This window comes from Cucumis melo, chromosome 6 (assembly GCF_025177605.1).
Source record: "Cucumis melo cultivar AY chromosome 6, USDA_Cmelo_AY_1.0, whole genome shotgun sequence".
In the NCBI taxonomy this organism is placed as follows: Eukaryota; Viridiplantae; Streptophyta; class Magnoliopsida; order Cucurbitales; family Cucurbitaceae; genus Cucumis; species Cucumis melo.
Window position 1 is genome coordinate 17,375,428 of NC_066862.1, and position 72,089 is coordinate 17,447,516.

Below are 72,089 nucleotides of genomic sequence, written 5' to 3' on the forward strand. Positions count from 1 at the left end.
GAAGTAATATTGCTCAGATACATCTTTGTAAGTAATATTGCTTATTCATCTTGGAAGTGGTAAAGGGAATAAATCTTTGATTTTACTGAATTGTTTCTTCTGTAGGGTTCTGTGCCATTGTTGGGTAAGTTTGATTTTACTGAATTGTTTATTCTCTTTGAATCCTCTGTTATTTGTTCTTTTGCCCCATTGTTGGGTAAGTTTCAACCTTCAATTCTTAATTATATGTTTTGTATTTTCAGTTCCTTTGATGTTTATGCTTTATTGCTTGGGATGTTTCATTAGCTTGTTTTCCTTTTGGTGTTTAATTTGGGCCTTAATAAATTAGTATGAACTATGTTTTAGAATTGTTCATTTATTGAGTTCGTGATTGTCTAATGCAGGATTACAAAAGAAATGCATATACAAAAGCAGATTTGCAATGCATGAATGCTATACAAAGCATGGAAAAGAGGTTGAGAGTTGCTTGCCTTCTTATGCAAATATCAATAATGTTGTGAAGGTAATTTAGATTTTATTTGTCTTTGTCTTGGATTAAAGACTATTTTTATGGTCAGTTTCTGACGGGCACCGTTTGGTCTATTAAAAAACAATGTAAAGTATTAAGGATCAGCTATGTTGATGATTCTGGTGGCCTGGAAGCAACTCTAGGCATTAAATTCATTGTGGTTGGAGAATACAAACTGTGATTTTATTTGTGTAGTATGATCAACTTATTTTTAATAGTTGTTAGTTGATTTCTCTGACTAAATAAGTTTTGAACATACTTTGTTGTTGTGATGTTATCTTCTTCTTGTAGATTGGCTCTGCTGTTGGTGGTAATTATTTTAGCTCATGAATTGAAGATAGAGGATGCGAATGCAAGTTTATTTGATGCCAAATTTCATCCAAAGTTATTGAATTTCAAGCTTCTTTAGTCAAGTTTGTATTTCTTGAACTAGAATTGTAGTCTTATGATTTTTGGAACAACATAGTTGGATCATTTTTGTAATTTTGGAATTATCATATTAGGTTGGGTAGATACAAGTACTGTTTTGTATATGACAATATCGAACAAATATGTAAAGTTTTTGAAATGTTGATACATATATGGTAAAATGTTAATATATGTTAAAGTTTTGGAATTGTCCTCGTGCATATTTATGTTCGATTTTTGAAACTATTTTTGGTGAATATCGTCATTTATATATATTTATGAAACCGTTGTTGGACCACTATACAGAACAATGAGAGCACAATGCAGAAACAAAACATTAATTTAATTACAATTTTAAAAAAATTCGGAACATGCTTGACAGTTTTAAAATGTCATAAAGAATTACATTCTTGACATTTCTAAAATGTCATAAAAGAGTATATTCTTGACGATTTTTCAATGTCATAAATAATCAATTTTTTTACGGTTATTAAATGTCATGAATATTGATATTCTTGACGGTTTTAAATTGTCACGAATACTCATACTCTTGACGGTTTTAAACTGTCATGAATACTCATACTCTTAACGGTTTTAAACTGTCAAGAGAATCTGTTTTTCGATGAATCAGCATCTGCATCTGGGGTGTTGTTTGCCTGAGATAGAAGATTGTATTAATCATAAATACAATAAGTGTTGAATACGTATTTATGACTGGAGGAACAACACTTCTACATTATTGTTACTGTATTGTCCTAGAACTGTTTCAACAGAACTCATACATGGTTTAACATGATTATCACAACTACTAAGAGGGTGGAACGACACTCCACCTTAATTGCAACACTAATCGATAATGTAACCAACTTCACTCCAATTGAATGGAGATTTTCTTCTATCAAATTTTTTTTCTTCAAAAAGGCACGCCCAAAGAACTTACTGTGATCAGTATTTATCCCTTGATTCACACCAATACGTAAAACCAACATAATAACTTCCCTAGGAGGTTACCAATATATAGGGTAAGGATCTTAACTACTTGTGGGCCATCTTTTAAGAGAATATCTTAACCAATATCTTGTAGTTCTGGTTTTCTAAGAGTGGATCAGAAGAGTCCATTCTCTTCATCAGGACTCCTTTTAGATGTTTCACCATGATCATCAATGATGACATTAATAGATTCCATAACTGTCCTGCTACTCTGATTGTATTCCCTGTAGGCACGGTTGTTGGTCGAGTACCCCAGAAATATTCCTCTATTTGATTTTGAGTCCCACTTTTGATGGTGATCCTTGTCACTTAAGATAAAACATGTGCTCCCAAAAATATGAAGTGTTTTACATTTGCTTTTCTCCCTTTACACAGTTCATATAAAGTGAAGGCTATCCCTGGTCGAAGACTTACACGGTTGTGTATATAACACGCAGTGTTTAATGCTTCAGCCTACAAGTAAATGGGTATATCTTTAGCGTGGAGCATTACAAATGACATTTCTTGTAGCGTTCGGTTCTTTTGTTCAACAACTCCATTCTAATGTGGTGTCGGTGGGGATGAAAACTCATGAAAAATTCGTTCATCCTCACAGAATTCGAAAAACCTTTTATTGTTAAACTCCCGACCATGATCACTTCGTGTGCGAGTAATACCTATATTCTTTTCTCTTTGAAGTTGTAAGCACAAGGTTTGACACACTTTGAATTGTCATGAATAAATTTTATCCAAGTATAGCGAGAGAAATCATCTACAAATACAAGTGCATACCTTTTTCCTCTCATGCTTTCTATTTGCATAGGTCCCATGAGATCTATATGGAGAAGTTCTAAAGTGCGAGTCGTAGAGGGCTGATGTGTGGGTTTTTGCAATGACTTGACTTGTTTCCCAGCAGGACAGTCTGAGCAGCGTTCCCGTGAGTCAAAGGTAAGGGGAAGTCCTATAATGGCTTCAACCTTTGCAGCTTTGGCTATGGATGTTCCATTGATGTGTCCCAATCGCTTGTGCCATAGACTTGCTTCCTCCGATTTTGACAGGTTGCACATATTCACCTTTGAATCCCAGTGATAACAGTTGTCTAACAACCTTGTTCCACTGAGGCATACTTTGTTTTGACTATCTATCACATTGCATCTATCTTTGCTAAAACTAACATGATATCCTTGATCGCATAGTTGGCTAATGCTGATCAAGTTTGCTGACAACCCCTGCACTAATTAGACATCGAGTAGATAAGGCAAGCCTGGGTGATTGATAGTACCCTTACCAATAATTCTTCCTTTCCCTCCGTCACCAAAGACTATTGATCCTGCATTGCATTCGTTAAGTTCTGAGAAAAATGCTGCATTTCTTATCATGTGCCATAAACAACCACTATCAAAATACCAGTCAGTGGAATTTGGATTATTAACAGATATAAGAGCTACCTTGAAGTTTTCTCGATTAGTTTTTAGTCACCATTCTGTCCTTCATCTGTTCATGTGTATGCTATGGCTAATGGATGTTGATGATACAGAAGGCTTTGCAGTCGAAAACAATATGGTTGAATATGACCACTCTTCCCACAAAAGTAACAAATCCATCGTTTTCGTCTATTCAGCACCTTCAATGGTGAAACTGCATCCTCCATGTTCATTTCTTTAGCATTTTTTGTCTCACTGTTCTGAGTGCTCGACTCTCATACAAAAATTATTTTTATCTAATTCCCTATAGCCTTCCATCCTGAAAAACCCAGACCTTTTCTATCAACGCATCTTTTTCCTTAATCAATCAGGTCATCTAATTTCTGAGCCCATTTGTCAGCATTCTCACAGATTTAGTTAGCTCCTTAATTGATTTCTGGCTTCCTTTAATTCAGCTTTTAGCGTGACTATTGAGGATAAGAAGCTTTAATTTTCTTCCATCAAGCATTGTATTCTAGCCTATTGGTGAACAATCGTAGCTTGATCTTCCTCTCACTTTCTTTTCAAGGTGCATTCATTGATAGACTCAATTAACATTGTTGCTTGCTTATCAGACGCTAAAGAGTTCACATTTTTTACTCCTTGTTCATTTATTGTGGAGACACTGATTAAAGCCATTCTAACTTCGTTATCATCACTTTCTGAGTAGTCTTCTTCATCTGAGAACGTAGCTACAAGACTCTTCTTTTTACGTTTGAGATAGGTTGCACATTCGGTTTGAATGTGTCCAAACCCTTCACATTCATGACATCTGATTCCTTTATTATTCTTCTTAAATTTTGACGTACCATAGTCCTTTTCTCCTCGTTCATAGTCTTTCCTTCTATATAGTCCTGATGAGGAAGAACTGGATATTCCTTGCTGAACTGTTGAGTTGGCTTCACGGCTGCTGCGTTGACTCCTAATATGTTTGTGTAACTGACTTTTGAGTTTTGCAACAGCTTTCTCAGTAACACCATGGATTCAACTAGAGAGTCATTATTTTGAGATACTTTGTGTTCTTCTATCAGTTCTTCCTTTACAGAGGTTAGAGCCAGACCAGGTTTCCTTCTGCTTTCACCATCTCCCAAGTGCAATTCAAAGGTACATAGTGACCCGAACAATTCATCCAACTTCATTTTTTATAGGCATTTGCCTTTTCAATTATAGTCACCTTCATATTGAACTTGGATGGAAGAGACCTAAGAACTTTCCGGACAAGTTTCGAATCAGACATCTTTTCTCCTAATGCATCTGATTCATTGGCAATGTCAAGTACTCGAACATTAAACTCAGCGATCGTCTCCTCTTTAGCCATTTGAAGTGCTTCGAAACGTGATGTCAAGATCTGCAGACGTGAGATTTTCACTTTTGAGGTTCGTTCAAAGGCCATTTCCAGGATATCCCATGCAGCCTTAGTCAACTTATAGGTGTTGATTAATTTGAATATGTTTTGATGAACAACATTAAACAAAGCATTCAACGCACGTGAGTTACCCACAAGTGCATCATCTTCTTTGCTTGTCAACTTCAATTCCAACTTTCGTATAACTTTACGGATTTCATCCTTTTCAATGGGGTGCTCCCATCTTGAGATAATTGCTCTCCAACTCCTTATGTCCAGTGACATAAGAAATGCCTCCATGTATGACTTTCAGTAACCATAATTTCCTGCATCTAGAAGGGGCGGCTAGTGGTTGAGTTACCTTCACGGATTTCATCCATTGATGATCGATTGATGACCAGCTCTAATACCAATTGAAATATGAACGGTTTCAGTGATATATAACAGTTGTATCGACAGTTGTACATAGAGTGCTAAACTATAGAAATGTGAAACATAACAATTAACACATCAGCATTTGTTAACCCAGTTCGATGAATGAGCATCTACATCTGGGGACTGTTTGTCCGAGATAGAAGATTGTATTAATCATAAATACAATAGGTGTTGAATACATAGTTACGACTGGAGGAACAACACTTCTACACTATTGTTACTGTACCGTCCTAGAACTGTTTCAACAGAACTCAAACATGGTTTAACATGATTATCATAACTACTAAGAGGGTGGAACGACACTCCCCCTTAATTGCAGCACTAATCGGTAATGTAATCAACTTCACTTCAATTGAATGGAGATTTTCTTCTATCAAATTTTTCTTTTTTTTTCTTCAAAAAGGCACGCCCAAAGAACTTACCGAGATCAATATTTATCCCTTGATTCATACCAGTATGTAAAACTAGCATAACAGCTTCCTTAGAAGGTTATCAATATATAGGGTAAGGATCTTAACTACTTATGGGTCATGTTTTAAGAGAAGATCTTAACCAATGTTGAAATAAAATAGGTCAGATCATTTTGTTAACAATCTCTTTAGCTAATAATGCTTCATCCTTGCATAATAAAAACGTACCAAACAAGGAAGTGGAGAACATAAGGCGAGAAGAGCAATGTGACGAAGCGTCTAACCAAGCGACAAGCTCCAATCCTTTATCGCCTCCTTCATTTCCTGCTCGCTTGAAGAAGAAGGGCGACGACTAACAATTTTTCAATTTTTTTGGATGTTTTGAAGCAGTTACACATCAACATCCCATTTGTTGATACGTTAGAGCAAATGTCTTCCTATGTCAAGTTCCTGAAAGGCATCTTGGTGAAGAAAAAGAAGATTAATGATTTTGAAACTGTGGCTTTAATGTAAGCAACAAGCGACATCTTCAAGAATGGGGTGCCAGAGAAGATAACAGATTTAGTAGCTTCACGGTTCCCTACTCAATAGGTGGAATAGATTTGGGTCATGCTCTATACAACCTTGAGGCAAGCATCAACTTGTTGCCTCTTTCTATCTTCAAGAAATTAGAGATAAGGGAGGTCCAACCAAATCATATGAGGCTTCAATTCGTTGATAGATCCACGCTAAGCCAGAGGGCAAGGTTGAAGATGTTTTGGTGAAGGTGGACAAGTTTTTGTTCCCACGGGCTTCGTTATTCTAGATTATGAAGATGATTAGGAGGTTCTAATCAACAACTAAGAAAGAAAGAAGTTGTTTCATGAATGTCGCTTTTATAGATGGGATGAGCCTTTCCTTTACAAATTACGGCCAAATCAGATATTAAGGCAGTGTGTCTTTGAATATGAAACAACAAATATACTTACCAATTGTCATGAAGCATCATATGAAGGACACTTTGGTGGACAAAAGACGGCTGCAAAAGTCTTGCAGAGTGGGTATTTCAGGCCTACTCACTTTCAAGATGCAAGGAACTTTGTCGTTGTTAAAGGACGAGAAACATGTCTCATTGTAATGAAATGCTTCTGCAACCCATCTTAAAAATTGAACTGTTTGATGTGTGGGGAATAGACTTTTTGGGATCATTTCCTCAATCCAGTGGCCACATCTATATCTTGTTGGTTGTGGACTATGTCTCAAAAGTATGATGAAGCAATCTCCTACGTGAAGAATGATATGATTACAATCAGTAAGTTCTTAAAAAGAAACAGCTTCACACGATTTAGGACCCCTAGAGCCCTTATGAGCGACGAAGGATCTCATTTCATTAATCGTATCATGGTCAAACTTCTCGAGAAGTACAACATAACCCATAAAGTAGCCACCACCTACCAATTTTAATCCTTAAAACTCTTGTCAACAAACTCATCCTTTCACCATAAAACTCATCGTTAACTTCATCTTATTCACATCCCGATGGCCACTAACGAAAGAAAACTTCTGAAACCTCCTTTACCTCCAAGCTCACCCTAAAAAAGGATGCTTCATCCACTTAATCCCAAGCAAAACGCCCAGAAGCATCCAAGAACCCAAGCTCTTCTTCCCAGAAATCCAGAACTAAGGGTTCTAGGAAGAAGATCTTCTTCAAGCCTCAAACAGAAACATTATCTTACCAAGCATACTCTGTTAGATTCAGAGCAAGTATAGAGGCATAAAATGGGCGTCACAGATTTCATTCTCGACACAAATGAATGGATGAGGTGAGAAGAGAACATTTATAAAAAAAATGCCTAATTTGGAGCCAGGAATGGAGTCGATGCGGCTTGATGACAGCCAACCCAGATATAAACATCTGAAGCATGAGGCTGATAAGGTTCTTGTGGGTCATGGAGAGACAAGCGAGAAAGAAGAAATATAAGTGCCTTCTCAGTTTTATGGTAAAGTGTTGAAGTTTGTAGAAGAGTTGCAAGCGGTAGAAAGGAAGAAGAGTGAGGCGGCTAAGAGAAAGAAGGCAAAAGAAGAGAAAAGAAAGGAAGAGGAGAAAAAGAAACAAAAGAATGATGAAGAAAAAACCCTGCAAGAGGAACGATCGAGGAAGACATAGAAAGGAGAAATAGGGAAAGCGCACAAAAGGTGCGTATGATGGTGGAGAGAAAGAAAAAGGAAGAAGAATAAAGGAGGGAGAAAAAAGGGCATGCGAGGATGATGAGTATTTCCTCCAAACCTTCAAAGAGAAGAAGAAGATGTTAAGTCTTTGGCAGAGATGAAGACAAAGCTGGCAGAGATCCAAATCGCCAAAAAGAAGAAACAAAAAACACTTGAAGGCTTGAGCGAGCAAGTAGAGAGTGTGGCTGCAAGGAATAAGGTGGCTGAGCATCAAGAGGGGGATCGCGTCGATGTTGTGGTAGAAACATTTAGTAGAGAAATAGAAGGAATGAGCCCATTGGAACCAAGCCTAAGGCCTGAAGAACCTGGGCTAGTTAAGGTCCAACTCCAAAAGAAAAGCAAAAGTAAGGAGGGGACATCTAGACCTGAGGATTAAGACTAAGTTAGCTAAATCATTCTAATGAAATAGAAACCCAACAAGTTAATAAAGTTACATCTAGTGATTACTATTTTGTGGTCCGGTCTTATCCAAACTCATTGCATAGAATACTCTCACTCGCATGCCGCATACATGAATGCATTGGATCAATGTGTTTGTATCAAATATAAAGTGAGCCGTATCCATAGTGTTACCAGGATAAGGTACCCAACCTTAACCCCTTTAAGCTAGTCTTGAACATTGATCCCCGTATGTCTCTACATACTGTTCAAGACTCATCAAACAACTTAGGATGTTAGTTTATTGGATTTAGGTTATTAAGACAAAACTAATAATATAATCAATAACATTGAAATTATAATAGTAAAACATTTTATTGATAACGATCAATGGGTTATATTTACTATCTACGAGTTTTAGAACATAAAACCCAACAAACTCCCACTTGGACTGAAACTCTAGTCACTATGGGATGTACAAAATAAAGTAATCCTCAAACATTAGAAATGGTAAAATGTACAAGTATATTACATAAAATGTATATATACAAATACAATAAACTAGGGCATCATCATACGCATTACACATCTCTCACTTGGCTTAGGTTACCTAATGTACATATCTCGTAGACCTAGACTTTCTAGATGACCCTCGAGCACTTTAGCCGTGAGAGTTTTCTTAAATGGATCAACAATGTTGTGCTTCGAAGCGATCTTGGTGACGATCACATCCCCTTATTGCACATCTCCTGTATTAGATGATACATCCTCTTTATATGTTTATCTCGTTTGTGGTTTAGAGGTTCTTTAGAATTGGCTACTGATCAACTGTTATCACAATATAGAGTGATGGGCAAGTTTATGTTTGGAACAACTTCCAAATCATGTAAGAACTTCCTGAGCCAAACTAATTCTTTTGCTGCTTCACAAACAATGACGTATTCAGCCTCCAAAGTAAAGTCTGCAATGCATCCTTGCTTGATGCTACGCCATACTATAGCTCTACCATTCAGGGTGAACAATGATCCCAACGTGGATTTCCTAGAATCCTTATCGGCTTAGAAATCAGAGTCAGTGTATCTTGTAAGGATCAAACCCTTAGCTCCATACACAAGCATGTAGCCTCTCGTTCTCCTAAGATACTTGAGAATATTTTGTCGATATAGGTTACTTAAGACAGTGCTAGCATTTTGTTCTTACGATCCCTTATAATTTAGATGCCAAGAACATATTATGCCTCTCCAAAATCTTTCATTTGAAATTGGGCTGCTAGCGAAGTTTTAACGTCAGTTAGGTATCCCACATCATTTCCAATAAGGAGGATATCGTCCACATAAAGTACTAAGAATGCTACTTTACCTTTGTTGATTTCTTTTATGCACAAGGTTCATCAACGTTTTGGTCAAAACCGTAAGATTTGATCGCAGTATCAAACCTAATGTTCCAAGATCCAGATGCTTGTTTCAATCCATAAATGGATCGATTCAGCTTGCAAACTTTTTGCTCCTGACCTTGGGTTATGAACCCCTCGGGCTGAGACATAAAGATACTCTCTTCAAGATTTTCATTTGGAAAGCAGTCTTGACATCCATTTTCCATATTTCATAATCATAAAATGTGACTATAGACAAGAGAATCCTAATAGACTTTAACATAGCAACAGGGGAACATGTTTTCTCATAGTCAACCTCTCCCTTTAGGTATACCCTTTTGCTACAAGTCTAGCTTTGAAGGTATGTGCCTTCCCAGCTGAATCTCTCTTTCTCTTATAGATCCATTTGCACCCTATAGGTTTTACACCTTCAGGTAGATCTACAAGCTCCCACACAAAATTGAAGTACGTAGACTCCATTTCAAGGTCCATGGCTTTGACCTATTGGTCCTTATCTACATTATTCATTGCCTGTTTGTTGGATAATGGAATCTCAAATCCATGTACTCTCCACCTCGATCAGATTGAAGTATTTTAATCTTTTTATTTAATAGATTTTCAACTTCAGCCTTATACTCCTTGAACTTTTCAAGAGCTTCAAACTTATGCTCCATTAAGTATAAATAACCATACCTTGAATAATCATCTATAAAAATGATGAAGTATTCAAAACCTCCTCTAGCTTTTACATTCATCGGACCACAGAGGTCTAAATGGTATAAGTTCTAAAGGCTCTTTAGCTCTATAACCTTTTCCAGTAAAAGGTCTTTTTGTCATTTTTCATTCAAAACAAGATTCACATGGAGGTAATGAATGATCTTCTAACTCATTTACAAGTCCATTCTTTACTAATCTCCCAATCTGATCAAGATTTATGTGACCTAATCTTAAATGCCAAAGATAAGTATTGTTATTTGGAGAAATTCTTTGTCTTTTATTTTGAGTATTAGCAGTTCTAAACATCTCATAATTTAAAACTGCTTTTGTTTCATTAGGTCTTAATACATAGAAGTTGTTTCTAAGCTTAGCCGAACAAATAGTACACCATTCTTAGAAATGAACGCTTCATTCATAGAAAAATTAATTGAGTACATATGTTCAATAAGACAAGAAACGGAAACTAAGTTCCTTTTAATTTTAGGAACTATGTACAAGTTTTCCAAAAACATGAATCTATTTCTGAAAAACAACTTAGCATCTCCCACTGTGCGAGCTGAAATGACATCTTCTGTTCCAACCTTGAGTGTAATCTCACCCTCCTCAAGCTGCTTGATGGAACTAGTTTTCTGTAAAGAAGAACAAACATGGTTAGTGGCCCCTGAATCAAGTATCCAGACATTTTGGTTATTCTTCACTAAACATGTTTCTAAGACAAGTAAATCAAATTTACCTTCATTTTCTTTCTTCTTAGCAAGGTACATGGGCCAGGTTCTTTTCCAATGTCCATCCATATTGGAGTGGAAACGTTTCACCTTGATGGCTACCTTAGCCTTCCCTTTATCCTCAGCAGCAGTAGTAGAACCTTTCCCCTTCCCTCCTTTCTTCTTCAGAATTTTCTTAGATTCAGAAGATGAAGGTGCAAACCTCCTGGAATGGGCAACATTTGCCTTTCCTTCTTTCTATCCCTTAAGAGATTGAAAAGTTTGCAACTCTTTTAGGAGGGTAGTCATGTTGTACCATATCTTGTTCATTTTCGCATTGCTGCAAAATTGAAGAAAGCTCTTCGAAAGAGATTTCAAGATATAGGACACTTGATTATTTGCATCAAAGACCGTTCCGTTCATTTATGCTACATTAATGTTGAAGTTGACTATCATGTTGAGAACATGTTCTCTAACAGATTGACCCTCTTTCATACGTGCATTGTAAACATATTTAATAGCCTCTTGTTTGATCTAAATGGATGGTTGCCTAAAGATCTCTCTGACGGAGTCCATGATCTGACGTACAGTGACCATGATCTCATGTTTCTTACTCAGTATGTTAAACATACTAGCCAATATGTAAAGGCGGGTCTTGTCATTAGCCTTTGTCCAGTAGTCATATGCATCCCTAACACTTTGGGATGCATTTTGAGTGGGGAAAGGAGGACATTCCTCTATTAAGATGAAGCGTAGATCAGCGATAACTAGAATCATATTCAGTTTCGATTTCCACGTCGTATAATTTTTACCGGTTAAATAAATCTTTTTAAGCAATGCAATAATTGAGGAAGACATGATGAAATAGCAAACAATTGACCGTATTAGTTATCTTTGTCTTAACCCATTACACAAAATGATCCAATCAATTCAGCAAAAACAAACAATCAAAGAACCTTAATAAAACAAATGATTTAGTTTTTGCAACGATACTTTAGAAGTTTAGAGAAACAGTCACCAAAGGGTGATCAACTACTCCTCTTATAGATTAAGACAATCTCAGCTAATTACTAATACCAGAGTAACTCTTAATCCTATAGTTCTTAGCTACCTTTTTCGGTCAATAATTCATTAAATACTTTAATTCATTCTGTAAGTGTGACCCTACCAGAGGTACGCTTCAACAAGCTACCATTAGGAAAGACAACTGGTGAAGATTAACCTAAGAAATCCTATCCATTTTTGGAGTTTACGTTGACACGTTTCCTTCTCCCACTTACTATGAACATTTCCCCTATTCACCTTGTTATTGAACCAAACAAACACTTTTCGAGGGGAGGCTACGCCCGAGGCAACACGAAGTCGAGTATGGATCTCACGTGTGAACTCTTAGGGATGTGAGAGCTAAAAATTGATATATCATATATACCATTTTTCTCTTACAAAAATGTTCTATTAATTTAGAGTTTAGTTGTACTTAGCTAAATAAATCTAACTAAGTCTATTCTTATTATAACACTTATAATAAAACTTTAATCTAAAGTTTCTAGGTGTATTAAACCATTTAATTTACCTAGTGACATCTTATGCTAATAGGAATAAGGTTAATTCAACATCGGGTCTAGGTCAGTTCCTAAGTAGGAGGTGTTCAGTAAACCGTCAACTTAAGTACCCCCAGCCTTAGATAGAACTTTACCGATGGAGTTCCCTTATAACCTTAATCTATTGGGTTTAATGTCCTAAAACTGGTAGATAGTAAATATAATCAATTGACCATTATTAATAAAGTATTTTATTATTATAATTTCAATAAGTGTTATTGATTATATTATTAGTTTTGTCTTAATAACCTAAATTCAATAAACTAACATTCTAAGTTGTTTGATGAGTTTTGAACAGTGTGTAGAGACATTTGAGGATCAATGTTCAAGATCAGCTTAAAGGGTCTATAGTATAGGGTTAAGGTTGGGTACCTTATCCTGTTAACACTATGGATACGGCTCACTTTGTATTTGATAGAAACACATTGATCCAATGCATTCATGTATGTGACATATGAGTAAGGGTATCCTATACAATGAGTTTGCATAAGATTGGACCACGAAATAGAAATCACTAGATGTAACTCCGTTAACTAGTTGGATTTCTATTTCATTAGGATGACCTAGATGACTTAGTCTTAATCCTGAGTGTATTATGAATTCCTATTTTGAAGGATTGTCCTTTGATTTGTACGGGTGAGAGTGGCCAAATTGCCAACTCAATATGCTTATCATTTTGGGGACAAGACCGAGTGGAGAGTTGGGAACATAATCAAACAAGATAAAATTCACTCCTTCCCACCTTTAGGTAAGTAGATAAGTGTTCCCTTAAATGGTGTCTCTGGGACTTGAACAAAAAGCCCTACCCTCTCTATGGCACGAGAGGGGTTTCTGTTTAGTGGTTGGACCATAAACACGTTGTTCATTAGAGGAGCACTGGTATTTAAGGACTAGAAGTAACTTAGAGGTAAAACGGTAATTTGAACCAGCTGGTGTTACGAACACTTGTGAAGGACTAATTTACTGGTATTGGTTTATATCCGTGGATACATAAATATATCTACAGTGAGAAGAGTTCAGCTGTTAGTCTTTAGTGGAGTGTACACACAGTTAACAAATATTGATTAATGTGGTTAATGAGTTTAGCTAATTAATCTCATATCGTTGTAGCTTCTGATCTGTAAGGCCATTAAGTCTCCTTCCTAGCTTTTAAAGAGTAATGAGATTTATTTATATTGGTTGTAATTTGAAATGTTCAAATTTACTTTGGGAATTAATATAATGTATATTGATACATTATAATATAAAGTTTATATTTTAATTAGACTTTATTATATAAATTTAATTTTGGATATAATTCAAAATTAAATTACGATAGAATAAAATATTTGAATGAGTTAAAATATTAGTTTAATGTGAATTAGATTCATATTAAAACTATAAGTTAAAATTTAATGTGAATATGATACATATTAAAACTATAGGTTATGAGAGAAATTTATATTTGAATATGATTCAAATTATGGATTAAATTAAATATAAGATATTTAGTTTAGAAATTTATTAGTTAGAGAATTAATTAATAGTTTAGTTTAATTTGATTTAATTAAATTTGATTTAATTAAATTAATTTAATTAATTAAATTAAAAATATAGGTTATGCAAGAGATATTCATTTAAATATGATTTAAATGAAAATATTAATTAAATATGATTTAATTAATTAGTAAATTAAATTAAATAATTAGTTTAATATATATTAATTTAATAATTATTAAGTTAATGGGGAACGTAGGTGGTTTTCCCACGTTTCCATTTATTCTCTCCAACTTCCCACTTCTTCCGTCGAAAGAAGTGGGAATACTTTGCGTTACAAAAAAGGGGGTGAATTCTGCGAAAAAAAGACACTCCATTCTCTCTGACAAAAATTTCTCTATTGAGAAAAATTTTCTTATTCCAATTTTGGTTCCCACAAACCATCTCGATCAGAGAATAGGAAGGTTTTCAAGTGGTGGTGTCGAAATTGGTGATTGGTAGATTCAGAGTCGTCAACGAGCGTAAGTTCTTCTTCTCTGTTTTTTTTCAAAGCATGTTTATTAACCATAAAATTGTTTTTATAATTTTTGCCAATGTATTGGTATTTTTTTTAAGGTTCCAATTAAAATTGGGTTTCTGTAATCCTTCCGCAATAAAGGGTTTTCATCTCTTCAATTGTTACCAGAGTCATCTCAATTTTAATTGAGAATTTTTAAATATCTGCATTAGTTAGGTGGGATCTCTGCATTATGAATGTTGGTTTTGCAATTGAATGTTTCTGTAATTTTGGCCATAGATTTACTGTTTTGATAAGATCAAAATGTAAAAGCCCCTGCATTTTTTGGCATTTTAATTTGTAAATCTATAATTTAGAGTCCAATTTTTGGATTCGGGATGTTTTTCTGAGTTTTTCGACACCAAATTTGCCCAAAACGGACAACCGGAAGGCCATCAACAGAGAGTTTTACGATTCTGTACGGGAATTGAAGCGGAAAAAAATCGCAGCTGGAGGTAGAAGAAGGGATGATGTCATCATGACGTCAGTGTGACGTCTCATCAGCTCAGATATGCTAGGGCGGCTCGTGGCTCAGCGACTCGGCTCGGCTCGATTCAGTAGTTATTGGCTCGGTTCGGCTCGGTCAGCTCCGTACGGCTCAATCGGTGCCGATTTCCCATCTAGCGCCGGTTCAGGCCGTTTTTTAGCCGGTTCTTCATTTTCTGGGCCAATTCAAGCATTTTTAGGTCGGTTTGGAGCGGTTTTTGACTGGTTCAAGGTTTTTGAGCCTGGTTTGAAGCTTTTTAAAGGTTTTGAGGCCGATTTTGGAGTTTTGAAAACACTTTTAAGATATTTTTAAGGCTTTATTATTGTAATTATTGCTTTATTTTTATCCTAGGGGCCAATTTTACAGGTTCAATAGTTATTTAAATGCTTTATGGATGTCATTTAGATAAATCCCACCTCAGATTGAGCATGTTCATGCATTTTTATATATTATAAATGTTATAATGTATGGTTTTAATGCATGATTATGAATTTCATGGGTAATTTAAAATATGTTGATATTTTAAATATATGAAATTGAATAAGCGTGATGCATGTCATTACTTAGTTAAATATAATTTGTTATATTTAAATTAATGTCTTGTGTATGCTTGATTAATCTTCATATTTTATTTTATATAATTGTTATATTAATAAAGATGAAAATTAATTTGCATTGTGCACATTACATCCATAGTTTAATATAATTGTTATATTAATATAATGTATGCATGTAATATGGTTTTATTTAATTATAATTTGATTTTAATTATTTAAACCATAGTATGCATGATTATATGGCTAATTAACTAATTTTATAATAGTTATAAAAATTGATTATTAAAAATTGTCAACCTATAATAAAGAGTTGCATGCAAACATAGGATTTAGGATTAATTTGGTTTAATTTTAAATTGTTTAAAATTAAATAGACCTAAGATCACATTAATTCTAATAGGATTAGAATTAAGTCTTATTTTTAGTTTAGTGAAACTAAATAGGACAAATAGGATTCAAGGTTATAAGGGAACTCCACTGGTAAAGTTCTGTCTAAGGTTGGGGGTACTTAAGTTGACGGTTTACGGAACACCTTCTACCTGCGAACTAACCCGGAATCGGCGATGAATAAACCTTATTCCTATTAGCATAAGATGTCACTAGGTAAATTAAATGGTTTAATACACCTAGAAACGTTAGTGTAAAGTTTTATTAAAGTGTTATAATAAGAATAGACTTAGCTAGATTCATTTAGCCGTAGTTTAGCTAACTGCAACTAAACCCTAAATTAATAGAACATTTTAGTGGGAGAAAAATGGTATATATGATATATGAATTTTTTGCTCTCACGTCCCTAAGAGTTCACACGTGAAATCCATACTCGACTTCGTGTCGCCCTGGGCGCGGCCTCCCTTCGGAAAGTGTTTGTATAGGTCAATAACAAGGTGAATAGGGGAAATGTTCATAGTAAGTGGGAGAAGGATGCGTGTTAACATATCCTACAGTCTCCATTAGGTTGCACCGTAAGATTTCTATGATCTGTCTGCGTGTCGTCCAGGAGCGACCATCCCTTCGGACGACTTGATCATATAAGTCGGAACATCGCAAACTCTAGAAATGGATAGGATTTCTTAGGTTAATCTTCAACAGTTGTCTTTCCTAACGTAGCCTGTTGAAGTGTACCTCTGGGATCTGAATATGGTGGGGTCACACTTACGGGATGAATTAACTTAGTTAGTAAATTCTTGCCCAAACAACGATAGCTAAGAACTATAGGAATAAGAGTTATTTTGGTATTAGTAATTAGTTGATATTGTCTCAATTTAGAAGAGGAGTAATTGATCACCCTTTGGTGACTGTTGCTCTAAACTTTTAAAGTATCATTGCAAAAACTAAATCATTAGTTTTATTAGGGTTCTTTGATTGTTCATTTTTGTTGAATTGATTGGATTGTTTTATGTAATGGGTTAAGACAAAGATAACTAATACGGTCAATTGTTTGCTATTTCAGCATGTCTTCCTCAATTATTGCATTGCTTAAAAAAGATCAATTAACTGGTGAAAATTATGCGACGTGGAAATCGAAACTGAATATGATTCTAGTTATCGCTGATTTACGCTTCGTCTTAATGGAGGAATGTCCTGCTTTCCCCACTAAATATTCATCCCAAAGTGTTAGGGATGCATATGACCGCTGGACAAAGGCCAATGACAAGGCTCGCCTCCACATCTTGGCTAGTATGTCTGACATACTGAGCAAGAAACATGAGATCATGGTCACTGCACGTCAGATCATGGACTCTTTTAGAGAGATGTTTGGGAAACCGTCCATTCAAATCAAACAAGAGGAAAATGTTGCCCATTTTAGGAGGTTTGCACATTCATCTTTTGGATCTGTTTAAATTGAGAAGAGGTAAGAAAGGAAGGGGAAAGGTCCTACTATTGCTACTGAGGGCAAAGTGAAGGCTAAGGTAGCCATCAAGGGGAAATGTTTCAACTGCAATGTTGATGGGCATTGGAAAAGAAACTGCCCTAAGTACCTTGCTAAGAAGAAAGAAAAGGAAGCTAAATATGATTTACTTGTCATGTTTAGTGGAAAATGACCAAAATGTCTGGATACTTGATTCAGGTGCCACCAACCATGTTTGTTCTTCTTTACAAGAAACTAGTTCCTTCAACCAGCTTGAGGAGAGTTAGATGACACTCAAGGTTAGAATGGGAGATGGCATTTCAGCTCGTGCAGTGGGAGATGCTAAGTTGTTTTGAGGAAATAAATTCATGTTTTTGGAAAACTTGTACATAGTTCCTAAAATTAAAAGGAACTTAGTTTCCGTTTCTTGTCTTATTGAACATATGTACTCAATTAATTTTTCTATGAATGAAGCATTCATTTCTAAGAATGGTGTACGTATTTGTTCGACTAAGCATGAAAACAACTTGTATGTATTAAGACCTAATGAAGCAAAGCAATTTTAAATCATGAGATGTTTAGAACTGCTAATACTCTAAATAAAAGGCAAAGAACTTCTCCAAATAACAATACCCATATTTGGCATTTAAGATTAGGTCACATAAATCTCGATCGAATCGAGAGATTGGTAAAGAATGGACTTCTAAACGAGTTAGAAGATGATTCATTACCTCCATGTGAATCTTGTCTTGAAGAAAAAATGACAAAGAGACCTTTTACTGGAAAAGGTTATAGAGCCAAAGAGCCTTTAAAACTTATACATACAGACCTCTGTGGTCCAATGAATGTAAAAGCTAGAGGGGGCTTTGAATACTTCATCTCTTTTATAGATGATTATTCAAGGTACGATTATTTATACTTAATAGAGAATAAGTCTGAAGCTCTTGAAAAGTTCAAGGAGTATAAGGCTGAAGTTGAAAATCTATTAAGTAAAAAGATTAAAATACTTCGATCTGATCGAGGTGGAAAGTACATGAATTTAAGATTGTAGGACTATATGATAGAACATGGAATCCAATCCCAACTCTCAGCACCTGGTACACCTCAACAAAATGGTGCATCAGAAAGGAGATGACCACAGTCTGCTGATGCACGCTGACATCACAATGACGTCAACCCTTCTTCAACCTCTAGACGCGGAATTTTTTTCGCTTCGTTTTCCATACAAAATCGAAAAACTCCCCATTGATGGCTTTTCAGTTATTCGTTTTGGACGAATTTGGTGTCGAAAAACTCAGAAAAACACCCTGAATCCAAAAAATAAACACTAAATTACGGATTTACAATATAAAATGCCTAAAAATGTAAGGGCCTTTACATTTAATCAAATAAAAAAAGTTGTAAATATATGGCCAAATTACAGTAAACATTCAATTGCAAAACATGCTTTCATAATGCAAGAAATGCCACCTAACCAATGCAAATTTTTAAAATTATGAATTAAAATTGAGATGGCTCTGATACCAATTATAGGATGAAAGCCCTTTGCACAGCGAAACAATTACAGAGATCTTAACCCAATTTTAAATGGAACCTAAAAATACCAATACATTGGTAAAATTTAAATTAATTATGGTAAAACATGTTTTCAAGAAAAAAATACAAAAAAGAACTTACGATCGTTGACGTCTCTGAATCTACTAAACACCAATTTGAAGCACCACCACTTGGAAACCTTCTTATTCTCTGGAATGAGATGGTTTGTGGGAACCAAATTGGAAGAGGAAATTTTTCAGAGAGAAAAAAAATGTTTTAGAGAGAATGCGATGTACAAAAAAATTCACAGAACTTGCTTCTGTGTATCGTACCAGTAACTCCCTCTTTTTCAAGTTGAAGAAGAGGGAAGTTGAGAGAAACGAGGGAAGTGGGAAAACCACCCTCGTTTCCTATTAATTTAATAAATAAATATTAAATTAACATTAATATTAAAATTATTAATTAATTGAAAAGGTCTTTCAAAAATATAAAAAAGCGACAAAATATTTACACTCTATAGAACAATTCCAAAAACGAAAAAAGCCTAGAGGCTCACCGTGTAAAATACAAAAAATGCCCCATCAACCACGCCGTGAATAACGTGCACATAATATATTTGCGATCGTTTAGATTTGGTTATTGTTTGATACGAGATCGTTTAAATATGGTTCAATATATACGCGATCGTTTAGATATGGCTAGAATTTATGCGCGATCGTTTAGATATGGCTACAATTTATACGCAATCGTTTAGATATGGCTACAATTTATTTTTTCAATTCATCGTTTAATTTTATTACACGATCATTTAGCCCCAAATCTAAATGATTTTTTTTTAAATTTGGTAAACAATTTTTTTAATTCTTTTGGTACACGATCGTTTAGATCTATTTACACGATCGTTTACATTTGGCTACTTCAATCCAAATGATTTTTTTTTAAATATTTTTTTTCAAGATTTTTTATACACGATCTTTTTTTTACACGATCATTTAGTTTTTTAAACGATCGTTTACATTTGGCTACTCCAATCTAAATGATTTTTTTTCATGATGCTTTATACACAATCTTTTATTTTTTTTACTCGATCGTTTACATTTGGATACTCCAATCTAAATGATTTTGTTTCAAGATTCTTTATACATGATCTTTTAGATTTTGCTATTTTGTTGTACACAGTCGTTTAGATTTGGTTACCCAAATGTAAACGCGTAAAAAAAAAGAAGAAGAAAGACGATGGAAAGAAATCGCAGCGAAAAAAGAAGAGGAAAAGTAGAAAGACGATGGAAAGAAACCGAAGCGAAAAAAAACAAAGGGGAAAAGAAGAAAAATGATGGAGAGATCAAACGACATAAATAAAGAATTGAAAAATAAGAAACATGATGGAAAGAAATTGTAGAAAAAAGAGAAAAAAGAAAGACGAAATCGCAGGAGAAGACGAGGAAGACGAAATAACAGGAGGAAGACAAATCGCGAGGAAGAAAAGAAAGATGGAAGGGCAAACCTGGAATATTTAAAAAATGGCTAACCTTATGGGCTATATTACACGGGCTATAAATAGTTTACAGTTTTGTTAGATTTATATAAGTTTCCCTTAATTTAATTAATTAATTAAAAACTAATATTTCATTTAAATCATATTTAAATGAATATCTCTCACATAACCTATAGTTTTAATTTAATTAAATCAAAATAAATTAAACTATTAATTAATTCTCCAATTAATTAATTTCTAAATTAAATATCTTATATTTAATTTAATCCAAATTTGAATAATATTCAAATATGAATTTCTCTCATAACCTTGTTGGAATTTATGTCCTAAAACCTATACTTTGTTATTTGATTCAAATGCTATAATCTTAAAATATCTTAGAAGAACAAAAAACTACATGCTTGTATATGGGTCTAAGGATCTGATCCTTACTGGAAACACTGACTCCGATTTTCAAACTGATAAAGATGCTAGAAAGTCTACATCAGGATCAATTTTCACTCTGAACGGAGGAGCAGTAGTATGAAAAAGCATAAAACAATCTTGTATTGCTGACTCCACTATGGAAGCTGAATATGTAGCTGCCTTTGAAGCAGCCAAAGAAGTAGTATGGCTTAAAACGTTCTTAACATATTTGGAAGGCGTTCCAAATATGCATCTGCGAATCACTTTATACTGTGACAATAGTGGTGTAGTTGCAAATTCACGAGAACCTAGAAGTCATAAACGAGGAAAGCATATTGAATGAAAGTACCATATGATTAGGGAAATTGTACATCGAGGAGACGTTATAGTAACAAAAATCTCCTCCGAACAAAACATGGTTGATCCGTTTACAAAAGCTCTCACGACTAAAGTGTTTGAGAGCCATTTACATGGTTTAGGTCTACGTGATTTGTAAATTAGGACAAGTGGGAGACTTATTGGGATTATGCCCTAGTTTATATATGTGTTTATTGTACTCATGTATATATACTTTTCTCTCATGATGAAATTCTAACTTACTTGGAGTTTTAGTCCAAGTGGGAGTTTGTTGGAATTTATGTCCTAAAACTAATATTTTGTTATTTGATTCAAATGCTATAATCTTAAAACCAATAAATTTAAAGGTCCCGAGGCTATTTACTAGTTTGTCATATTGAGCTATATGTAAAGACATAAACATGGATTAAGTTCAAGTTAATAGCCCAAATGGTCTATAGTGTATAAATAAGGTTGGGCGTCTTATTCTGTATAAACACTATAGATGCGGCCCACTCTGTAGTTAGTACAAACGATGTAATCCTGAATCGTTCATGTAGAGACATGGGAGTGGGGGCGTCCTATGTAAATGGTTTGTATAAGACTGGAACCACGAAGTAGTCACTTTTAGTTATAACATCGTAAACTATAAACTGACTATTTTCATTTATGATGACCTAGGTAACTTGATCTTAATCCTGAGCTAACTATGAACTTCTATTCATTCGATAGTATCCTTAGATCTGCATAGGTGAGGGTAGCTCAACATAGCTGGCCCAATAAGCCTCCCATTTCAGGGGTAAGACCGAGTGGATAGCAAGGGACATAAGGTGCAAGATGGAATTCACTCCTACCCACTTCTGGGATAAAAGATAGGTTGTTCCCTTAAAGACTTAATCCAAGTCTTGAACAAGGGGCCTTACCTTCTCATTGGCCAGAGAAGAATTATGGTTTATAGATTGGACCTTAAACCAATTGTTCAATAGTGGATCAATGGGTCTTAAGGAGCAAGATGTAATCTCGGGGGTAAAAATGGTATTTTGACCCAGCCAAGCTTACGAACAACCTGTGAAGGATCAACTTACCCATTATGGTTATATTAGATGGACAAAAATATATCTATAGTGAGGGGAGTGCAACTAAGAGTCTTTAGTGGAATGACTCTTTAGTTAATGAATGTTGATTAACTTTTTGGTCTAAAAGAGTTTAGCCAGTTAATCTCGAATCGTTGGAGCCCATGATCTATAGGTCCATTAGGTTCCCCTACTAGCTCATATGGATTCAACTAAGAACAAGTATGTTGAAGTAATTCGAATTGTTCGAATAAAGATAAAGAGAGAGAAACCAACAAATATATAAGATATAAGCCAGTAAAAATAAACTTTAAGTTTTGTGTTTAAATATGATTTAAAGAAATATGAATATAGATTTATATTTAAAAGCTTAAAAAGTTTAGAGAATGGTCAAAAGTCAACATGTTGATTTTGAACTTTGACCGGATTTATTTTCAAATATGATTTGAATTTTAGAGAAATGAATACGGATTCATACTCGGGAGGTTAAAATTAGTCAAGACGGGAAAATTAGTAAAAAGTCAAAAAGTTGACTTTTGACTAAGAAACGTCAAAGTTTGACTTTGACTAAAGTTGGTCAAATGACCAAAATGCCCATTTGGTTAATTATTCTATTAATTAACAGTTAATGGGAAATGTGGCAATTAATTGTGAATTTGAAGCTACTAATCCCATTGATAATTAATGGATTAATGAGGTGTTGAACTCATATGAAATAATATTGCATGTAATTTGCATGTAAATTTCATATAAAATTTCTCATTACCGAATGAGAAAGAGATGAGTTTTTGCTCTTGTAACAGGAAAACGATTAACTCCCATCTCTCTCAATACTCTCTTCGCATAGCCGAGTCCCACAACTCCGTTCTTGGTCTTGAGCATAGTGGGTCAAATTGGTGTTTGTCCTAGCTCGTGTTTTCAGGCAGAGGAGAAGCGTTGGATTAAAGAAGAGGTTCTGAACTACAAAGGTAAGAACATCGTTTACCTTCCTCTCTCTTCGTTTAGGTCCATCGCATAGCATGTGCGTGTTAGCTTCTAAATCATTTAGACGCATATAGAGTAAAGCATGATCTTTATCTTCCGCTGCTGGATGTCTCTGCTTGGTTTTTGTTTTTCCATCAAACCTATAGTTTTAGTATGTATCATATACATATTAAATTTTAACCTATAGTTTTAGTATGAATCTAATTTACATTAAATTAATATTTGAACTTATTCAAATATTTTATTCTTTCATAAATTAATTTTGAATCATATCCAAAATTCAATTTATATATTTAAGTTTAATTAAAATTTATATATTTTATTCTTTCATAAATTAATTTTGAATCATATCCAAAATTATATTAATTCTCAAAGTAAATTTGAACATTTCAAATTACAACCAATATAAATAAATCTCATTACCCTTTACGAGCTAGGAAGGGAACCTAATGGACCTACAGATCAGAAGCTACAACGATATGAAATTAATTGACTAAACTCATTAACCACATTAATCAATATTCGTTAACTGTGTGTACACTCCACTAAAGACTCACAGCTGAACTCTTCTCACTGTAGATATATTTTTGTGTCCACAGATATAAACTAATTACAGTAAGTTAGTCCTTCACAAGTGTTCGTAACACCAACTGAGTCAAATTACCATTTTACCCCTAGGTTACTTTTAGTCCTTAAATACCAGTGCTCCTTTAATGAACAACCTGTTTATGGTTCAACAATTAAACGGAAACCCCTCTCGTGCCATAGAGAGGGTAGGACCCTTTGTACAAGTCCCAGAGACACCATTTAAGGGAACACTTATCTACTTACCCTAAAGTCGGGAAGGAGTGAATTCCACTTGTGTGATTATGTTCTTATCTCTCCACTCGATTTTGTCCCCAAAATGATAAGCATATTGAGTCGGTAATCTGGTCACTCTCACTTGTACAAATCAAAGGACAATCTCTCACACACAAGAGTTCATAATACACTCAGGATTAAGACTAAGTTACCTAGGTCATCTTAATGAAATAGAAACCCAACTAGTTAACGGAGTTACATCTAGTGATTACTATTTCGTGGTCTGATCTTATGCGAACTCATTGCATAGAATACCCTCACTCGCATGTCACATACATGAACGTATTGGATAAATGTGTTTGTATCAAATACAAAGTGAGCCATATCCGTGTTACCAAGATAAGGTACCCAACCTTAACCTTATACTATAGACCATTTAAGCTGATCTTGAACATTGATCCTCGTATGTCTCTACATACTGTTCAAGACTCATCAAACATCTTAGGATGTAAGTTTATTGGATTTAGGTTATTAAGACAAAACTAATAATATAATCAATAACATTTATTGAAATTATTATAATAAAACACTTTATTAATAATGGTCAATGGATTATATTTACTATCTACGAGTTTTAGGTCATAAAACCCAACACCTTTCACCACAGAAGAGATAAATAAGTGTATGATTTGCCTAATGATCCGGACGTATACCCTAGCCAAAGGCTCATTGCAAACCCTAAGTAGGGAGATGCAAATAAAATCATTAAAATAATCCCATGGCCAAGGGCAACATGGACGAGGATGCCAACTAGGAGACTTTAACTTTTTCTGCATCCATTGACAACTGAGCTAATGTCTGGTTGTTCATTATAAAGAAGAAGATCCTCTCAACGCGCTATGATAGGATAGTCTCCATTAAATACGCATTGTTGTTGTACTGCATTATGGTGAAGCAACAATTCAACTTGAGGTATGTAGTGAATGGAGCATTCCTTGGCTAGATGAGAAACCCCAAGGGTGCCAAACCATTCCCATCCACGGTAGAGAAGTTATGTTTGAAATACTTGCCTACCCTCGCGAGATACTCACAAATTACTATGGTGGGAGGCAAAGTAATTTGACAGGCTTATGACGATGACGGTTACAGTGTTGAATGTGCGATTAGACTTGTGTGGTTCATAATGTGTCATTGATTCAAGATCATTGCATATAAAATTGCTCCTTGTGAATCTCTTCATTATGCGTTCAGACATGATCATTGCATGCAAAATGCTCCCATTGTCTCTATTCAACATATTGAATGATCATTGCATGCAAAATGCTCCCATTGTCTCTATTCAACATATTGAAACTAAGTCCTTGTCATGTAGAAGTTTTTCTAATGCTTGCCTAAGTATAAGTGAAATAATAGGTTTATCTAGATGATCCAGAGTCGAACAAAAGGAACTGTTATCAAAGATTAATTCTAGGAATTACTCATCAATTAGGCGATATAAAAGAATAATAAATAATGAATAAATGAATGTGAACTGAACTAAAACAACTTATGTACTCTAGAGATTATGTAAAGGGGAACTAGATGGATGCGAAGTGAAGATGTGAATTAACTTGTATGAGAATGAGGGAAGGAATGTCTATGTATGACTAAGCGATAAGACCATGAAAGGCTTGATGTGATATGACTCTCATAACTAGTCAAGGCGAGCTCCTCTCAGAGTCTTTATACGCCACACTTGTCCGCCTTTCAGGGTACAAATGACTCAACCTAGTTATGCGAGATATATCTAGAAGAATTTAATTATAAAACATATAGAGCTTCATAATTAAGGACAACAACCTCTCGACGCCTATTACCCACACTTGTCCTCCTTTTGAGGTACAACGATGGAAGTTACCTCACCAAGATAGAGTTTGTCTCCAAACTCCTCCATACGCACATTAGCCATGTCCTTACTACTTAACCTCTCGTGTAGTTGGCGATAAACACTTGTTAAGTGATAAAAATAGCTCAACTAACGCAATAAGAGCAATAAGCAAAGCAACTTATCAAGAACTTATCATAAGACTAAACTAAAAATAACACATTGTCAGATGAACAGTAAAGATATGTATGGATTGAAGTGATATAAACATGTAATATATATTAAAGAATGTAGGCCTTCGACCATTGTATAATATGAACATCATATATTACAAAGTATACAAAAATGTGAAGAAAAAGAGAATGGAAAATGTTTACAAGTTAGGGGAAGTGGGAGATGGACTTCCTTTCCTTTAAACTCTAAGCTCTCGCTCATAGCTTGGGCAGAGAAGAAGAAGTTGACTTTTACAGATGGCGGAAAGGCTACTCCTTTTGCCACTCTCTAGGTTTCAGCCCATTAAGGCACTTTGCCCGGAGATCAACATATGGCTTTCCATATAGCAAGCTCTCTTCTTGGCCTATTCAGCCCCCCCCCCCTTTGATGGTGATGGAGTCCTTTATATAGGAAACTTTCGGTCAAAAACTTCTATTCTTTTGATCATGTCAGCGTCAAAAGTTGCATTGTCAAGTCACTTCATCCCCAACTACCATTCTTGTCTTCTAGTGAATCATCCTCAAATAGTGATGAAGCTCCTCACCTAGCATCTGTTTTCGTCAGATGGACTCTTCTTGCATTGCTCTTGCGTGATATCCTCTGTGATTCACTAATCTCTTCTTTTGCTTTTATTCTTGCATTAAGACATCGAAACACGATAAAATAGACATAAATGCTTATGTAAAGTGTATTTGTAAATGCTTTTTCAATATAATCATGACGTTTTGAAACACTCTTCTACCGTTTGGTCTTGTTATTCTATAAAAGAGACTATAATAACTTGTATTTCCACAAGTTCTCATCTTGCTGATTTCTTTTGCAGATTATTAGTTTGCATCCTTTTTCTGTTATTGATTAAAATACTTCGGCCTGTTTTGTGTTCTTTACAAAGTAATGAACTTTTTCAGATTATTAATTTAAATTTTAGGGTTGTTTTGTGTTCTTTACAGTTTAATCAAGTGTTTTGAATTCTAATATGATGTTGTAAAAAATCAAATATCCTAAGAATTTATTTATTTTGTTAAGCAAACCAAGCTTTCATTAAAGAGGATGATATAGTTTACAAAGGTATACAAGTAGCCAAACTCATAAGAAGTCAGGGTCATGAAATGAAATTTTGTGTTCATTCTCTAAGGTAATATTTCTTTTTTTTCTTTTCTTTTCCTTTTATTTTCGGTTGTCTTTTTACCCGTTTTTCTTTTTCAGTATTTCAATTCTCTAACATAACTCAACTGGATAATTTTGAACAAACATGAGCAATAGTCTCTACATATGTACTTCCTTGGTTTTAAACTTTTTATTACATTTCTTCTGTAAGTGTTCTTCGTATTATTATGTTGAATTCTCCTCCTTTGTTAATTTAGCTAGTGTTCTGCTTGTAATTAAACAAACATGTTTGTGTGCAACAGTTTAAATAGCTACTCTCTACATATGTACTTCCTTACTTTTTATTACAATACTTTTCTCGATTATTCAAGATTCAGAGTAATAGCAACGTATCTTCCTTAGTTTTTTCTCACATATCTTCCTCAGGATAATGAGATTTTGTCGATATTTTCTGATCCATTTTTTGAGTAGGTAGGATGGTGGGTGGGGTACTCTCAAAATTCTATTAGATGAACAATTTGTGAAAAGAAAAAATAACATTATTTTATTCTCTCAAGCATTCTCACATTGGTTATTTTTTAATGTGGAAGCTCCCTTTTAAACTCATTATTTGATCAATGGGTTTGGGCTCTTAGGTCACGTAAGTTTTGGAAGAGGGAGGAGATAGGCAAGATATGTCTATATCTCCACACGCGCTATCGTGGCGAGGAGAGGAGAGATAAAATTATATATATATATATATACACTAAAAAATTTCATTTAATTTTCTAAAACATTTTTAGAAATTGTGATTAACGTCTTAGTTAATTGTGAAACGTTTTATTACCATTTCAACGTCATTAATTCCACGATTTTCTCCTTAATAAGTTTTTTTATCGTTTTTAGATCGTTGGCTATCTATCCTCCACTATATATACCTCGATTTTCCTCTTATTTCTACACACACAAAAATCTATCGTCTTCTCATTCTTATTTCTGTCATAACAAAAAAATTTCGAGCTATTCATACCATGTCTGTCATTTTGAGTGATTTTCATTCCAGTTTGTTTATGTGCAAATCAATTGAAGAAGAGGTTGTTTTATCCTAGGGACGACAAGACATTATTCTGTTTGTACGATTTAGAGCAAAGTCGCAAAATGTCTTAAAGAGAGTGTATTTCGTGGAGGCACAATCACATGAAATCCAAAAAATAGCCCAAAAACTTATCAGTGAAGGTATGCCACTTGACAATCATTTTCAAGTTATTGTTATTATTGATAAGTTGCCTCTACTGTGGAAGGATTTCAAGAACACTCTAAGGCACAAAACCAAGGAGTTCTTACTGGAAAACCTAATCACGAGATTAAGGATAGAAGAGGAGGCAAGGAAACATGATAAAAAAGAAGAGGTGAATGTTATCCCCAGAAAGAAGCCCACTGTAGTTCTGAAACTAGATGTGAAGCTGAAAGGAAACACGATGAAACAAGGATCCAACAAACAGAACAATCCTCAGTCCAGAAGTACGGTACAAATTGTTTGTTAGAATTTTAATAAGCCTGGACATTTAGATAAAAATTGTAGAAACAGGAGTCGTCCTGCTGTGCAAGCGAACCTGATAGTAGATGAGTTAGTAGCTATGATTTCTGAAGTTAATGTAATTGGGAAGGTTTGAAGGTTGGTGGCTAGACATTAGTGCATCTCGCCATGTCTACCACGACCTTAGTCTTTTTAGAAAATATAATGAGGTTAAGGATAAGAATATCCTTCTGAGAGATCATCACACAACCCAGGTGGTCGGCGTTGGAGAAGTAGAACTGAAATTCGCATCTGGCAAGACGCTTGTACTAAAGGAAGTTCTACATACTCCAGAAATATGAAATAATTTGGTCTCCAGATATCTCCTTAACAAGGCTGGATTCACACAAACCATAGGATAAGACTTGTTGACCATAACTAAAAATAATGTATTTGTAGGGAAGGGTTACGTTACTGATAGTATGTTCAAATTGAATTTGGAAATTAATAAGAATTTATCTTCTTCTTACATGTTGTCTTCTTTTAATGTTTGGCATACTAGACTTTGTCATGTTAATAAAAGGTTAATTGGCAACATGAGTAGGTTAAATCATAAACCTAAGTTATCTTTACATGATTTTGAGAAATGTGCATATCGTAGTCAAGCTAAGATAATCAAAACTTTACATAAGTCTATAGCTAGAGTAACGGAGCCTTTAGAATTAATTCATTATGACTTATGTGAATTTGATGGTACTTTAACTAGAAAAAGTAAAAGGTATGTAATTACCTTAGTTAGTAGTTGTTATCTTACTTGAATCAGGAGCATCACTATCTTGGTGGGGTGAAATAATTAAAACTTTTAATTATGCCCCAAATCAAGCAGTAAAACTTCACCACACGAAGTCCTTAAACATAAAACACCAAACTTGTCTTATCTTAGAACTTGGGGTTTTCTAGCTTATGTTAGAATAGTTGATCCAAAGCGAAGGAAACTAGTAAGTAAAGCCTATGAGTGGTTTATATATATATATATATATATATATATATATATATATATATATATATATATATAAACCACTCATAACGGTCCAAACATCTAAACTCAATCGACGACACAGACCATCATTATAACTAGACTACACATAGCAATCATGATGTTTATACTAAATCGAAAGCATAACTTGGCAATACTTTTTTTTTGTTTATACAAACAGTCGAACAGTACAGTCATTATATTATAATTCTCATATCAATCAATCCGAGCCAATCTAAAATTGAGTCCAGTAGTAGAAGTCCCTTACCTGAAATGTTGCTAAAATCCTTGTTCAATCCGACGTCCACACGAATCCACCTAAACACAAACATAAGTGTTCAACATCACCAAAATCCACATTTAAAACGTTCCAAAGCAACATCTGCCAACTTACCCGAGTAAAGGAGTATCTTCAACTAAGCCTGCCGTGAAACCCAAGAACTCGAGCGCCACTCCTCTAACACCTTCAAGGAACGAAAGGTAACCCAACCAATAAGTTCCACGTTTTATTCAAATATCTATACTTGAATCGGCTATAGCAACGTTAGGAAACTCATTAAGCAATCCTTACCAAAGACTCACCGTAACCCGATGTGCAAGGAAAGTGGCTTAGTTCAACTCGGGAAACAGGGAGGTCAGCTTGGCTTGGGAGGCGGCTCGACTCGGCTTGGCTTGGTTCAGCTTGCAGCTTGGCTCGGCTCGGCTTGGCTCAACTCGATTTGGTTAAGCTCGCGGCTCGGCTCGGTTCGCTCGCGGTTGGGCTCGGCTCGTTTGCAGCTCGACTTGGTCCAGGTACGACTCGACTTGGCTTCACGGGGCACTTGCGAAAACAGAAATCGGTGATCGTTGAGGCTCGTCGACGGTTGCTGGATGAAAAGATGCGGCGAAAGACGGTGGCTCGCATACGTCAGGGATGGAAACGCCGTCGGAGACACTGACGACTCTAGATCTGCGGCTCGAAGAAGAAGAAAAGAAAGGTTGGACTATGGCGATGATCTAGGCCCGACGTCGTGCGGAGGAAAGGCAAGGGGAGTTCGGGTCTGGCTTGACGAGGACTCAACGACCACATTCGATCGAAGCTATCAATCGCATTCGAACGAGAGATGCAGGACTGCTGGTCGACTTAAACGGAAAGGAAGAGGGGAGAGGGTCGGAAATTGTGGTTGCGGCGAACTCTGAACGTCGGCGTTGAACGAAAAGGGAGATGAGAGAGTGGGGACGGCGGTGGCTGCTCGAAAGAAGACGAAAGAAAGAGATTGAGAAGGTAGGGCGGCTGGTATCTGTCGGATGAATGAAGAAGGAGGAATCGGAGGGGGGCGCGCGAAAGGAAGAAGAAAGTTTAGGTTTTGAAAAAAAATTGAATATATAAAATAATAATAATATTAAATATTATAATATAATAATAATAATTATTATATTATATTATTATTATTATATTATATTATATTATATTATAAAAAAAAATTATGCCCCTCATTTTTCTCTTTCTTTTCTCTTGTAAACCTAGTTAATTTTATCACCCAAAAATTTTTAAATCCTCAAAAGTTAACATAAAAAATGTTAAAATTTACCTCAAAATTTGGGGCGTTACAAGATAAATTCCTCTACGGCCTAAAACAAGCTTCCAAGCAATGACACGGAAAGTTTGACAACTTACTTATGTCAAAAGGATTCAAAGTAAATGAGAGTGACAAATGTATCTACTATAATACTGAAGGTAGGTTATATATTATCATATGCCTATACGTAGATGACATGTTAATCTTTGGATCAAACTTGCATGTCATAAGTGATGTAAAATTTATGTTGAATGCAAACTTTGACATGCAAGACTTAGGTGAAGCTGATGTAATCTTAGGCATCAAAATTACCAGAACTGAAAATGGAATTTTCTTATATCAATATCATTATATAGAAAAGATTCTAAAGAAGTACAACTACTTCAAAAGTAAACCAGCTTGTACACCTGATGACTCTAGCATTAAAAGTATTCAAGAACACTAGTGACAATGTTAATTAATCCGAATACGCTAGTATCATAGGTAGCTTGAGGTATGATGTTGATTGCACTAGCCCAGACATAGCTTACGTCATAGGATTACTATGTAGGTTTACCAACAGACCTTGTCTAGAACACTGGAATGCAATAGAGGGAGTAATGAGATATCTTAAGAAAACTCAAAACCTAGGATAACATTATAATAAGTTTCTCGCTGTACTTGAAGGTTATAGAGAAGTTGATTGGAACTCCCTTTCAGATGACTCAAAGGCTACAAGTGGCCAAATTTTTAATATAGCCAGAGGAGTTGTTGCTTGGAAATCAAAGAAACAGACAATCTTAGCTTAGTCAACAATGGAGTCAGAGATGATAGCACAAGCTACTGATCCATTGTGATAGTACTACAACTATCGCAAAAGTTCAGAATCGTTATTATAACGGTAAGAGATGATAGATACGTCGTAAAGCACAATACCATTAAAGAATTGCCACTACTAGTGCAGTGATAGTGAATTATTTACAATCTGTCGATAACTTGGCTGATCCTTTGACGAAAGAACTTGCTAGAGAGAAGGTTTCTAAAACCTCAGAAAGAATGGGACTCGGGCCTATTAAAACTTGAATTACTGTAAGGTAAACCTAACTTGAAAGACTGGAGATCCCAAGAAACAAGTTCAATCGATAATAATTGATCTCAAGTAATATGACGAGAATCATGTTAAGTAATTAGTGTTGGGTTTTATGTACTAAAACTTGTAGATAGTAAATATAATCTATTGACCGTTATTAATAAAGTGTTTTATTATTATAATTTCAAAAAGTGTTATTGATTATATTATTAGTTTTGTCTTAATAACCTAAATCCAATAAACTAACATCTTAAGTTGTTTGATGAGTCTTGAACGGTATGTAGAGACATAGGGGATCAATGTTCAAGATCAACTTAAAGGGTCTATAATATAGGGTTAAGGTTGGGTACCTTATTCTAGTAACACTATGGATCCCACTCACTTTGTATTTGATACAAACCCATTGATCCAATGCGTTCATGTATGCGATATGCTAGTGAGGGTATCTTATGCAATGAATTTGCATAAGATCGGACCACGAAATAGTAATCACTAGATATAACTCCATTAACTAATTGGGTTTCTATTTCATTAGGATGACCGAGGTAACTTAGTCTTAATCCTAAGTGTATTATGAACTCTTGTTCATGAGGGATTGTCCTTTGATTTGTACGAGTGAGAGTGGCCAGATTGCTGACTGAATATACTTATCATTTTAGGAACAAGACCGAGTGGAGAGCTGAAAACATAATCACACAAGATGGAATTCACTCCTTCCCGACTTTAGGGTAAGTAGACAAGTATTCCTTTAAATGGTGTCTCCGGGACTTGAACAAAGGGTCCTACCCTCTCTATACCACGAGATGGATTTTTGTTTAATGGTTGGTCCATAAATAGGTTTTTCATTAAAGAAGCATTGGTATTTAAGGACTAGAAGTAACCCATGGATAAAATGGTAATTTGACCCAACTAGTGTTACGAACACTTGTATAAGATTAACTTACTGGTATTTGTCTACACCATGGACATAGAAATATATCTATAGTGAGAAGAGTTCAACTGTGAGTCTTTAGTGGAGTGTACACACAGTTAATGAATATTGATTAATGTGGTTAATGAGGTTAGCCAATTAATCTTATATCATTGTAGTTTCTGATCTGTAGATCCATTAGGTTCTCTTCCTAGCTCGTAAAGGGTAATGAGATTTATTTATATTGGTTGTAATTTGAAATGTTCAAATTTACTTTGAGAATTAATATAATGTATGGTGATACATTATAATATAAAGTTTATATTTTAATTAGACTTTAATATATAAATTTAATTTTAGATATGATTCAAAATTAATTTATGAGAGAATAAAATATTTGAATAAGTTAAAATATTAATTTAATGTGAATTAGATTCATACTAAAACTATAGGTTAAAATTTAATCTATATATGATACATATTAAAACTATAGGTTACGAGAGAAATTCATATTTGAATACGATTCAAATTTGGATTAAATTAAATATAAGATATTTAATTTAGAAATTAATTAATTGGAGAATTAATTAATAGTTTAGTTTATTTTGATTTAATTAAATTAATTAAATTAAAACTATAGATTATGTGAGAGATATTAATTTAAATATTATTTAAATAAAATATTAATTAAATATGATTAATTATTTATTAAATTAATTAATTAATTAAATTATTTATTTATTTTAATATTAATATTAATTTATTAAATTAATAGGGAACGTGGGTGGTTTTCCCACGTTCCCACTTTTCTCTCAACTTCCATCTTCTTCGGACTGAAGAAGAGGGAGTTACTAGTACGATTCATAGAAGTGTTCTGTGACTTTTACGTATGCACATCGTTTCTCTCTGAAAATATTTTTCTCTCTAATAATTCCCTCCTTCCAATTTTGGTTCCCACAAACTATCTCAACTAGAGAATATGAAGGTTTCCAAGTGGTGGTGTCCCAAATTTTTGGTAGATTTAGAGTCGTCAGCGTGCGTAAGTTCTTCTTTTCTGTAATTTTTTTCTTGAAAACATGTTTAGGCATAATTAAATTAAGTTTTGCCGATATACTGGTATTTTTAGGTTCCAATTAAAATCGGGTTAAGATATTTGTAATTCTTTTGTTGTGCAAAGGGCTTTCATCTCTTCAATTAGAAGTTCCATTCTTATTATTTAGTGATTAGCATGACATCCTGAAGCGTATGATGAGGCTGAACTTTATTCTTAATGAAATCTACACTTGATATCAAGTAGGTTACCTAGCTACAGGAGTACTCTTGATAGATTCACCTTTGTGAATGTGGAAGTGAGGGTCGCTTCCTATGGAATTCTGGGCAGATTCCTAGAGTGTTCACAAAATTGGGATATACATGCAAGGTCATAAAGCACGGGCTATTTTAGAACTTCACTCAAATAATGTTGTGTGTGCAATAGCGTTATAAGTAAAGTTTAAAACTACGAGTTACTTTACAATACTCTAAACTATTGTCACTACGTAAAGGTTCAGTCATCAGACACCTTTACTTAAGCACAACACTATAGAGACAAACATTGCTTGATGAAAATATTTTCAAAAATTTTCAAGTGGGAGACTAATAGTAAAAAAATTTCAAGTGGGAGCTGGATTATTGGATGAAAATTAATTTGTGAAAATAAAAAATAATATTATTTATTTTCTCAAGCATTCTCACATTGGTTATTTTTTAATGTGGAAGCTCCCTTTTAAACTCATTGTTTGATCAATGAGTTTAGGCTCTTAGGGCACCTAAGTTTTGGAAGGAGTGAGGAGATAGGTAAATGTGGATATGCCTATATCTCCACGTGCGGGTGGCGGGGCGTGGAGAGGAGGGATAGAATAATATATATACTAAAAAAATTCTTTTAATTTTCTAAAACATTTTTTTGGAATTGTGATTAACATTTATTACCGTTTTAACATCATTAATCCCACGAGTTTCTCCTTAATAAGTTTTTCCTTACCGTTTTTTGACCGTTGGCTATCTATCTTCCACTATATATACCTCGGTTTTCCTTTTATTTCTACACACACAAAAAACTATCGTCTTCTCATTCCTTTTTCTGTCATAACAAAAGTTTCCTAAGCTATTAATACCGTGTCTGTCATTTTGAGTGATTTTGATTCCAGTTTGTTTCTATGCAAAATCAATTGAAGAATAAATTGTTTTATTCTGGGGATGACGGGACATTATTCTGTTTGCACTATCCAAAGTAGAGTCGTGAAACGCCTTAAAAAGAGTGTGTTTTGCGACTCAGTCGTCTACTAACTTTATTTCTATTTTGTAGTTTCCTTTCATACAGATTCGTCTTTGCCCTTGCTTTTTTATTTTTTCTGTGTACCAGTTTTTCGAATCTGAATTAGTCATGTGTTGAAGACCGAAGTGCAACAACAAATTCAGATGATCCCTTTGGCAGATTAATACGTATAATTTCTGGAGTTGGCAGATTTATTTGTAGGGGTTACAGTCCAAGGTAGAATTTCTTTTAGATTTAAGTCCTTTTTAAGTATATGTATTTTTGTGGACATGATCTGATATCACCAACATGAAGTACATATTACCTCCGACATATTGTTAGAAAAGAACTGTCATTTGAACAAGGGAGGGACAATAATTTATTTTTCTTGGAGTACGACAGATTTGGATGTGATAACTACGTTTTCTTTATAGAGATACTGAAAGATGAATGTTTATCCTTCAGGATGATTAATAGAATTCAGTATCTGATGTAGAACATTGTTTGAACCACTACAAAAAATATTAGTTATACCATCAAAAAAACGTTATTGTTGATTTTCGATAGCGTTTTTCAAAATACTGTCATAGTCGATGTTATTGAAAGTCCATGACTTTTCATAGTGTTTTTTTATCGCTATGCAAAACACTATAATATGTCCCCAACGATAGCACAAATATGATGTTATAAATGTTTTTTATAACGTAAGAAAAAACTCTATCGAAACATTTTGATAGCATTTTTTATTGCGTTGAAAAAACGCTATAAAATGTTTCAATAGTGTTTTTAATAACATTAAAAAAATACTATAAACAATTTTTTGTAGCATTTTATGAAGGTTGTCGTTGCAAAAATCATTGACTTTTAATAGTAGTTTTTGTAGAGCTATTAATAATAATATAAAAGGTAGGTATGTATTAAAACCATTTGGCCTCATTAACATTTCATAATCACATTATTAAAAGAAGAATTACCATAGAACTATACATATAATATCTCATTGAATAATATATGTTATCTTCTGTGCATTCCGATTTTGTTTATAAAGGAAAAAAAATCCTTTGAGAACAAATCTAAACAAAAAACTACCCTGTTTTAGAAAACTCAATACATCACAACAAAACTGATAAACTGAAAAAGAGAAGAACCGAAGTGAATAAATTCGATCATGGCGGCCTCGGTAAGTTTGGTCGATCATTAGATTCGTAAAGCTTCAAAAATCCACCACCATTGCCAGGATTACGCAAGAACTCATCAAAATTCACACAACTTCATGTCCAGTTATTCCCTCTAACGATCTTAATCTTTATATGTTTCGGAAATCTCAACTTATGTTTATCTTCCCCTTCTCTTCTTCCTTTCCCTATTGAACGTTAAAAAATCACAAGAAAATGTAAAAAAGAGTCAATATCTTTTTTACTCTCTAAATAGCCAAGTAAGCTAAAAAAAACAAAGAGAAAAAATGCAAATGTTGCATACACATTGATTCATTACTAACATACTCCAAAAACTCAAAAAAATATACTAAAAGAGAAACATATTTTCTAACTCATCAGGATCTTATATTTGAAGTGTTGGTCCATAGAAACTATTTGTATTTGAAACATACCTGTTGCACCATGTAGATGTACAATGGTAATTGCTCCTCCATTGGCATTAATCTTTTCTGGATGTAGCCCCAACTTATTACGACAATACACAAATTGGGATGCAAATGCCTGTAGGTTAAAGGTTGTGCATTAGAGTAAGCCAACATGTATTGAATAGGTTCAAACTTTAAGCCTTACTAGTGATGAAAACGTAAGGTTACCTTTTTTATCTCAAAAAGATAAATATCATTCGATTCATGTCCAGCAACCTTGATAGCAGCTAGAATTGCAACAGCCAGGCTAACAACCATGATAGTAGGATTCATACCTACAGCAGAAAAGGTCCTGCAAAACCAACAGCAGCAAATGTTGAGAAAAGAAAGTACTTTGTGCTCAAGAAATCCCAAATTCAAATGATGGTCATGGTTATCACCCTCAAATAGTCCAATGATCTTTATTTTTTAGAAGCCTGAAACCAGTACCCAAAAGAAAGCATTTATTTTGCCAAACTATGTTTAATCTTCCTCAATGTCTCATGAAGGAGTGCGTTTCAAGAGAAATTATGGATAGTGGAAAGCATGTTGCACAACTCCAATATTTCAACCAAAAACTTTAATATTCAAGGAATCCATCTGCAACAAATGAGATATGCAATGCATATGATATGATATGTATGATTTCAAGAAAGTTTTGCACTTGTCCAAAAAAAGAAAGAAAAAAAGTCTTGCTTGCCTCAAGTTCTAATCCCTTTGAAAGAGGATGACAAGATCCGAAAGAGACCATATGGGTTATCAGCATGCACCTGTTAATACATGACACACCATATAGTTTTACTCTTCATTATATCACGATTTTACAAAAATAATGAGTGCAGAAAAGATAGGTAAAAAGAGAAGAAAAAAACCATACCAATGACCGACATCCTCAAGAACGTGCATTTCAACCCCACCTCCCTCTTCAACAGCCAGTTCCTCTGTAGCATGAATTCTCCGATGATGCAAGCTTCTTTCAACTTTCAAGAAATTGATATGCACATCACGTGGAACATCTTTCACAATTCTTCTACAAAACAATCGTATGAGACTGCATTACTACTATTTGAAAGGGAAAGGAATACGTTGATAACCAAAAAGTATCTAAAGTGACTACCATAAATTTGTCTCTTCGTAGGACTGATACATTTTAGCAATGCAATAAGTGGAATCCACCTGTAACAATAGGCCAATAACATTATCATTTGGAAAGTCGATACTTCAACCAAAAACTTTGATATTCAAGGGGGCTTATGCTTCTTCCTAGCTAAAAATGAGATCATCAACTCACCATCATAATGAATTTTCTGCTTTCCAAATAACTAGTAAGACAAAATTGTCCTTCCAATAAATGGGGTTCTTGAGCTAACCTAGACGCTTAATGACACATAGCAAATGTCTGAACAGAATTGAGAAAGCTGGTGCGCTCGCTCAGCCAGCCAAGATGAAAATCCGACTAAGTAGACTCATCAACACGATAATCCAGTTAGAAAGTGTCAAAACTATGGAGTTCAATTTGTCAATCCTAGATTATTGAACAAAATCTCTTCTCCAAAATACAAACAAGAACAAAAATCAGTACAACAAATCATTATAAAATTAAAGTTCTAGATGTTAATTAAGGGAAGCAAATTAATATCAAAAGTTGGTGAACTCAACGTCGACATCATAAAAGCCCTAATTGTAACATTAAAAAAAACAAAACAATGAATTAAAACAACAAAGGAAAATGCAAATGAAATCATACAACAATTAATAAAGGAAAAGAAAAAGTGGGGGAAATGAGGAGAGAGTGAAGTGGCATTCATCGCCGATGGAGTCGATCTCCTTACTGGCCTTCTGGTTGAACCAATAAGAACCAACTTTTATTTATAATCCGATCCATTTGGAGCTTTCAACTTAACGAAAAAAAGCAGTAGAAAGCGATCGAAAGAATTGCAAGAGAGAAAAAATGGCGATTAGAGAGAGATGAAATTGTATCGTCTTCCTCTCCACGCGTTCTTCTGTGCAAATTTTCTAAAATAAAAAATTGAAATAGGGAAATCGAATTAGGAAGGATCTGCGAGGAAAGGGAGATTGGGGAAATTTGAAACCAATGAAAAAAAGGGATTTGGGGTTGAGAAAGGTAAGGCGAAAAACCTAAAAATAAGGAGGGGCTTTTTCGCGCTTTCGATATTTCATCTTCCGCATTATCTTTTCTTTTATTTTTATAGCCTAAATAGTAAAAAGTTATGGTTAGATGCTATCAAAAGTCACACTTATTATTTTTGTCTATGTTGTAACTAATCGTTTCTTTTATCTTGCCCTTACATGCCATGCTTTTGTATTTAGAAGAATCTGAAATTAGCATAGGTGTTTCTTTTGATTAATAAAATTGAGTTTGATAGTGACTAACAAGTAATGAATGACATTTTTGTTGTAACTTCTTAAATTTATTTCTACTCTTAGTTTATTTTTAGGTTTCCTCTTGATGATCAGAAAACCTAAGTCTCTATTGCACAATACTTTTGTAAAAAGTATGGTGTGGCACTCAAATTTCCATCTCTACAAGGCTATACAAGCCGATAATGATGCAATGCCCAATTATTTGTCTATGGAAGTATGTAAGTTTGATATGGTTATTTGTGATTTGAAGTATTCTTGATTCAATGACTATTTGAAGATAGTATTGATTAGGCTTTTTCTTATTGTTTTTCTTTTCGCTATTCTTTCAGTTATCCATAATCTTAGCGTTCAGTAGATCCACAATCGTTCGTTGATCTTTTAGACGGGATATCACTCTTAGAAGAAAGTTAATCTATTAGAAGAAAGTTAATCTATTATATCGTGGGAGACAATTACTCTCAAAATTCAAGCATTAGAGTGAGTATATTTATCTTAAAAAAATAAGATAAATTCGTTGAGCTCGAATCTATGACACATATCTGAGTTCTTATTTGTTACGAAGACAATATGGATAATATCAAAGTATACAAGTGTTTTTTTGGTTTGGAAAATATGTGGTTTGTTTTATTCAAATTCACAGCTCACCATATTTCTTCTCAACTCTTCAATCACATGTTACACAGAGACAGAAAGCTTAACAAACAACTGCCACAACAATTCATGGCGACAGATCATGGGTCCACCGCCATAAAGGTCCTCGAGATCTGCACGGTAGCTCCTCCGCCCGGATCCACCGTGCCGGCCACTCTTCCCCTGACCTTCTTCGACATCCTCTGGTTCCGCTTCCCTCCCGTTGAACGCCTCTTCTTCTACAAATCTCCGGTGCCATTCCACGTCATCGTTTCAAACCTCAAAAAATCTCTCTCTCTCGTCCTCCAACACTACCTCCCCCTCGCCGGAGCAATCGTCTGGCCGGAAAATTCCCCCAAACCGGCCGTCGAGACCGCAGCCGGCGACGGAATTGTGCTTACAGTCGCGGAATCCGACGACGACTTCGACCATCTCGTCGGCGACGGGTTGCGTGAAGAGGCGAAACTTCAGCCGTTAGTGGCGGAGCTTGCCGCGGAGGAGGAGCGGGCAGCGGTGGTGGCTGTGCAGGTAACTTGGTTTGGGAATGGTAGATTTAGCATCGGAATAACTTCACATCACGCGATTCTGGACGGAAGGTCGTCGACTTCGTTCATGAAATCGTGGGCCGGGTTGTGTAAGAATTTGGTTGGGGGCGGTGACATTTTTTTCCCGGCGGCTGAGACGATGCCGTTTTATGATCGCAGCGTGGTGACCGACAACGTGGGACTTGAAGCCATTTATTTGGAATGCTGGTTGGCCCATGAAGGACCCAACAATAGAAGCTTGAAATTTTGGGACGTCAAAACTCCGCCAGATTTATTCCGAGGTAAACAATAATATCTATTATTTATTCAAGGTTGAATTATAAAAAAATACCCATAAATTTATGTATCAAAAATATGAATGAAATTTCAAATTAATGAGTTCAGAAAATATCAGCTTAGTTTTTAGTAGAAATCCTTACAAATACTTTTGAATTTTCAAAAATTTAAACATAATCTTAACCTAATAAAAGTTTTAAAAAAAAATAATAGGAAAAAACCGTTAATTATTCATAGTAACAAAGATAACTTTTAAAAATAAAAAATGTTTAAAAAAATTGATCAATTTATTTGAAGTTTTCTTAAATTAAAAAAAACAATTTTAAAACAATTATATATATAGATATCTTCAAATATTCTCGTATTTATCTTAATTTTTCAATTCTTAGTTGCATCTATTTTCTAAACCATTAAAATAAAAATAAAATTTTTAAGTTAAAACCAACATGAAATAATCTCACAAATTTAAAAAATCAATATCTCCTCATAAAACATATCAAAATGATAAAAAGTCAAATAAAAAAAGTATTTATCTATTAAAATGTACTCAACTAAAAAAAGTACAATTTTGTTAAAATATTTTAGTCTTGAAATCATTTGGCACCTTCTTTTTATTATGTTTTTCTCATATTGTAGTTCATATACCCTAATTAAAGTGCTCAATCTTATTTTATTTCTTTATTTATTTTAGATAAATAAGTGTCAAATAATTTTTTTTGGAAAAAAAAAAGGAGTAGGAGGACATTGAGGAAGGGGTGAGAAAAATATGGAAACAAAGACATCATTCAGGATTATATGTTTTTATTGTTACAGTAGCGAGAGTTTTTTTTTTTTAAATAAAAAAAAAAAGAAATCTTAAATTTTAGAAGATTTTTGGAAGTTTAGAAAGTGTAGGACATAAAACATCAACAAATTCCTTGCAGAACTAACAAGGGGATACCTTTGAAAATTTTGAAATTTTAGTGACATTTTTTACCAAAAGTGTAGAGTTCACTTATAATTTATAATTTTGCCTTCATTTAATCAGAGCAATAATAGTTCAGGTACTAATTTAAATGACTTTAATAAATCATTTCACTTGCAGGAGATACTCAACCACATAACGGTTGAAATTGAAACTTAGTTATAGATAATAGTATTCAAAATTTAATCACGTTCTATCGTTATATGTTTAGTCTAATGTATAAATTCAATTTTCTATTTTAGTTTCTATTTTTGTTCTTTACAAACGAACGATTAGTGTGGTTTTTTTCTTATGGCCAAGGTAGGAGTTAGAAGTAAATTATATTTTGGGTTAGATTACATGTAGTTAGTATGCATTTGAAATACACTTTTAGGTCTTTTATTGATAAAATAAATAGTTTCAAAAGAAAATTAGAATATTTGGTAGTCAAACAAAACAAACAAAACATTTTTAAAGTATATTTTAAATATTTTTTATTAAAAAAATTAAATAAAAATGACTTTTTTTGAAGAAAAAAAAATTCCTAAATCAATCCGATTAGATGTTTCATCTTTGAAGGTTTGGGCATATGTATAGTAGGTCCCTAACCTATCCATTGTGTATTTGATCGGCCCATGCACTCCCAAATTTGTTTTTAATATAATGATCCTTGACAAATTAAATGCAATATTTTTACTTTCTTAACTATAGTCTATTATATAAGTGTGAGATTGTGTGTGAACCTCTTTCAATTTTGTAATTAATTATATATTTTTTTTAAAAAAATTAAAGTACAAAAAAAAAAGACTCAATTTGTACATAGAAAATTTAGGAACTAAATACTATGGACCAAATTTTTCATGTAACTATTTTTGTTAGTGCTAACACAAATATGGTGGAACTTGGAATAATAATTCAAACTATAGAATGCTAAATACCTTGAGTTATTTTGATATGAACACTTCTTTTCATATTCATCCTCTAATTATGGAAACTAAGATTTCAAAAAAATTTTGACATCCAAATATTGTAAGATTGTTTCACAAAATCACTAAGTTAAGCTAAAAACATATAGTTTAGAAAATGTGTATTTCTAGAAAGTATAAATTAAAAAATTAAAAGAAAATTATTCAACACAAAATATAGAAAAAAGTTTAGAAGAGAAGTGTGAAAAAAATGTATTTAATTAGGATAAAATAGGCCCGAGGTATTCAATAGGGAAGCAAAATAAGATTTTGTTTCCCTTTCATTGTAGGAGAGTAGGTTTCAAGTTCGACCTTGAATACCAAAAATCTTATTATTATCACTAAATCAAACTCACTTCTAGATATAAAATGAGAAATAATAATAATAATAAAAATTTGCATAAAACCCCTAAGCTGTGGGGTTGATTGCATTCATACCCTCCAACTTTCGTCCCCAGAGTTTGTTAATGAATGCAATTAACCTCTTTCTTGAATGAATCTTTATTACTTTAACTGTGATCAGACATTTTAAAATTTAAAAAAAATAAAAATAATTTCTCATCTCACACCTTTTCCTCCCTCCTCCATCTTTTCCTTCCAACTACGTCTACATCTCCATCATCAAAGAAATCTTGAAACGACACTATAAAGTAACTTCCTAAATCTTATTATCCAAATTTATCTCTCTTTTAGGTGCACTTTTTGTGCCTTCCCAAGGCTTGACAACCATTGTAGAAACCACTGTCACTGTTGCCATCATCGCAACTTTCGTTGCTGCAGAGGCCATTGCTGTCTCTTCAAAATTTAACCCTTAATCGCCCTCTTTTCCTTCTTCCTCAACCTTTCTCCAAATTTCATCTCTATCTTCTTTCTCATGCAACCGATAACTTCTGTACTCTCTTTCATCGTGTGTTTTCCTAATTCAATAAAATGTTCATGCTTTTTATAACGATATAACCCTTTATATTAAACTGAGTTCATTACTACTAAAATTAATTAAAGACTTTTTTTTATTGAAAATGGATGAGAACACTAAACTTTCATTGAAAACTTCAAATAATCATTTATAAATCATAAATAAAATGTTTAGAAATAAAAGCTAGAAGATAAAATTCTAGATCAGATCCTATCTAACTTTGAAATAAAAATAATATAAAATAATCTATGAATTTGATAAATTCAAATAAGAATACAAAGATCAAATACAAAGAAAAATGTGAAAGGCAGAAGCAACAAAAGTCCTCTATGGCAAGTCGCAGCCACTTCTTGTTATTCGCCAAGCTTTCTTCTACCTCTATCTCTACCTGAAAAATTAAACATAAAAAGAGTTAGTATAAACATATACTCATTAAGAGACCCATTACTAGTCCCACTAGGTGTCTATTAACTTCCCACTAAGGTCCCGTAAAGAAGTACCTAAATACTAGCATGCTCCTAAACACATGCAATCTAGTGATCATGTAGGAACACATTAAGTCTTCGGTGAACTCGAAGGAACACCTTGGAGAAACTGGTCTTCGGTGAACCCGAAGGAATACCTAAGAGAAACTGGTCTTCAGTGAACCTGAAATCACTTAAGAGAATCGGGCTGTAAGTGACCCCATTAGATCACTCATAAAACATACCATGACAGACTTGTGGTCTCGTCGAACCACACAATCATAAAAAGGTAATCCTAAGGGACACCCATATGGGTACGACATTAATAAACAAAGTTAACAGAACACCTACCCATAGCATGTAGCATATCATAAACATCATAAACATGACATGAATATCAATCATAACGTCCTTAATCATACGATTAATATATCATGCATCATCATCAACATAATATCAGTCATCATCATCAACATAATATTAGTCATCAATATCAATCCTCACTATCAGTTATCAAAATAAATCATCAACATCAACACATTATGCATCTTAACTACATTAATGCATAATTGAAATTTACATGCGAGCTCTTAACTTCAGTTCGAAGGTCTAGAAGAGAATCTCTTACATCAATATTACCTTAACCAAAATTATTTCTAACAGTTACGGTCAAGCTTTCTAAATAATAGGACCTAAACAACAAGGGAACCCAATAACTAAAAATAATAATTTTTAATGATTGACTAATGACCCAAGAATCATTTTAATTCAACTTACCCAAAATCGAGATTGAATTCCAATTCAACCTTGATTTGAAAAAATTCATATATAGCTTAGTTCTTTCAATTTAATCTAGCCAAACCTTCAAGAAAAATTCCAAATTAAAATCCAACATTAACTTTATTTAGGACCAAAATCAATATTTGTTATGCATACCTAAAATCCAATCAAATACTCACCAAAACTTACCAAAAGTTGCTCAAAATTGGTGGAAAAATGCAAAATAATGTTGGCAGCTCGACTAAGCAAGGAGCGGCTCGAATCTGGCTTAAGTCTATATGTACGGCTTGGAGTAGGGGAAATCGGGTCGAGCTCAAAGGAACGGCTTGCACGCGGCTCGCGAAAGGATTTGGCTCGATTTAGTTTGCACATACGACTCAGATAAAGGAATAGGGCTCGACTTAGCTTGTGCGTGCAGCTCGGACAGAGGAGGGATGTGACGGTCGAGCAGAGACGAGTGAAGACAATCTGATGCGCGGTAGACGGGTTGACGGAGTTAGTGGTGATGGACAGAGACGGGTGACACATACAGCGAGGCAAAACAGCTTGGAACAACTTGGACTTCGATGATGCTTGCAATGTAGAACAAGAAACGATGGGGTTAAGCTTCACGGTGACAAAGGAAGAGAGAGGTGACTGATAGCGTGATGAAAACGATCAGAGATGGACGACGGAAAGAGTGGTGACAGCAGTGGAGCTAGGATTTTCCAAGGAAGGAGAAGATAAATGAGGAAGAAGATGAAGTGCATGCAAACCAAGAAGGTCTTTTTAAAATAATAATAATATTATTATTTTACTTTATCTTTTTACCTTTACCTTTTCAAATGAAAAACAAATCACTCTCTTTCCTCATTTAATCCAATCCAATCAACTCCTTCTTTTTCCAAAAATAAAATAACAATTAAATCTTCTCTCTCCATTTAATACCCATCAAATCATCTTAATATAATTATTTTTCCCTTCCTTTAAAACTAATTAATTAATTAATTATATATATATATATATAATTAATGAATCAAAATCATTAAATCTCACAAAATTAATTAACCAATATCAAATCGTTAATAGCATCAAATTCCCAATCTTCAAATTAATTAAATATTCTTCCAAGTAAATATTTAATTAATCATAATTTCCACAAAATCAACCAATTATCTCAAAATAATACCTCAATAATTCCAACATCTCTTTGTTATTTATTTGATGATCATTTTTTAAGAGGAAAGAGATTTAAAAGATTAAAAGCAAACAAAGCAAATGAAACAAAATGAGAGAAAGGAGAAGTGTAGTGTACCAACCATTTTTGTTACTCACACTTGTTACTAAAATAAACGCCTCTATTTATAGGCGAGGGTTGATGTGACAGTACATTCTACACTCCATTAATTCTTTTGATAAAGTTGTGTTGTCGATGCCGCAGATGTCCTTTTGTCCTTTTTCTAACATTTGCGCAAACCATTTTTGTTTGCTAGTGCTTTAGACCGCTTAGCTTGTTATGATCGCCACCTTGCTAGCTGCACGTGTCTCCTCGCCAAATGTTCTATTGTCAAGCTATACTTCTTTTTGCATAAAAAAGGGAGAAAGTTCTTTTGTAGTTCGTGATGCATAACTTGATCAATTCTCCGACTTTTCTCCGCGTTTTCTTCCAATCTTATGCATTAAGGCTTCATTATTTTACATAAAAGGCTATAATAACTTGTATTTTTACAAGTTATCAAACATAGAACTTACACATCTAGCAGGAACTTAAAACAAACTTTATATAATAATTAAGTGTCGCCCATCTAAACAATCAAGTACAATGAGTTTGTTATAAACGAATACAAACTAGAGTTCATATGAGTCAAAGACTAATACTTACAACCAATAACTTACAAACTATAGCTAAACTCAAGTACGGACCATAAGTACTTCTAGAACAAGGCATACTAGTATGAAACTCAAAATGCACTAGTAGATAGACGGATGAAGTAAGGTGTCAGGTCCATGATCTCTACCTGAAAAGTAAGAAAACGTTTTTAGAAAGAGTGAGCTAAAACTCTAAATCCGCAAATCAATGTGTAGTAAACAACTTATCAAATACATTTTAAATAAATCAAATACACAGTTCTCAAACATAAACAATTGTGTCAAACATTTCTCTTTCACTTCCTATATCTTGAATCTTTGTACTTTACAAGATGAAATTTTAAGCATCAATAGCGCTCTATCTCGTAATGGCTACTATGAGATGAAAAATCTAAGCATTTGTAGAATGCCCTCATCTTTATCTAGTCATAGTGATAGGTTTCTAGGCATCTATTGAATACTCTCATCACAGGACCTCTGTGCACAGGAAAAACTCCCCTGGTAGGGTTGCCACAAATCTCTAGATATATCTTAGGTATAGACTAAAACATGCTCAAAACATTTCCTGCTTAAAACATTATATCAAATTAAAACAACATGTTATATAAATCTCTTGCATTTAGCAAGTCTTAAATCTGTAAAACAAGCTTTATTTAAACAACATTTAACCTAAATACTTTCAGAAGCCCAGCATCCATATTCTTGCCCATAAATTAATGTATAAAGATCCATTCTCAATAAACTTATTAGTCAAACTCATGTTTTTCAAAATTTTCTAAACTTGAAACTTATGCTTTGGAAATCTAACTATTTAAATCAAGTACAATTCTGAAATATGTTAACTCAAAGCATGCTTTAAACATAAACTTAGTAAATCCTGTTTAGGAATCAATTTCAAATTTATTTTTCTCACTCACACGTGGTAGTTAATTCCTTGTCCTATAATTTTTTTCAATCTCCTCTTGCCTTGAAATTAGTTAATTTAAACTCATTTTAAACCTTTAAAATCAGAAAACATCAAAACTTAGCCCAAAACTCACAAAAACACCAAAATTGCTAAAAAATGGTGTTATGGCACGACTAACCGTTGAGCATGGGCAATGGGTAGCATGTACAAGCACACAAGTCTATCCCAGGTGCTTGGCCATGTGCTAGCTTAGCACGCCCCACAGTCGCATGACACCGTACTATGCCCCATTCTACATATGCATTCGGGCAGCTTTGAGCGCATGTGGCCTGTTGCACGGCCTAGGCGCGACCCCATATTTTAAAGACCTTTACGACTCACAAGAACTTGGTAAAGGAAGGAGAAGATTTGAAAAGAAATTCTAAGAAAAACTTATTATGTAACAAGATTTAAGTGACATGGCTAAGGAAGAGGAATTTTTTGGTGAAGTGTTAAGAAAAGAATGCTAGGAGGTTATGTGGGCGACCACAAGAGGAGTAAAAAAACTCTATAAAGGTGCGCAGGCATTATTAGCATGTATAGATGGCCCAGGCTTGATTGCTATGGCTTAAACGAGGAGAACCTCTAAAGACATGTAATAGGCTGCCAAATGAGCTAAGGTAATGATTTGTAGATTTGTTGGTTACTTTATGCTTGACTTGTTTAATAATAAATTCATTGATACGTCATTGAGACTTTATGTCTACGACTACGCTACGCAATAAGACATGATTGCCATATACAACATGCTCACTATATCTCTAAGTGAGGATTGTGCAATAAAAGGTACACATCCTTTCCACACGTGACTAGTACTCCTGCATTGAGTACAAGTTTTCCTATCGCTTGCTCAAGTGTAAGTGAAGCGATATGTTTCTTGGGTAAGTCAAGGTCGCACACAAGGAATTGCTACCAAACTTAGTTATAATGTTTACTTCTTTCCAAGCGGTATAAATATCCATACAGTATAAAGTGTGTGTAAATGTGTATGTGTGTATTAAATCTACTATTTACACTAGAGATTCTGTAGAAGGTGATGTGAAATGGTATGAATATGGAGAATGAACTAACTTGTACTAAGAAAATATGAAGGAAATTCTCCGCATTATAGGCGATTAAGTCATGCGACTATCCTTGATGCGATAGAGATTACATACCCAACTTCTAATTTAAGGTAAGAACCTCTCGATGCTTAAAGGCCACACTTGTTCACCTCTCAGGATACAAATGGTAAATATGAACTATGTGATAGCTATCTAGATTTCACTATTTATAAGGGTCATATTGCTTCTCTTTTAAGGTGGACAACCTCTCACTGTCAAGATACAACACTTGTTCTCCTTTCGAGACACAAATGATGGAGGTCAATCGCCAGAATGGATTTTGTTTCCAAACTCCTTCTAGTACGCGTTTAACTATGTCTTTGTTATTTACTCTATTGAGTAGTTGGCAATAAACGTTAGCCAAGCGATGAACCTTATAAGTGCTCTTCTCAAGCACTTATCATGAACTTAAACTACTTATAACCGTTCAGCAAGATAAACAGTAAAGAAGTGACATAATGTCAGTGAATATAAATGCAATGTGTTGATTGAATTAAGGCTTTCAGCCATTGAAATATACAAGCGTCAAAACATTACAAAGAAAGTACAAAAATAGAATGTAAAGAAGATTAGTTGAGTTGCAAAATGCCTTATGAGCATCCCTTGGCTCTTTTACAAGTTAGGAGGAAAGATGGTGGTTTCTCTCTCTAATCTCACTTTATGCTCTCACTCAGAAGTTGATCGGAGAAGAGGAGAAGAGAGAAAATACTTCTACAAAAGGGGAAAAACTACTCTTTTTTGACGATACTACTCTTTTCTGACGACCCTTAGGAAGATAGATCTCTCTAGAGCTCTCTAGTTCTTAGTCCATGCAAACCTCCTTTACATGGTGAAGATGGAGGTGTTTTATAGGCAACTTTGGGCTAGAAGCTTCTATTCCTCTACACATTTTAGTGCCAAAAAGCAGACTTGTCAAGACACATCAACTCCATCTACCATTCTTGTCTTCTTTAGTGAATCTTTTCGCGTGATGATGTGGCATATTGCCTCGTAAAGTTAACCGTCAGGCAACCTTCCTACTTTAAGCTTTCGCAGGCATTCTTCTTACGATTCATTATAATTCTTATTTTCCTCATTATTTGCAATAGAAGCACTAAAATCATGAAAAACAGGTGTGGAGACTTATGTAAGTTATATTCTCTTATCTTTATGAATTTGCAGTAAAAGCTACACGTTTTAACACTTTGTCCTATGTTTAGACTCCATTGTTTTACTTAAAAGACCATAATAACTTGTATTTCTACAAGTTATCAGGTAATCTCTAAAATACACATTTTAAGCGGTCAAAGGTCGATGGAGAACCTCTAATGCTAGGCAAGAAAGGCAAGATTGGGCAACCACATATTGAGAAATAACCTCTAAAGAAGTCATGGGGAGCAAGAGGGTGCTAGGTAAAATGATTGGTTAAGAGGTTAGCAAGGATTAGTAAGGGCTATGCTAGAAGATCGTTGACGGCTAGGCCAGATGACTTACTAAGAGGTTAGTAAGTGTGGAAAGTAGGCGGCCAAGAGCTGGGCGAAGAAGTTATGCACGTGAGGAAGCTTATGACCATTGAGATTAGCAAGGCATTTGAGTAAGCAATGTGGTTGGTTATGGTTAATCGATTTAATAGAAATTCAGGTGTCTTAAGCATGTTTCATGCATTTTGTAGATAAGTAGGAGGTGATTAAGTAGCAATATGGAATTAGGAGGCTGATTAAGGAAATTAAGAGGCAAATTAAGGAAGTTAGAGGTGTCAATGCAGTTTCATTCGAGGGTTCATCATAAATAGGCAATTTCAGACAAGGATTTCTCACAATCCACTCGTGCCATTTGCTTCAAATTACTTTCAAAAGTTCACAAATTGAGTCTAGTTTCTAGACTAGGGCTGCCAGACAAATTTAAGTTGAGAAGGATTTAGTTTGAGTTGAAGAAATAGAGAAATGTCAGTTTTCTGAGCATTTTAAGTAAGGTGCACTTTTCGAAAGCCACAAAATGCATCTTTTGGAATTTGTAGCTAAAATTTTGAGGTCAAAAAGATCTTAAAGAAAATTCTAAACCAATGGCTAACAACAAGTGTAGTGAGTGATTAAATGATTTCTATAATGTTTCTTAAAGCATGATTGATAAGTTATTGCTTAAAGCATGTTTCAAGAAAAATGTTTAGGATTACTAATTTGCTATTGAGTTTGCTAAAGTTCAATGTTCAAGTATTTACAAGTTGATTTCCAAAAGACTAAATTAGGTTCAACTAAATTCTATAGCTATGTCGTCAAAACTATGTTTCAAGGTTTTCAACTATGTTTTATTGTAGCCAAAATCTTCCATGAGTCCTATTGTACACCTTCGTACTAATAGTAGGATTGATAGGTCTATTTTAACTATGAGCCATCAAAATAGATATAAATTATTATGCCTTAAAGTAAGAGGATACCAGTGAAAGTTGTTTCCTATCGACTATATCGTCTTAGGACGAAGAGGTTTAATACTGCATGTAGCTATGAATCATGTCTTCCAAAAGCTCTATGCCATGTTATTCAAAGTTCCAATATTTTCAAGTACCATACTATGAAATGAATTTCTATTGTTTAATGATTACTAAGCCGAGGTTTCATGCTAAACCGTTTATGAAAATACATTTCATAAAACCATCACTCACTAAGTCTTTTGACTTACTCTTTCAAAATGAACTTTAGGGATGAAAAAGAAATAAATACTAGTGACAAAAAATTAATCTTATATATACTAGGGGCGTACTTGGGTTTGGTTTTGTTGGGTCGGGTTGAAGTTATTTTTTGAACCAACTCGAAAATTTGGGTTAGTTGGGTTGAAAACCTAAAAGACCCAGACAAAGTTTCTAACCCAATAACCCACTCCAGTTGGGTTATAACTTATTTTTTCTTTTTAATTTTAAATATTTAAGTTTATCAATAACACATACAATTAATAACTAAAATCTCATTTAAATTCAAATATAGAATACCAAATATGTATGATATTGTAACGCCCAACATTTTCGGTTTCCTTTGTTATTTTGGACCACTAATAATATTAATCCTAAGTGTGTTTATTATTGGTATTAAACTAAAGTTTTTATGGTTTAATTATGAAGTTAGGGGGGTGAAATAAATTATTGGCTTAACAAATAAATGGCCTTGGAAAGGGTCAAAAGTGGTTATTGGAGGAGAGAGGAAAGAGGGTTTTAAAGATTCTTTTATTATTTTTATTATTTTTATTTCTTTTAAAAAGAGGCCTTGGGACTCGTGCGTAAAGAGGAAGAGGAAAATTTTCAAAGAAAGAAAAAGGGAGAAAAAAAAAAAAAATTTTCCTTTTGAAACCCTAGCCGCCGCACGCCGCCGCCGCCGCCGCCGCCGCGAACCCGAGCCGCCAAGCATCCTTCTCTGTTCAGCAGCGCAGCCGAGCCGCAATCGCGACCGAGCCGTCGCCGAGTTTCCAGCCGCGCCGGGAGATCGTCCAAGCCGATCTGCGCAGCCGAGCGCCCGTCGGACGCCGAAGCCGAGTCGAAGCCGCCTCCGTGCGTCCGCAGCCAACCCGTCAGCCAGCCGAGGCGCGCCGCTCCGATCCGACGCAAGCGCAGCCGAAACGCCAGTCGTAGCCGTCGCCGAGCGAAGCCGCGGTAGCCGGACCACCAGCAGCCGCCGCGCCACCCGAGATCCGGAAGCCGAAGCCTCGCGCGCAAAGGTCCGACCGAAGACCCGCCCCGCGACCCGAACCGACGCGCGCCACCCTCCGGAAACCCGACCCGCGCCCGCGTGCACCCGTGCGTGAGCCGCGCCCGCGTGTGAAGCCGCGCCCGCGTGTGAAGCCGCGCCGCGCGCTTTTGTGTAGCCGAGCCGCGTCTCCCTGTTGCAAGCCGAGCCGCGTCTCCCCCTGTTGCAAGCCGAGCCGCACGCGAAATCCCTGTACCGAGCCGAGCCGCGTCTGCCCAAGCCGAGCCGGTCCTGTCTTCTTCCAGCCGAGCCGCCAGGACTAAATTGGCTCCATCCACCTATATTTTGGTAAGCTAATTAATTATTGTGGTTTTTCCGGTAAGACTCCATGCTCGGACGTTAGTTAAATTAATTTGGATCTAAATTATATTATTTTCCTCAAGGGACGTCTTGGACCAAGAAATTACTGCAGCGCGGGATTTCCTTCAGTAGGGGCTCGAGCACTGCAACCTCCTTCTAGGTTAGGACTTCGTCGCTTGGAAAGCGTACTGCCTCGCGGTTAGGACTCGACAAGTAGATCTCCAGGTAAGAGATTCTACTACTAGTTTCACGTTTGAAGTATGAGACTGTGTATGCCCTGTGTTGCATATTGAGAGTTTGACAGTATGATGCCTGAAATAAATGTTAGTATGATGCAAATGACGATATAGTTGTGCTATAGCCTGTTATGCGTGGCAAGATTTATTATGGTTACGACGAATGTCGGGGCGGAGAGTGTAGAAATGATTTATGTGACATGTTATATGCTGATGCCATGTGTATGTATACTGCAAATTAGGGTACCTGTTAGCTTGATTCTGTTAGAGTCGTACCTGCATGGGTGTCCTTCGGGATCACCACCTATTGAGGACTGTGTGGTCCGACGGGACGCCAGTCTAGCATGATATAGACATGACTCGAGTGACTCGACGGGGTCCTCGCATCCCGACTGTCCTAGGTGTCCCCGGGCACCGAAGACCAGAGTTACGTTCCTACGGGAGCGCATGATTGCACGTGTTCGGGAACGTGCCAGAGATTGGGTACCAGTTATCAGGACTCTAACAGGAAGTTAACAGGCACCTAGTGGGACTAGTAGTGGGTCCCTTACTGAGTATTTTTATACTCATTCTCTCCACTTTATGTTTTCAGGTAGAGGACGAGGCAAAGGCAAGGGCAAGCTGGCGAGCGACCCGAAGTGAGACCGAGGAGGGCCATAGGGACTACCGCTTCCGCTTATTTCTTATTTCAGATTTTAGCATTTGAGTTTGAGTACTTTTTATTTTTCACTATCTTTTATGTAGATAGGGCCCGAGTAGGATTTCAGAACGTTTTTACATTTTTGCATGACTACCTTGTTTATGTTTTTATAAATGAATTTCTTGAACCGTATGCTTTTAATAAAATTTTTAGACTTAAACCACTTGTTCTATATTTAGTAATGACTTCGATTCAGCATAAGGAGTTGGGTCGTTACAGTTGGTATCAGAGCACAGTGTTTTAGGTTCTGTAGACTGACCTACAATGTAAGTCATTTTTGTTTTTACTTCACCCTATGGCAATACGGTCCTTCGGCACTCGCCAGGTATGTCTAAAGCCTTGCTAATGTTAAGATTACAATTTTGCCTGAATAGTCTAAGACCTAGATATAGGGTGATAAGTTCTTGTGGTGAAAAGTTTGTTGGTGATTTTTAGGGAGAATGCCGCCACGTAGAGGTACACGCCGAGGAGGTGGTAGGGGAGGCAGAGGAGCCGGTCGTGGCCAGCCGGAGGCGCCACCTGTTGCACCGGCAGTCGACCCAAACGCACCGGTCACCCAGGCGGATCTCGCCGCGATGGAGCAGCGTTATCAGGACATGCTGCAAGCTGCTTTGGCGCCTTTCCTTGCCGCCCAGCAGAACCAGGCCGCCCCTGTTCAGGCCGAGGCCGCCCCTGCTCAGGCCCAGGCCGCCCCTGTTCAGGCTCAGGCCGTCGCTCCTCCAGCCCCTGAGGAAGCTCAACCAGTACCAGTTCAACTGTCGGCCGAGGCGAAACACTTACGGGATTTCAGGAAGTATAATCCCAAGACCTTTGACGGATCCATGGACAACCCCACAAAGGCCCAAATGTGGTTGACGTCCATAGAGACCATTTTCCGGTACATGAAGTGCCCAGAAGACCAGAAGGTGCAGTGTGCAGTCTTCTTCTTGGAGGACAGGGGCACCGCCTGGTGGGAGACCGCGGAGAGAATGCTAGGGGGCGATGTAAGCAAAATAACATGGGAGCAGTTCAAGGAGAACTTCTATGCTAAGTTTTTCTCCGCCAATGTGAAGCACGCCAAGCTGCAAGAGTTCCTAAACTTGGAGCAAGGCGACATGACGGTGGAGCAGTACGACGCCGAGTTCGATATGCTGTCCCGCTTTGCTCCCGATATGGTAAGAGATGAGGCTGCCAGGACGGAGAAATTTGTTAGAGGACTCAGGCTAGACCTTCAGGGCATTGTCAGAGCCCTCCGCCCAGCCACGCATGCTGATGCACTACGTATAGCACTGGATTTGAGCCTGCCTGAGAGAGCCGATGCGTCTAAGGCTGCCGGCAGAGGGTCAGCCTTGGGACAGAAGAGAAAGGTTGAGACGCAGCCTGACGTAGCACCGCAGCGAACACTGAGGTCAGGAGGTGTCTTCCAGAGACACCGACGGGAGCTTGCAGCAGCCGGGAGGACTCTGAGAGAGCTACCTGCTTGTACTACCTGCGGGAGAGTCCACGGAGGTCGTTGCTTGGCTGGGAGTGGAGTCTGCTTCAGGTGCAGACAGCCGGGGCACACTGCTGATATGTGTCCTCGGAAACCCTTTGAGGCGACACCGCCCCAGCCTTCTGCGGCCCAGCAGGGGAGAGTTTTCGCCACTACCCGGCAGGAGGCCGAGCGAGCTGGCACTGTGGTGACAGGTACGCTCCCAATTTTGGGGCACTATGCTTTTGTGCTATTTGACTCTGGGTCATCCCACTCGTTTATATCCTCCGTTTTCGTTCAGCATGTGGGTTTAGAGGTAGAGCCTTTGGGTAGTGTTTTGTCGGTCTCTACTCCATCTGGGGAGGTCCTGTTATCCAAAGAACAAATAAAGGCATGTCGGGTAGAGATAGCGAATCGTATGTTAGACGTGACCTTGCTAGTGTTAGACATGCAGGATTTTGATGTGATACTAGGCATGGATTGGCTATCAGCCAACCATGCAAATATAGACTGTTATGGCAAGGAAGTTGTCTTCAACCCTCCCTCCGAGGCTAGTTTCAAATTCAGGGGGGCAGGCATGGTATGTATACCCAAGGTCATCTCAGCCATGAAGGCTAGTAAACTACTCAGCCAGGGTACTTGGGGTATTTTGGCAAGCGTAGTGGATGTGAGAGAGCCGGAAGTTTCCCTATCTTCCGAACCAGTGGTAAGAGAGTACCCCGATGTTTTTCCAGACGAACTTCCAGGACTTCCGCCTCCCAGAGAAGTAGACTTCGCTATCGAGTTAGAGCCGGGCACTGCCCCAATCTCGAGGGCCCCTTACAGAATGGCTCCAGCCGAACTAAAGGAGTTGAAGGTCCAGTTACAGGAGTTGCTGGACAAAGGCTTCATCCGGCCCAGTGTGTCGCCTTGGGGAGCCCCAGTATTGTTCGTGAAGAAGAAGGATGGGTCAATGCGCCTTTGTATTGACTACCGAGAGCTGAACAAGGTGACAGTCAAAAACCGCTACCCCTTGCCCAGGATTGATGACCTGTTCGATCAGTTGCAGGGAGCCACCGTCTTCTCCAAGATCGACCTGCGATCAGGCTATCACCAGTTGAGGATTAGGGACGGTGACATCCCCAAGACGGCCTTTCGATCGAGGTACGGACATTACGAATTCGTTGTGATGTCTTTCGGCTTGACTAACGCTCCTGCAGTATTCATGGATCTGATGAACAGGGTGTTTAAGGAGTTTCTAGACTCGTTCGTCATAGTCTTCATTGACGACATCCTCATTTACTCAAAAACTGAGGCTGAGCACGAGGAGCACTTACACCAAGTTCTGGAGACCCTTCGAGCCAACAAGTTGTATGCCAAGTTCTCCAAGTGTGAATTCTGGTTAAGGAAGGTGACGTTTCTTGGCCACGTGGTTTCCAGTGAGGGAGTTTCAGTAGATCCCGCAAAGATTGAAGCGGTGACCAACTGGACCCGACCGTCCACGGTTAGTGAAATTCGAAGTTTTCTGGGCTTGGCAGGTTACTACAGGAGGTTCGTGGAAGACTTCTCACGTATAGCCAGCCCGTTGACCCAGTTGACCAAGAAGGGAACCCCTTTTGTCTGGAGCCCAGCTTGCGAGAGGAGCTTTCAGGAGCTCAAACAGAAGCTAGTGACTGCACCGGTCCTGACAGTGCCCGATGGTTCGGGAAACTTTGTAATCTATAGTGACGCCTCCAAGAAGGGACTAGGTTGTGTCCTGATGCAGCAGGGTAAGGTAGTTGCTTATGCCTCCCGCCAGTTGAAGATCCATGAGCAGAACTACCCTACCCATGACTTGGAGTTGGCAGCTGTAGTCTTTGCACTGAAGATATGGAGGCACTATCTGTACGGTGAGAAGATTCAGATTTACACCGATCATAAGAGCCTGAAGTACTTCTTCACCCAGAAGGAGTTGAACATGAGGCAGAGGAGGTGGCTTGAGTTGGTGAAAGACTACGACTGCGAGATCCTATACCACCCAGGTAAAGCGAATGTAGTGGCTGATGCGCTAAGTAGGAAAGTTGCACATTCAGCAGCGCTAATCACCAAGCAGACCCCCTTACTCAGGGACTTTGAGAGGGCAGAGATTGCAGTCTCAGTAGGTGAGGTTACCGCACAGTTGGCTCAGTTGACAGTCCAGCCAACCTTGAGGCAAAAGATCATTGCTGCTCAGCTGAATGATCCTTATCTGGCAGAGAAGCGTCGCGTGGTAGAGACAGAGCAAGGTGAAGGCTTCTCCATATCCTCTGACGATGGCCTTATGTTTGAAGGACGCCTGTGTGTGCCGGAAGACAGCGCAGTTAAGACGGAGCTTTTGACTGAGGCTCACAGTTCCCCGTTTACCATGCACCCTGGGAGTACGAAGATGTACCAGGACTTAAGGAGTGTCTATTGGTGGAGGGGCATGAAGAGGGATGTGGCAGACTTTGTCAGTAGATGCTTGGTGTGCCAGCAGGTGAAGGCACCTAGGCAGCATCCAGCAGGGTTGTTGCAACCCTTGAGTGTGCCAGGGTGGAAGTGGGAGAGTGTGTCGATGGATTTTATTACGGGACTGCCCAAGACCCTAAGGGGCTACACGGTGATCTGGGTCGTGGTCGACAGACTCACGAAGTCGGCCCATTTCGTGCCAGGGAAATCCACTTACACTGCCAGTAAGTGGGGGCAGCTATATATGACAGAGATTGTGAGACTACATGGAGTACCCGTATCCATCATTTCAGACAGAGACGCCCGTTTCACATCGAAGTTCTGGAAAGGACTTCAACTTGCATTAGGTACAAGGTTGGACTTCAGCACGGCATTCCACCCTCAGACTGATGGTCAGACAGAGAGATTGAACCAGATTTTAGAAGACATGCTGCGAGCCTGCGTACTAGAGTTTTCAGGAAGTTGGGACTCCCATCTGCATCTGATGGAGTTTGCCTATAACAACAGCTACCAGGCTACTATCGGTATGGCACCGTTCGAGGCTCTGTATGGCAAGTGCTGTAGATCCCCTGTCTGCTGGGGCGAGGTTGGAGAGCAGAGGATGCTAGGCCCCGAGTTAGTACAGACGACCAACGCAGCCATACAGAAGATCCGAGCTCGTATGCTGACAGCCCAGAGCAGACAGAAGAGTTACGCTGATGTACGACGTAAGGACCTCGAGTTTAAAGTGGGAGATATGGTCTTTCTGAAGGTAGTGCCTATGAAGGGTGTTCTGAGGTTCGCGAAGAAGGGGAAGCTGAGCCCACGCTTCGTAGGGCCGTTCGAGATATTGGAGCGGATTGGCCCCGTGGCTTACCGCTTGGCGCTACCCCCATCGTTTGCTGCAGTGCACGACGTATTCCATATCTCCATGCTGAGGAAATATGTCGCAGACCCAACACATGTGGTGGACTTCGAGCCACTGCAGGTTAGCGAGAACCTGAGCTACGAGGAGCAGCCTGTCGAGGTCCTGGCAAGGGAGGTCAAGAAGCTTCGCAGTCGAGAAATCCCACTGGTTAAAATCCTTTGGCAAAACCATGGAGTGGAAGAGGCAACGTGGGAGAAAGAAGAGGATATGAGAGCCCAGCACCCCGAGCTGTTCGAGGATTAGAACTTTCGAGGACGAAAGTTTTTTTTTTTGGAGGGAAGATTGTAACGCCCAACATTTTCGGTTTCCTTTGTTATTTTGGACCACTAATAATATTAATCCTAAGTGTGTTTATTATTGGTATTAAACTAAAGTTTTTATGGTTTAATTATGAAGTTAGGGGGGTGAAATAAATTATTGGCTTAACAAATAAATGGCCTTGGAAAGGGTCAAAAGTGGTTATTGGAGGAGAGAGGAAAGAGGGTTTTAAAGATTCTTTTATTATTTTTATTATTTTTATTTCTTTTAAAAAGAGGCCTTGGGACTCGTGCGTAAAGAGGAAGAGGAAAATTTTCAAAGAAAGAAAAAGGGAGAAAAAAAAAAAAAATTTTCCTTTTGAAACCCTAGCCGCCGCACGCCGCCGCCGCCGCCGCCGCCGCGAACCCGAGCCGCCAAGCATCCTTCTCTGTTCAGCAGCGCAGCCGAGCCGCAATCGCGACCGAGCCGTCGCCGAGTTTCCAGCCGCGCCGGGAGATCGTCCAAGCCGATCTGCGCAGCCGAGCGCCCGTCGGACGCCGAAGCCGAGTCGAAGCCGCCTCCGTGCGTCCGCAGCCAACCCGTCAGCCAGCCGAGGCGCGCCGCTCCGATCCGACGCAAGCGCAGCCGAAACGCCAGTCGTAGCCGTCGCCGAGCGAAGCCGCGGTAGCCGGACCACCAGCAGCCGCCGCGCCACCCGAGATCCGGAAGCCGAAGCCTCGCGCGCAAAGGTCCGACCGAAGACCCGCCCCGCGACCCGAACCGACGCGCGCCACCCTCCGGAAACCCGACCCGCGCCCGCGTGCACCCGTGCGTGAGCCGCGCCCGCGTGTGAAGCCGCGCCCGCGTGTGAAGCCGCGCCGCGCGCTTTTGTGTAGCCGAGCCGCGTCTCCCTGTTGCAAGCCGAGCCGCGTCTCCCCCTGTTGCAAGCCGAGCCGCACGCGAAATCCCTGTACCGAGCCGAGCCGCGTCTGCCCAAGCCGAGCCGGTCCTGTCTTCTTCCAGCCGAGCCGCCAGGACTAAATTGGCTCCATCCACCTATATTTTGGTAAGCTAATTAATTATTGTGGTTTTTCCGGTAAGACTCCATGCTCGGACGTTAGTTAAATTAATTTGGATCTAAATTATATTATTTTCCTCAAGGGACGTCTTGGACCAAGAAATTACTGCAGCGCGGGATTTCCTTCAGTAGGGGCTCGAGCACTGCAACCTCCTTCTAGGTTAGGACTTCGTCGCTTGGAAAGCGTACTGCCTCGCGGTTAGGACTCGACAAGTAGATCTCCAGGTAAGAGATTCTACTACTAGTTTCACGTTTGAAGTATGAGACTGTGTATGCCCTGTGTTGCATATTGAGAGTTTGACAGTATGATGCCTGAAATAAATGTTAGTATGATGCAAATGACGATATAGTTGTGCTATAGCCTGTTATGCGTGGCAAGATTTATTATGGTTACGACGAATGTCGGGGCGGAGAGTGTAGAAATGATTTATGTGACATGTTATATGCTGATGCCATGTGTATGTATACTGCAAATTAGGGTACCTGTTAGCTTGATTCTGTTAGAGTCGTACCTGCATGGGTGTCCTTCGGGATCACCACCTATTGAGGACTGTGTGGTCCGACGGGACGCCAGTCTAGCATGATATAGACATGACTCGAGTGACTCGACGGGGTCCTCGCATCCCGACTGTCCTAGGTGTCCCCGGGCACCGAAGACCAGAGTTACGTTCCTACGGGAGCGCATGATTGCACGTGTTCGGGAACGTGCCAGAGATTGGGTACCAGTTATCAGGACTCTAACAGGAAGTTAACAGGCACCTAGTGGGACTAGTAGTGGGTCCCTTACTGAGTATTTTTATACTCATTCTCTCCACTTTATGTTTTCAGGTAGAGGACGAGGCAAAGGCAAGGGCAAGCTGGCGAGCGACCCGAAGTGAGACCGAGGAGGGCCATAGGGACTACCGCTTCCGCTTATTTCTTATTTCAGATTTTAGCATTTGAGTTTGAGTACTTTTTATTTTTCACTATCTTTTATGTAGATAGGGCCCGAGTAGGATTTCAGAACGTTTTTACATTTTTGCATGACTACCTTGTTTATGTTTTTATAAATGAATTTCTTGAACCGTATGCTTTTAATAAAATTTTTAGACTTAAACCACTTGTTCTATATTTAGTAATGACTTCGATTCAGCATAAGGAGTTGGGTCGTTACAGATATTTAATAGAAACTTTAAGCAAAAGACAAATGTCATAACGATTCTAAAAGAAAAATAGTAAAAATTCACAAATAGATTAATTTGTATTTACATATTATCTAATATCTATGTAATTCGAATTAGGTTCGATCAACTCAAGCATAATTTTTTAGCCCCCTTACAACCCAATCCTACTTGATGAAAATACAAAAATGTTTAAGCCAACCCAAATTTTAGGTTTTAGAGGGGTAGTCCACAAATTATTTGAAAACCCCTATTATATGCAAAGTCCATAAGCACCACCGACATATAAAATGTTTAGGAATTCTGAAGTGTGGTTTTGAATGATTCTGGTAATGTAATGTAATATTTGAGAAAATAAATTGTGAATTGGTCGTTGAAAGGCACATTCAAGTTAAGTCCCCAAGATATCCAAAAACTAAAGCAACATGTACTCAAACACCGGAACCCGGTCCAACCGCCGCCACACATCTCCACCTACACGGTGGCGATGGGGTACACGTGGGTGTGCGCCTCCGCCGTGGCTGACGAGGAAATTAGCATCGGAGTGACGATGGACGCCCGAGGGAGAGTCTACCCACCTCTACCGGCGACATACTTTGGGAACTGCGTGGTGGGGCGGTCAACCGCCTTGGAGAGGGGGAAACTGTTGGGGGAAAACGGAGTAATCGCCGCGGTGGAGACGATATCGGAGATGATTAAAAGCTTGAAAGAAGAGGGACCTTTGAAGGGCGCAGAAAACTGGGTTTTGTTGATGACGCAAACTGTTGTAAATAACGATTACAAGCTGATTTCCACGGCTGGATCGCCGAGATTTGAGGTGTATAGCGTGGATTTCGGTTGGGGGAAGCCTGAGAAGGTGGAAGTTGTGTCGATTAACCGTACCGGAGCGGTTTGTATCTCGGAAAGCCGAAACGGCGGCGGAGTGGAACATGGGTGGACGGCGAGGAGGGATGTTATGGAGAATTTCGCTAAGCTTTTTGCTGAAGGTCTTCAACAACTTTGAGTTGGCATGCTTTCTTTAATATCGAAAAATAAGTTTAACTTTATCTGATATGAATTTGTATATTCAAATATAGTAGAATCTCATGTTACGAGATCTTATATTATTAAAAGATATATAATTTTTGTAAATAGGTAAGTAAGCCCACACAAGATAATATTAACTACCAAACTTTCTTCCATAAACATTATAATTACTAGATGACTTTATTATTTAAATTAATAATTAAAAAACATATATAACAGTTAAACTAATCTAATCTAGTTAATTTGGAAATGTGTAAATTACAATCATGCAATTTATTTCACATCTCAAGTATGAATAATTTCTTCATAACAAACCTTCAGCAACAATTCAAATTGAAATTTTGATTTGATTCACTCATTTAAGAGTTTAATTAACATTATAATTTTCTTTTTTATTTCTTACTAACTCTTCCAGCCTCATCATTTTTTACAACCTCATAGGACACATTTCATCAAATTTGACACCATTTAACTATTCATAATATGTCATAATCGATCACAATCGATCACTTCTTGATCTTAAACCCTTCTCTACCTCGCTCTAGCCGGAATTGAAAAGCATAAATTAACAAAATATCATTTCAATGTTTATCTTCCTCATTATGAAAGAGAGAAAAGTTAGGAAATAACAGGGTATACCCTCGTAAGCTTCCATTTTCATCACCTCCATGCTTGTATTTTTCTCTGTAGTTTTTTACCAATTTGATGGTGGCAAGCTATTAAGACACTAAAAAACGAAGAGATCTTAAAAAGAACGCTCTATTGTGAATATTCTTCCATAATTCCATGCATGTGTATACCTAATTGTTAAATGTCGTTCTTTATTGTTATTTGATTTATAATCCAATAATCTATTTATAGATGTGATTTGATTGAGGTTAGAATTTGATTAGGTTTTTGTTTTACTTGTAATAAGAATAAATGATTTTGTAATTTCATTCTTGAGTAACGTAATTTAATCATTAATTTACTTTACTTAAATGCAATAATGAATGGTTATAACATTAATTATCAGTTAAATTTAAGAGTCATTCCAACTACTTTAAAAATCCAGAAAACTAGATTAAATTATTTTATTAATTGTTTAGAAATAAAATTATAGGAGAAATCTTTTCACATACTTATTGTTAAATGACAAAATTACCACCAAGTGGACTATGAAAAAACTTAAAATCAAAAGGTAAAATGGACTAACAAAATTTATGAGTTTGAAAACATTTTATCAAAATATATATTTTTCTCTCGTTGGTGCAAAACACTACTCTACATTCATACAAACAAAGAAAATTTTAGAGTGTGAGTTGAGAAAGAAAAAGAAACAAATTAGAAAAAGGTTTTTTTTTTAATAAAAAGAAATGTTGACTTTATATTATTATAGTCAGAAGTTGTATTGAAAAATGTTATATCGAGAGAGTTAAAAGGTTACAAAATCTTTAATTATTGGTGTAAGACCATTATATAAAATAACTTGAAAATACCTGTGGAAGTTGAAAAGATTGATACCTTTAGTTTGACAACATTTGTCAAAGCATATTTACGTCTTTTATTAATGCAAAAATATTACTATGCATTCTTGAAAAAAATTGAGGGAGTGAATTAAGAAAAAAAATACAAAAAAATGAATTAAGATACAAACTAAAAACCTTTACAATTATTGATGGATTAATTTCTAGATTTTATGCACTGCCTCCTGTTCTTCTTTGTGCATAAAAGTAATTGCTTGGTAGTGTATATATAGATAAAGAAGGACGGAAGTTGAAACCAAGTTGGAAAAGGAAGAGTATTGTTTTTAATTCATTCAATAATTCTCATCCTAAACTTCTTAAATTTAAAATTTAAAAAAAACATTATTATTTTCAACGTAAAAGAAAATTCCAATAACAAACCCTACAATTGATATTTAATGCCCATTATTTATTAAAAATATATTATTTTATTGTAAAAAAATATAAATTTTAAAAAGAAAATTACTATAAAACCCATATAGTAACCTAGATGATGTATTAAGAAAATGGATATAATAGAGATAAAAAAGTTTCTCCACATGTGAGCTTTTATATATAGCATAGATAAGGACAAAAATAGTATAGTTTGGAGAAAATATAGGAATGGGACGTCTGATCGTTAAAGACTAATCAATCAAAATATATAATTAAAAAAACTTAATATTCCAATTTTTATTATGATTATTATGTTTTAATTTCTTAGATATTTAATTTGGTAGAAACAGACTATCCTATTTTTAAAAAAGGGTCTTTCCTAAAATATAATAAAGCAGCAAAATATTTACACCGTATAGAACAATTTCAAAATGGAAAAAGCCAAGAGGTCCACAATGTAAAATACCAAAAATGCCCCGTCAACCACGCCGTTAACAACGCGCGCATAATATATTTGCTACACGATCGTTTAGATTTACCTATTGTTTGGTGCATGATTCTTTAAATATGACTACAATTTATATTTTCAATTCTATCGTTTAAATTTGTTACACAATCGTTTAATTTGGTTACATTTAAATTTGGTTACACGATCGTTTAGATTTGGACCCAAATCTAAATGATTTTTTTTTCAAAATTTAGTTACACGATCGTTTAGGTTTGGCTAAACGATTTTTTTTTTAATACTTTTGCTACATGATCGTTTATTATTTTCTTCACAATCATTTAGATTTGTTTACTCAATCATTTAGATTTATTTACACGATCGTTTAGTTTTGGCTAAACGATTTTTTTTAATTCTTTTGGTACACGATCGTTTAGATTTGTCTACTCGATGATTTATTTTTTTACACAATCGTTTACATTTGGCTACTCCAATCTAAAAGATTTTTTTCAAGATTCTTTATACACAATCTTTTAGATTTTAATATTTTTTGTACACGGTCGATTAAATTTGGTTACCCAAATTTAAAGGATGTAAAAAAAGAATCAGAAAAAAAGAAAGACGATGAAAACAAATCGCAACAGAAAAAAAAAGACGAAAAGAATAAAGACAATGGAAAGATTAAACGACGTAAAAAAAGAATTAGAAAAGAAGAAAGACGATGAATCACAACGATGAGGAAGACGATGAAAGAATCAGAAAGACAAACCTGGAAAATTTAAAACATTGCTAATTTCATAAGTTTTGTTACACGGGCTGTAAATAATTTGGTATTTTGTTACATTTATGAAAGTTTCCCTTTTAAAAACTTATACATTTAATTAATTAATCAATCAAGTCCTAAGATTATTTAATTAATCAAATTATGGTTTAATTTCTTAAACACGTAATTAATGAAATAAATAATTAAAAAAACTTAATATTCAAACCCAGATTATGATTCTTATGTTTTATTTTCTTAGACATTTAAATTCTAAAAAAAAAACTACCCTATTTCTAAAAAACTTAGACATTTAATTTATTAATCAATCAAGTCCTTATTATGATTATTATGGTTTAAATTATTAAAAACATAATTAATCAATCCTTTATTTTTGTCCTAATCCAACCAAAATTATTATGATTATTATGACCATTTACAATGAACTTTAATTTCTATGTTCAAGTGGATTAGAAATTTCTCCACACATTTTCTTTTTAACACAAACATTTAAAATTTCTCTCTCCACCTAATTTGCTTGCATTACTTACTTTTGAAACCATAATGAAAATTTAAAGTAATTAATTAGAAAGATTTTTATGATCTAAATTTTGAAACCATAATGACAACGTAATGCATAGTTGGAGGATGTGGCATGAAACTTGGAATCCCTGAATTATATGAGATTTGTTATAAACTTTTTAAGTTAAAAAAATTGTATACTTTTAGGTAAGTTTTTTCTTTAAGCTTTTAAGGATTATTTTTTACCTTAAGTTTGTCGTATGACTATAGGTTTGGTGCAAATAAAAAATGCATTTTCAATATAATTATACATTTAAATTGAAATTTATAAGAATTAAAAATTTGATTTACAAACTAAGGATTTTCTTCATCTCTCTCTACGACATCATCGACTTGTCATCGACTATGCAGAATACATCTACGATCTATGTCAGCAACATTAAGTCATCAGGTCTGCTGAATAATTTGTTTTATATTTTCCATGGTTTGGACACACATTGAGCTCAAATCTTGTAAATTGTTTTCCATGGAGTAAGCATGTACGTCTTAAACAAAATTATTTTGAACAATTGTAAATAATATAATTAAAAAATGTAAATGCTTGTATTAAATTTATAAAACAAATTGTATTAAAATTCTTATTATGCAATAATAGTAAACACCATTAAATGTGATAAAACGTCTGGTAATCGATGAGTACTAGGAAAAATAGTTATATGATATCGTCGACTCGTGTGTTGCTACTACTTCTGCACGAAAATTATTTCGAGAATGCCACATTGCAATATGCTTAGCATGAATCCTATACCAATCTTGATCATGCTCGACTCTTAAGTCAATTTGGTGTAGGTCGGGTTTTTGAAGCTAAATGTTGGTGACATTTGTAGCATATCGAACTGTCACAACACACGGTCCTTGATGATGCTTCTCAACGATATTGAAGAAAATCATAGGACCCACGTAAGTCCACACCACTTGACCATTATGACATCAATCAGAAAGCAATGCCATAATGTCAACGTGTATAGTATCCAATTAATCTTATAAAAAATAAACATAAGTAGGCAACAAAAAACATACCTATACAACATTCGTATAATATTTTGCTATCTGAGAGTGTATCAGTCGATCAAATATCATTCGGTACGTCAATAATAAATTTGCTAACTGTTATGATGAAGGTAAAACACCGCTCTATCTAATGTGTGAAAGAAATTAATAATAAGTTATAGATAGTACAAATTTTATTAAAAAATAATATATAAATAAAATAATACTTGAAACTCAAAGGCTAGACACAATTTCTTATACCATGCAAGGCATTCAACGCCCCAAGCATACATACCAGCCTGGTCGAAATCGCTTAAAAGCAGAAGAAACATACAATGGACCAGGGTGCTTGATTTGTCTGCAAATAGAAAGCCTCCAATAAGCTTCATAATGTATGTACGAGTGTATCTCTGAACGCTCACAACATTTGCATTTGGTGGCAATTGTGTGAATTGTTCTGCCAACCATGGAATACTTAGTCGTTGACCTTTAATGTCAGGCACTAAAACTCCCAAGAAATCTTTGCATACTTGCTTCTAGTTATATGTCAACGATCCTACAATAGGCTCACCATCTATCGATAACCCCAACTAGATCGCAATATCCTATAACTGAAAGGAGAAGAGTGTTACGCAACAGAAGATTTAACAGATCATTACTCAATTTAATTGAAATATAAAAATACCAGTATATTGGGGAATAATATAGAAACTAAATTATTTTAAGGAGGATAAGCATGCTTAAAAATATACAGAAAAGAAATAAAAGGAACTGACGTTCGTTGATGACTCTGAATCTACCAAATGTCAAATATGGAGCAAACCACTTGGAGATCAAAATTGGAAGGAAACTTTTACAGAGTTTTTCTAAGAGAAAAATGCAGAATACCAACATTCAGAGAAATAACTTTTTTTTCTTTCACATCATCCTCCTACCTCCATGTTCTTCAAGTTGAAGAAGAGGGAGTTAATCCAAATTTAAATCAAATTCAAATATAAATTTCTCTCATAACCTATAGTTTTAATGTGTATCATATACACATTTGATACACATTAAATTTTAACCTATGGTTTTAATATGAATAATTTACATTAAATTAATATTTGGACTCATTCAAATATTTTATTCTCTCATAAATTAATTTTGAATCATATCCAAAATTAAATTTATATAAGAAGTTTAATTAAAATATAAACTTTATATTATAATGTATCACCATACATTATATTAATTCCCAAAGTAAATTTGAACATTTCAAATTACAACCAGTACAATTAAATCTCATTACTCTTTACGAACTAGGAAAGGGACCAAATGGGTCTACAGATGAGATGCTCCAACGATATGAGATTAATTTGCTAAACTCATTAATCACATTAATCAATATTCGTTAACTGTGTGTAAACTCCACTAAAGACTCACAACTAAACTCTTCTTACTGTAGATATATTTCTATGACCACGAATATAGACCAATATCAGTAAGTTAGTTCTTCACAAGTGGTCGTAACACCAACTGAGTCAAATGAAAAACATGTTTATAGTCCAATAACTAAAAAGAAACCCCTCTCATGTCATAGAGAGGCTAAGGCCCTTTGTTGAAGTCCCGAAGACACCATTTAAGGGAACACTCATCTACTTACCCTAAAGTCGGGAATGAGTGAATTCCATCTTGTGTGATTATGTTTCCAGCTCCTCACTCGACTTTGTCTCCAAAATGATAAGCATATTGATCAGCAACTTGGTCACCCTCACTCGTACAACTCAAAGGAAAATCCCTCGTGAAAAGAGTTCATAATACACTTTGGATTATGACTAAGTTACCCAGGTCATCCTAGTGAAATAGAAGCCCAACTAGTTAACGGAGTTACATCTAGTGGTTACTATTTGGTGGTCCGATCTTATGCAAACTCATTACATAGGATACCTTCACTCGCATGTCACCTATATGAATGTGTCGGATCATTGCGTTTGTATCAAATACAATGTGAGCTGTATCCACATAGTATTATCAAGATAAGGTACCCAACCTATAAACCCTTTAAGTTGATTTAGAACATTGATCCATGTATGTCTCTACATACTGTTCAAGACTCATCAAATAGCTTAGGATGTTAGTTTATTGGATTTAGGTTATTAAGACAAAACTAATAATATAATAACATTTTATTAATATTGGTCAATGAATTATATTTACTGTCTACGAATTTTAGGACATAAAACTCAACAAACTCCAAGACTAAAACTCTAGTCTATATGGGATGTACATAATAAAGTAATTCTCAAATATTGAAAATGGTAAAATGTATAAGTATGTTACATAAAACGTATATATATAAATTCCATAAACTAGTGCATCATTATACCTATTACATATCTGCCACTTGCCCTAGATTACCTAATGTACATATCTCGTAGACCTAAACTTTCTAGATGACCCTCGAATACTTTAGCCATGAGAGTCTTCGTAAATAGATCAATAATATTGTGCTCCAAAGCAATCTTAGTAATGATCACATAGCCTCATTGCACAATCTCTCACATCAGGTGATACTTCCTCTCTATGTGTTTCCCTCGTTTATGGCTGCGAGGTTTTTTAGAATTGGCTACTATCTCACTGTTACCACAATATAGAGTGCTGGGCAAGTTCATTTTTGTAACAACTTCCAAATCATGCAGGAACTTTCTGAGCTGAACTGCTTCTTTTGTTGTTTCACAAGCAGCGACATATTTAACCTCCTTAGTAGAGTTTGCAATGCATCCTTATTTAATGCTATGTCATACCATAGCTCCTCCATTTAGGGTGAACACTAATCATGACGTAGATTTCCGAGAATCCTTATCAATTTGGAAATTTGAGGCAGTGTATCCTGTAAGGATCAAATCCTTAGCTCCATACACAACCATGTAATCTCTCGTTCTTTCTATGATACTTGAGAATAATTTTAATCGTCGTCCAGTGGTCTAACCCTGGTTGGACTGATGCTTATTGACTATTCCCACTGCATAACAAATGTCTGACTTACTGTAGAGCCTAACATACATTAATTTGCCCACAGTTGAGGCATAGAGATTATGTCTCATATCCTCAACCTCTTAAGGTGTCTCAGAATACTATTCCTTAGACAAGTGAACCTCGTGCCTGAAAGGTAATTACTTGTTAGTTTTGTGATTAATGTTATTATTAAGCTCGAACTCAGGGTTGGTTATACATGTAATTAGTTCTATGTGATAGGTCATTAATCATTACCATTGTATGTGAAATACTCACCATGTATCTCTTTATCGCATGAAAGCTAAGTCCTCGTTAATTACAAGTTTTCCTTCTACTTGCCCAACTATAAGAGAAATAATACGTTTATCTGGATGATGCAGAGTCGAACATAGGGAATTGATATCAAAAGTTAATTCAAAGATTTACTCATCATTCAAGCAGTATAAAAGAATTATTTATACAGTATGATGAAATGTATGTTTAACTATAACTACTTATGTATGCTAGAGATTATGTAAAATGAAGTTAGATGGATGCGAAATGGAGATGAGAACGAACTTGTACTAAGAATGGGGGAAGGAATGTCTATGCATGACTAGGCGATTAGGCCATGAAGCTCTTGATGTGATATAGCTTTCATAACTAGTCTATGATTAAGATGAGCTTCTATCGGAGCCTTTAAATGTCATACTTGTCCTCCTGTCAAGGTACATATGACTCAACATAGTTAGACGAGATATACCTAGAGGATTTTACTTTTAAAACTATATAGAGCTTCGCATTTAAGGGCAACAGCCTCTGACTGCCTATTGTCCACACTTGTCCTCCTGTCCGGATATAAATGATGGAAGTTATCTCGCAAGGTAGAGTTTATCTCCAAACTCCTCCTTGCGTGCGTTAGCCATATCCTTGCTACTTGCCCTCTCGAGTAGTTGGCAATATACACTAGTTAAGTGATGAAAATAGCTCAACTAACGCCGTAAGAGTTATAAGCAAAACACCTTATCAAGAATCTCTCATTAGTTCTAAACTACAAATAACACATTGACAGATGAAAAGTAAAGAGATGAACGGATTGAAGAGGTATAAACATGTAATATATTTTTAGAAGAATATAGGCCTTCAACCATTATACAATATGAACAACATATATTATAAAGAATACAAAAATGGAAAGAAGAGAGAGTGGAAAATGTTTAGAAGTTAGGGAAAATGGAAAATAGGCTTCCCTCTATTCAAACTCCAAACTGTCACTCGCAGGTTGATCGGAGAAGAAGAAGATTAATTTTATAGACGGCGGAAAAGCTACTCCTTTCCTCCCTTCTCTAGAGTTTGGGTCCATTCAGACATAGTATTCTTGAGGTGAAGGAGACATTATATAGGCAAATTTCAGCGAAAAACTTTCATTATTCTGATCATGTCAGCGTCAAATACAGCTTTTATCAAGTCACATCAGCTCCAACTACCATTCTTGTCTTCTAGTTAACCTTCTTCGCGTAGCAATGAAAATCATTGCCTAACATTTGTTCTTGCCAGATAAGCTCTTCTCGCATAGATCTTGCACGATATCCTCTGCGATTCACTAATCACTTCTTTTGCTTTTATTCCTGCGTTAAGACACAAAAATGCGGTAAAATAGACATTGATGCTTATGTAAAGTGTATTTCTAAATACTTATGCTTTTTCAACATAATCTTGGCATTTTGATACATTTCTTCTACATTTTGGCCTCATTATACTATAAAAGAGGTTACATTAGCTTATATTTCTACAAGTTATCAGTAATAAACCCTTCTTAGAGTTCTGCATCAAATATCAAACCAACATTTTGTCGATATAGGTTGCCTAAGACAGTGCTAGCATTTTGTTCTTATGATCCCTTATGACTTGGATCTCAATAACATATTTTGCCTCTCCCAAATCTTTCATTTAGAATTGGACTGCCAGCCAAACTTTAATGTTAGTTAGGTATCCCACATCATTCCTAGTGAGTAGGATTAGTCCATATAAACTATTAAGAAAGCCACTTTACCTTTGATGATTTTGTTGTATACAAAAGTTTCATCAACGTTTTGGTCAAAACTGTAAGATTTGATCGTAGTATCAAATGTAATGTTCCAAGATCTGGATGTTTATTTCAACCCA

General features: G+C 36.0%; 4 protein-coding genes and 1 long non-coding RNA gene across 7 annotated transcripts in view; 3 read left to right on the forward strand and 2 right to left on the reverse strand.

Moving 5' to 3' along the window:
• Positions 1-1,124, forward strand: part of LOC103503025 (uncharacterized) — a 3,195-nt gene extending 2,071 nt beyond the window's left edge. For both annotated transcript variants that reach the window (XR_540703.3, XM_008467173.2), the window contains exons 3-4: positions 384-502; positions 800-1,124. Coding sequence is in view for 1 of the 2 variants with exons in the window: in XM_008467173.2 (XP_008465395.1) it covers positions 384-502; positions 800-838 (158 nt within the window). In the remaining variant the exon portion in view is untranslated. The remainder of the gene's footprint in view (positions 1-383; positions 503-799) is intronic.
• Positions 1,125-36,646: 35,522 nt separating this feature from the next.
• Positions 36,647-37,801, reverse strand: LOC127149910 (3-ketoacyl-CoA thiolase 1, peroxisomal-like). Its single transcript, XM_051086303.1, has 4 exons — positions 37,645-37,801; positions 37,433-37,556; positions 37,232-37,340; positions 36,647-36,985 (listed from the first exon to the last, which is right to left on the reverse strand). The coding sequence occupies exons 2-4, from the start codon at positions 37,535-37,537 to the stop codon at positions 36,894-36,896; spliced, it is 306 nt and encodes a 101-aa protein (XP_050942260.1). The 5' UTR covers positions 37,538-37,556; positions 37,645-37,801; the 3' UTR covers positions 36,647-36,893.
• Positions 37,802-37,942: 141 nt separating this feature from the next.
• On the reverse strand, positions 37,943-38,791 carry LOC127149911 (uncharacterized). The gene is made up of 4 exons (XR_007821779.1): positions 38,535-38,791; positions 38,361-38,419; positions 38,121-38,273; positions 37,943-38,013 (listed from the first exon to the last, which is right to left on the reverse strand). It is a non-coding gene; the product is annotated as an uncharacterized LOC127149911 (long non-coding RNA).
• A 1,445-nt stretch (positions 38,792-40,236) lies between these two features.
• Positions 40,237-54,153, forward strand: LOC127149912 (phenolic glucoside malonyltransferase 1-like). 2 transcript variants are annotated; one of them, XM_051086304.1, is made up of 2 exons: positions 40,237-41,084; positions 53,883-54,153. In XM_051086304.1, the coding sequence occupies exons 1-2, from the start codon at positions 40,241-40,243 to the stop codon at positions 53,930-53,932; spliced, it is 894 nt and encodes a 297-aa protein (XP_050942261.1). In that variant the 5' UTR covers positions 40,237-40,240; the 3' UTR covers positions 53,933-54,153. The 2 variants fall into 2 exon arrangements, with proteins under 2 accessions (XP_050942261.1, XP_050942262.1); XM_051086305.1 differs by lacking the exon at positions 53,883-54,153 and adding an exon at positions 42,164-42,376.
• Positions 54,154-61,754: 7,601 nt separating this feature from the next.
• On the forward strand, positions 61,755-62,270 carry LOC127149703 (phenolic glucoside malonyltransferase 1). Its single transcript, XM_051085564.1, has one exon. It carries the CDS (start codon positions 61,755-61,757, stop codon positions 62,268-62,270), a length of 516 nt encoding a protein of 171 aa, XP_050941521.1.
• The last annotated feature ends 9,819 nt before the right edge of the window (positions 62,271-72,089 follow it).

What these genes read in the sequence shown, in the direction of transcription:
- LOC127149910 (XM_051086303.1), bottom strand. Translation starts at nt 37,537, where the DNA reads ATGAATCCTACTATCATGGTTGTTAGCCTGGCTGTTGCAATTCTAGCT. An exon ending in ATCTTTTTGAGATAAAAAAG is followed by an intron (nt 37,341 to 37,432) that starts GTAACCTTACGT and finishes TTTAACCTACAG; the next exon opens with GCATTTGCATCCCAATTTGT. An exon ending in ACATCTACATGGTGCAACAG is followed by an intron (nt 36,986 to 37,231) that starts GTATGTTTCAAA and finishes AACGTTCAATAG; the next exon opens with GGAAAGGAAGAAGAGAAGGG.
- LOC127149912 (XM_051086304.1), top strand. Translation starts at nt 40,241, where the DNA reads ATGTGGTTTGTTTTATTCAAATTCACAGCTCACCATATTTCTTCTCAA. An exon ending in TCCGCCAGATTTATTCCGAG is followed by an intron (nt 41,085 to 53,882) that starts GTAAACAATAAT and finishes TTATGTTTTCAG; the next exon opens with GTAGAGGACGAGGCAAAGGC.
- LOC127149703 (XM_051085564.1), top strand. Translation starts at nt 61,755, where the DNA reads ATGGGGTACACGTGGGTGTGCGCCTCCGCCGTGGCTGACGAGGAAATT.